This window comes from Arachis hypogaea, chromosome 4 (genome assembly GCF_003086295.3).
Source record: "Arachis hypogaea cultivar Tifrunner chromosome 4, arahy.Tifrunner.gnm2.J5K5, whole genome shotgun sequence".
Taxonomy (NCBI): Eukaryota; Viridiplantae; Streptophyta; class Magnoliopsida; order Fabales; family Fabaceae; genus Arachis; species Arachis hypogaea.
The window spans coordinates 81,481,020-81,553,108 of record NC_092039.1 but is presented as its reverse complement, the minus strand read 5'-3'; the positions used below and the strand labels follow the sequence as shown (position 1 = coordinate 81,553,108).

At 33.4% G+C, this 72,089-nt stretch overlaps 3 protein-coding genes and 2 long non-coding RNA genes across 6 annotated transcripts in view; 1 reads left to right on the top strand and 4 right to left on the bottom strand.

Moving 5' to 3' along the window:
* Positions 1-24,161: 24,161 nt before the first annotated feature.
* LOC112794312 (uncharacterized) lies at positions 24,162-26,497 on the bottom strand. Its single transcript, XR_003198802.3, has 4 exons — positions 26,340-26,497; positions 26,173-26,269; positions 25,759-25,920; positions 24,162-24,820 (listed from the first exon to the last, which is right to left on the bottom strand). It is a non-coding gene; the product is annotated as an uncharacterized lncRNA (long non-coding RNA).
* Positions 26,498-27,634: 1,137 nt separating this feature from the next.
* On the bottom strand, positions 27,635-28,423 carry LOC112794311 (uncharacterized). The gene is made up of 2 exons (XR_011880755.1): positions 28,318-28,423; positions 27,635-28,021 (listed from the first exon to the last, which is right to left on the bottom strand). It is a non-coding gene; the product is annotated as an uncharacterized lncRNA (long non-coding RNA).
* A 21,553-nt stretch (positions 28,424-49,976) lies between these two features.
* Positions 49,977-50,609, bottom strand: LOC112794965 (pentatricopeptide repeat-containing protein At1g08070, chloroplastic-like). The gene has a single exon (XM_025836925.1). The coding sequence runs from the start codon at positions 50,607-50,609 to the stop codon at positions 49,977-49,979; it is 633 nt and encodes a 210-aa protein (XP_025692710.1).
* A 10,412-nt stretch (positions 50,610-61,021) lies between these two features.
* LOC112794310 (uncharacterized) lies at positions 61,022-61,704 on the top strand. Its single transcript, XM_025836380.3, has 2 exons — positions 61,022-61,082; positions 61,394-61,704. The coding sequence occupies exons 1-2, from the start codon at positions 61,022-61,024 to the stop codon at positions 61,702-61,704; spliced, it is 372 nt and encodes a 123-aa protein (XP_025692165.1).
* A 9,331-nt stretch (positions 61,705-71,035) lies between these two features.
* The window catches only part of LOC112796889 (rop guanine nucleotide exchange factor 7), a 3,411-nt gene continuing 2,357 nt past the window's right edge, over positions 71,036-72,089 (bottom strand). The window contains exons 6-7 of one of the 2 annotated variants that reach the window (XM_025839555.3): positions 71,987-72,089; positions 71,036-71,733 (exon numbers count right to left, since the gene is read on the bottom strand). The exon at positions 71,987-72,089 is cut by the window's right edge and continues 275 nt beyond it. In XM_025839555.3, coding sequence (XP_025695340.1) covers positions 71,227-71,733; positions 71,987-72,089 — 610 coding nt within the window. In that variant the 3' untranslated portion in view covers positions 71,036-71,226. The remainder of the gene's footprint in view (positions 71,734-71,986) is intronic. The other variant, XM_025839556.3, reaches the window with a different exon arrangement.

Below are 72,089 nucleotides of genomic sequence, written 5' to 3'. Positions count from 1 at the left end.
AACATGCTGAATGAGATTCGGTCAGTTGAGGGTTTGTGGATTTAAAGTTGTTCTTGATGTGATTTAGGAGGAAAAGTGCTTAAGGACCACCTAAGAGCATAACAGAATTTGGAGCAGCAAAACAAGGTAGGGTTTAGTGAAATTAATCTTGATTAATTGTGTTTGAGTTGTGTCATTATGATATGGTTTGGTTATGCTTGAAATTGATTGTTTATATGAGTGATTCTTGTTGAAATTTTGGTGAAAATTTGATGAAATTCAAGCTATGAATGCATGTTCTTGTGGCTACTGGAATTTTGAACCCTAACCCTTAAATTGGGGTTGAATTTGTGTTGTAATTAAATGGAAAATATGAGGTTTTATTGGCTGCTAATTTATTATGAATTATGGTAAAAATCGGTTACTGAAAAGATTGAAAAACGGGTGAAAATATAGAAAGAATCTGAAGAATTTATGAAGAACACTTTGAATGTGGTGAAAAACAATGAAGAACAAGTTTTAGATCTTAAAAAGGGCAAGAAAGTAAATATTTTGGTCTTTGGAGGGTTATTTTGTAATTTCTAAAAGTTAGGGTGGTTAAAGTAGAAATATTAAAAGTTACAGATGGTAAAAAGTGAATTTTAAAGGTTAAAATTTAAAAAGGGTAATTTTCAAAAATATATTAATAAAATAATAAATAATATTAAAATATTAAATATTAATATTAAATTAAAAATATTATTTTAATAAAAATAATAAAATAATTCGAAAAAGACAGTTTTTCGTAAAAGTTTTAGAAAGATAACTTTAAACTCAGAATCTCATAATTATCTTCATAAAACACTTAGGGAATGCTAATAACATATTAGTGAGGTAAAGATAAAGGAAAGAAAAAGAGTTAAAGAAGAAATGAAAATCAAAGAAAAAGTCTGTAAAGCTTTAATGACAGAATCAAATAGAGATTAGCGAACTAACTAGGAGCAACATAGTTAGTTCTTAGGTTGCGCCTAGGGTTAGGTATAATATGAAAAGTTAAACTGTTTCAGTATAGACTTAATGAACCTATACTTGGAACAGGCTAACTATCCATACCGAAATTTACATAAGCTATAAATACATACATTAAACAGAGAAACCAGAGTAGAGCAAAGAGACAAAGAGAAAAGAGTAACTAGAGCAGGGTAAAGAGATAAGAGAAAAGAGTAATATGATAAAGAGATTAGAGAACAAATAGAGGGCCTGTTGAAAGGTCATTTGTTGCATTAAGGCAACTCCAAAGATATTTGTATGTTCATCTGCTGCATTGAGGTAGTCAGATAGATGGTGGTACGACCACTGAGACTGCTTTTCTGGGATACCTAGCTATAATGCTATGCTGTAAGACAGAGTTTGCTTACAGAGGTATCGAGATACACACAGTTAAAGAGTACTCCTATAAGGCAGAGGTTGCTTACAGTGAGTGTGTTGTACTCATGTAAGGCAGAGGTTGCTTACAGTGAGTGTGTTGTGCTCCTGTAAGACAAAGGTTACTTACAGTGAGTGTGTGGGGCGTATATCGGCTAATAAGTGCCGCCCTGCAAGACAAAAGATGCTTGCGATGGGTATTACCAACAGGAAAGCCTTATCCAGACAGAGGTTGCTGGGTAATGTCGGGAGCGGGTTAGTAACCGACAGATGAGCTCATTACCTACGCTAGGGCTAGACATGCATCATACTTGGTTGTGCATTTCCTCTGTTATGACTATTGTATGAATGTATGTTTTCTTTGTTTGTATTCTATTCTTTGTATTTGTGTTTTATTTTCTTGTATTCTTTTGTTTGTGTTCTGCTTTCTGTTTTCTCTATTTTATTTATTTATTTGTATCTTCTATTTATTGCTTCTCTGTATTCTGCTATTTGTCTACTAAACAATGCAGAATTAATGAACTTAACTAATAACCCTGGCCCTACTAAGAACTCCCCAGTTCTTACCCCTTCTCTCTCCCTTTCCCCCCTTTAGATGGAAGCAAGAGTACCTTTTCGTAGTTCGTTGATGATCGTTCCGCAAAGAGGATTCTGCTCTAGGTAGCCTTCTGAGTCTAGAGTGAACTCCGTTATCTGTTTATATGTATATACTATGAGACCAGCCAACGTCTGCAGCCCGTTTGTATGCGAGCTTTAACCTAAATCCTGTGTACGAGACTCCTGTTATGTGGTTACTTGATGAGGTACCAGAGAGACGTCATATGGCAATGTCTGATCGTGCAGAGGAGTAGTAGATTATGTTCCACCTTTTGATGACGTTCCACCTGACTTGAGTTTTGAAGACTTAGAACGAACTTTCCCTCGCTTTAGTAGTTTAGAGGGATTATGTAAGTATGAAGTTTAGGCTAGCCTGGGCGCCAACTTAGGGACTTCTTGAACAGGTCAGGGCCTGGGATGTTGTATGTATATATATGTATATAGTTATTATCTAGCTATATATAGAGGTGTTCTAACTAAAAGTCTATACTCTAATAAAGGCTGGATCACTGAATGTTGTCAACTGCTTGTGATGTATTTATGTGTGGTTGTTTATAACTGTTTTATCTGTTATCATTTGTGAATTGATTATGAATGATTCTGTTTATTAATCTAAATGTTTTAAAAAAAGTATCTCGCAAAATAACTACGCTTTTAACAACAAATCAGGCTCATATAATAAATAATAGACAATAATTAGGAAGACAAGTTGGTAGCTCTCAGTTTCTAGTATGATCATGACGTACTAGAAATTGGGTCGTTACAATTATAATATTGGGGTTTTTTCAAAATTATAATATTAAAAGTGAGTAACTTTTATAATTATGATCATTGTTAACTGATACGTCACTCATAAACCTTATTTCCAAGTAACTCAATTAACGGCTGATCACTTTTATCAAATTTTAAAATTTTTCGAGGATCATTTTGTCAATAATAAAAATCAGGTACTATTTTGTCAGCGACAAAATCTTTCGAGTACCGATTTAATATTTACCTCTTTTTTAAAATATATTAAAAAATTTATAATATTCTCTTATATATTATGAAAATGATACTCATACAAAAATTTTTACACATAAAAAATCTCACCTTTTTTTTTAATTTTCACTCACTATTTTTTATACAATAATAAATGCTTTAACCACTTATATATAGTTTGTTAAAAATGGTGACAAGAGAAATGAACAATTAACAACTTGTTCGATTTTATCAAGTTATTGTATGACAGGTTGATAAATAGAAACCTAATCTTATAATTCTTTTAACTTTATCAAATTGCATGATAAGTTAATAAATATCAATTCAATCATATGCATCAAATTAACTACTAAAATCAGTCACTAGTATAAATAAATAGTTATACATATTAAAAGAAGTTAATACTTAAAATGACCCCTAAAATTTGACCATTGGCTCAATTTGGCCCTCGTGGTACTTTGAAACTTTTAGGCGTGACCCAAGTTAGCCTTTTTGCCTATTCTCATCACTGGAGAGATGACACGGCATATTTACTCAGTCTCTCACTAATTCTGAAGCACACCCCCACACCCCAATCCCTCTTACTCTCAATCTCTCACAAACGATTAGGAGTTCACTACTCACCCCCCCAAACACCACCACACCATTAGAGCTCACCTCAGCAGCTTGGCCCACCTCCATTCACCACCAATGCACGCTCATGTGCTATCGTCGCGCCTCTCGCTGGATCTTTCGCGTCGTGTGCTCATATGTCGCCACTCTCCTTTGTCTGTGCTTGACTGCTTGCATCTTGCTACGCCTCCCTTTGCTAGTGAGTGCTTGAGCTGTTCATGGTTGTTGTTGCTCGTCGTCCATGTGGGTGTTGCTATCTGCATTACACTGCTAGTTTGTCTGCACTGCTCGATTCTGCCACTACAACAACAATCAACAGGTTATTTTTTTTAGTTATTATAAAATTCTATGTTAATTTTTAATAATTCATTTATTGACGTTATATCTATTAATTTTATCATTGATTGATTTATGAATCTAATTAGAATATAACAAAATAAAAGAGTATGAAACTATTTACACCATGTCCTATGCTAATCACGAACTACGATTCGAGAGTTTTCTCAATACAAAGTTATATTAAATGAACAATTCATCAGATTGGTGTTTTGTTTTACCATGCAAGAGCTACCATACATGTAGTAACCAGTTGCTAACATTCTGTTCTCAGGTTGTAAGACATCATCAAGTGTAACTTTATCTTTTTCCTTCGCTACGTAAATGCCAAAGATCTATAGGGAAAATAGCAGGTGTCATTGTAATTTCAATGATTATTTCCAATGCAGCAATTATATTTGAGATGACAATTTCATACAGTTCCAATAGAATACCACATCAATATTTGAGGATCCATCCAAAGGATCAAATACAATAATGTATCTACAAAATGGAAAGGGAAATTGTTACTTGAAAATGGTGAATATTAGGTATTAGTTATTTATAAAGCTCCAGAACTCACTTTCCATGCGTTAGCTAATATGATAATAATGACCATGGAATCATCATGTCCCGGGATGATTCTTGATGCGTCTTCTTGTGTGAAAGTAATACTAGGGATGTCGAGTGATCCTTCTCCTTTGACATGATATACTTCTTTAAGGTGCCTTTTACGAGATGACTTTGAGATCCTCCCTCCTCTAAATCCGCCATTTATCATGTGGACGTGCCTCTCTGGGGTGCGAGGTGGTCGTTCAACTCGTCCGACCTCTTCGTCCCTTTTTCGCTTTCTGGGCTCGTCCGATTTGTTGGCTAAATATCGATCTAGTCGTCCTTCTCTTACCAATTTCTCTATGACATTTTTTAAGTCAAAGCACTCGTTGGTGGGATGTCCATAGATTCGGTGGTATTCACAGTACTCAGTCCGATTTCCTCCTCCTTTTTTGCTTTTAAGTGGACGAGGTGGTGGGATCTTCTCAGTATGGCACACTTCTTGGTAAACTTCCACAAGAGATACCCGAAGAGGGGTGTAATTGTGGTATTTTTCATGATTGGATCGAGTAGCCTTGGTTTTTAGATCGGCTTCAAGTTTTAAGAGCGTGTCCTCTAACTCTTTACGCCGCCTAGTTTCCCTTCAAAGGTCTTTCTCATTGGTGCTCAGCCTCCTTTTCGAGTTATTTGAGACGATCTTGTTGAGCTTGAAGTGCCTTCAGGATTTGTGTGTTTGGTGAATTCTTGTCTCCGTTTGGTCGAGACGTATCTTTTGGTGTGGTGTCCACGTCCTTCTGCGGTGTTCTATTTTCTAGATCTGAGTTGCGGTCGTTGCTAAGGTTGTCCGCCATGATGATGGGATGACTTCCAGGTTCTCTGGCAACGGTGCCAATGTTTCGAGGGTTACCTGAAACTGTAGGTCGATCTCGAACGAGATCTTCTGTACTTGTCGGTGCTGTTGTGTCCGACTTAATGATGGTGGCCGGAACCGCCGTGTCCGACTTGTTGGACTTGGTGGTGGTGCTAATCCTTCATCACCGGAGGGTGGTGGTACCTGCAAGGAACTCCGATGCTTAAGTTAGCAAGGGTATTAAGCAGGTTTTTAGTAGAATCAGAGTATGAGTTATACCTGGGTGCTCCAGTGTATTTATAATGGTGTAGAGTGATCTTCCTTTGAGATAAGATAGTTATCTTATCTTATCTTTGAGTAGTGTCATCTTATCTTTAAGGGGAACCACCTTATCTTTTTTTAGGCTTCGCCACCTTTAGATTTGGGTTGTGTCCCTTCATTTGGGCTTGCTTGGGCTTCTTATGGCAATTTGGCCGAGCTGTTTGTGAAGAGGTCGGGTGATTCTGACTTGAAGAGGTTGGTCGACTTATTCTCAATCAGCCTGGGTCATACAGCTCGACCCACGGCATGAACAATTTCCACACCTAATTATCATTCAATTCACCAATTCCCCAATCTATCTCAACAACCTTATTCATCAATAATAATCCATTCATACAAGCATCATTTATCATTATAATACTAACATTCTACCATAATCATATCTCAACCATTCTGATTATCCAATGTCCATCAATATGCATATAACACAATCACAATTCAAACAACCAAATATTCATTTCAATCCTATCCTATGGTCCACTAGCCTAAGTGTCCAAAAATATTATATATTACATAGAGAAAACTAAAACCATACCTTGGTCAATTCCTAATATGCACAATACCCCAAATTGAGTCCAACACAAGCTTCCAATCACCAACAATTAATCCAAAGCTCAAATTAAATGCCAACAACTGCAAAAACTCAACTAAAATCATACCAAATACCACAAATCAATACCTAGAGTTCCTAAATACATAATTTCACAAGGGTAAAGAGTTTTCTTACCTTTTCCGATGGTGCTTGGGGAACAAGCCACCAATAGCTCAACCTTAGATACCACCTAATAAATTGAAAACACAAAATCTACTCAAAACCAAAACCTTAAATTTCGAATTTCTTAGGGCTACAGAATGGAGGAAAAATTTCAAAATCATACTAGAAAACATTAGATAGAACTAATGGGCTTATTAAGAGCTTCGCGTAGCCACTGACGGCACACGAATCGGAGCACCGTAGCTCGAGTTACGGCCACCAAAAGTGGAGAATGAATAGTAACATTTTCCTTTTTGCTCTCTTCTCTCACTTCTCTCTATGTAGCTGTGTTTTTGAGTTATGAAGGGTGAAGTGGTTGAGAGAGTATTTATATGTTGAGTTTGGGCCCAATTTGGGTCCAATTTGGGGCCGATCCAACCCGTTAGCGTTTTTAACTTGTTTGGTCTAATTTCGGGGCAAACCTTTAAAATTAGCGCCTGATTTTCAACTTTAATTATTTTTCTATGTTTTTCTACAATTTTTACTGCTCTCACATAGTATCGGACAGATTTAAACCGGGACTGCTGGCTAATTTATCTTTACGCATTTTTATACAATTTTCCGCAGAAAATTATATTTTCCAACTCAAAAAAATCTACTAAGTCCAGATATCATATTTAAATTTCTAATTGATATTCTAAATTTTTTATCTTATTCTGGGCAATTAAATTATTTTAATTAAGTGGCTCATTAATCGCGGTTCTTACAATATGCATAGAAAAAGGGACATTCCGAGTTTTCTAAGGGGGCAAACACACTCTCTCCTCATGGTCTGGCACTACTAACTCGTAGTTTCCTTCATCTTTCCGACTTTTACATATCCTATGGTGTCTACAGAATACGTCAATATACTCTTTGTCAACTACGAAAACAGGAAGACAAACAATACTATCTACCCAAGATAACAAAGAAGGTGGGACCTTTGATGACATGTTGACAATTACAGATCGAAACATAAAAGCTACACCTACAAATCGGGTACAAGAAACCAAAATATGAAAGCAATTTGAAACCATCTTCTTTAAAACAAGAAAGTGCTAAAATGGAATTCCTCCTGCAACAACAGCAACGATGCCATTGAAGGCAACACAAATCCATTCAACAAGTCACAAATACAACAAATTTTCAACAAACTTTCCTAAAAATCCCAGAAACACAACCAAACACTCGCTATAGTAACATCAGATGGCAAAAACAATCTCAAAATAAAAAGAGTTTTTGTAGTAAGCAAAGTAGTAGTGGTGCGAATTTTGAGAATATCCACAACTAACTAGAAAGTGCACCGAATCATCCAAGTAATACTTCAGGTAAGTGAGGGTTGATCCCACGAGAACTAAGGAACTGAGCAACAATGGTCAACTGATTGGCTTAGTCAGGCGAATAGAAAAATTGGTTTGTGGGTTTTTAAAGCATTAAACAATAAAACAAGAGTAAAGAAGCATATAGTGAGTTTGGTGTAAAAAATCAATGAGAGAAATAGTTAAGGTATCAGAGATGTTTACTTTTTCGGATTAAAGTTTCTTACCAACTATTTTAATCATGCAAGATTTATTTCATGGCAAACTATAATTAACTAAACCTAATCTCTTAGGGATTTAGTTTTCTCTAACCGTCATCAACTGCCAATCTCTTGGTCACTTGATTTCGATTAGAGGGTTAGGTTCAAATCTAGTTTATGGTCACAAAAATCCTAATTACTCAAAGCTAAACAGATTATATGTCACGTATCCAGATTAATTCAAGTAATTAGCAACTTAGGAGGAATTTATTTTCAAAATGTGTTCAGATGAGAGACCTCTCCTAAGGGTCACAAGAACGCATCTAGAATAAGGATCATACTCTCGTTAACCCAAATTCATGAAATTAAGAACAAAAGTAATCCTAGAAACTGAATGAGTACATTAATTAAAATAGAAAAGTAATAGTCTTAATCCATAGAAATAAGTAGAGATCCTAACCTTAACCAAAGAGGTTTAGTGACTCATGACTTACAGAGAAAAACTAGGGTTCTGAAATGTCCGGAAGAGAAAGATTCGAAGGTCCCCTCTAAAGGGTGAATCTTTTCCCTTTTATATCTTACCTAATTTGATTTGAAAATAAAATAAAAGAATAAATTCTAAAACTAAAAGATATTATTTGTAAATAAAAATTATAAAAATAAAAGATAGCATAACAGATAAAAGCTAAATCCAACTGGAGATGCTTCAAAGTGTGGGCTTGGCTTTGGACTGCCTGGCGCTAAACGCCAGATGGGCGTTTAGTGCCCATAACGAGCAGAGGCGTTCCTGGTTGCAAGGCTTGCTAGTGCTAAACGCCAGTTAGGCGTTTAGCGCCCAAGGTGGCAGCCTCAAGTCTTCTTCTTTTAGCTTAAAACTCTGCCAACTTGCTCTGAATTTCACCTGAAAACAATAAACACTAAAATACTCAAAGTAGCATCCATAGAAAATTTTTACACTAAAATATAGTAAAATTTAATAAATTCTAACTAAAAATAACTAGAAAATAGAGGAGAAAAGGGTACAAGATGCTAACACATCAAGTAGCAGTCAACCATTTTTTCCAAAAGTTTTCGCAAGCCATACCAGAACCTCTACTATTACCCAAAAGGCCGCCTCAATGCAAAAAAGTTCAAAAAGACCAACAAAACAGTTACTCGAAAAAGAGGAAAGGGTCAATAGTACTAACCTTAATGAAGAATTCGAATAAAGAAAGGGTACGTCAAGTAGCAAAGTCATGGACAATCCTCTTCACCAAATGCTCCTTCGAACGAGTCAAAATAAAAAAAATTTGAAGAACGAAAAACGATCGAGAAACAGGAAGAGAAAGGAAAGTTTTGCGAAGAAAGGAAACAAACGAAGCACTCTCAGAAATGGGAAAAGAAGAAGAAGAGCGTGAAGCGCTTTTATAAGAAAAGAGGGGCAAAATAGTCATTTTACTACCTATTTAAAGGCGTGCATGAATCCCTAGGAAACTCTTTAAAGAGGCAATGTTCAAATTTTCAAAAATACGTCAAGTACCCGACCTCTTGAAGGCGGTGTACCCGACGTCAAAACTGAAGCCACGAGATGCTTGAACCCGACCTCCTAAAGCTCGGTCTCAAGCAGGAGCATTGTTCATATCCTGGCCCAAATTTTCAAAAGCCAGGCCCAATGAGGGTAAAAGGCCCAACTCAGAGAGGTGACCTCTACCATACGCCCGACCCTTTTAAAGAGGTCAGACACCACAAAGGAGCACATCTCTACTTGCCCAAACAAGTAATTGCCTCTGCGAATCTCTCCCACTATCTCTATCTTTCCTGAAAGATAGATTCCAACAAACTCCCAAGATAAAGAGAACGATTATCCTTCAATAAAGGTGAAACTACTCCAACAAAGGTGGTTATCGACTCTACTATAAATACACTGATATCCCTCAGGTATACTCACATTCTAATCCACTATAAACTTGCCTAGAGCCCTTGCTGATTTAAGTATCGGAGTCTCTTGCAGGTACCACCCCCACCTCCTCACGAGGAACAAGGACGGCGGCACCTCGACACCGAATAAGTCGAATGCTGCCTCAGAAAGAGTTTGGGTCTCACGCCCAAGGCCCAAATCAACATTTTAGGTAACCCTCAAAACAGTAATGATAATATATATTCTTTTAAAATTAAATTAAATGTTGACGTGGATAATATAATCTATTTGTCATAATTTTATTTGTCCACACTTTTATCATACTAATACGTATAAATTTATTAGCGTATCAAAACAAATATTTTTTTTTGCTAATGTCTTCAAAAGCTTTTTATTTATTATATTTTCAAACACTAAATTGTATTTTTATTTTTAGACTTTAAATTTATTGTTTTCCATCTAACTCAATGACACAATACGAGCTTGCATGAACAAACATTTTTTTTGGCATACAATTAAACTTTTGTCCCCACAGTAACAAGGCAAGTTACAACGCTTCCCACCAACAATCAGAAGGGATGCTTAGTTACTTACCCCACAAACATCTTTAAAAAATTTTAAATTATAGATAATGTTGAGTTTTATGATAAAAAAATTATAACTATTTTGTTAAATTTGATTTTTGATAAAGAAACTAAAAATAAATAAATAAATTAACTCAATAAAAATTAATAAATAGTTATAGTTAATTTTTAACACCGTTAATAATCAAATTAAAACTTAATTTTTTAAATATATCTAAAATTATTAGTATTTCTTAAAGTTAGTAAAGATAAAAATGCATATTATCTGTATATTAATATATTAATATTTTTTATTAAAATAATCTTGTCTAGGCTGATAATTGTTTTAGTTAAAAGAATATTTATACCATAAATATTATAATAAATAAAATTTTGCAGATGAATAAAAAATAATAAATAGTTAAATAATTATTTAAAAATACATAAAAAATAAAAATATTTAATTATATTAAAAATAAAAAATAATTATAAATTATTTCTTACTATTCTAGATTAATATATTTTTTTTGGATAATTAATTTATTAAAAATTTAAATTTATTATATATATATATATATATTTGTGTATATAATTCTAGTTTACTCTTGATAAATATAAATGTAATTAAAATTTTATTTTTATACTTTTTGTCCTGCTGTTAAATTTTTTAGGTCCATCACGTCATTAATTAGCATTAAACTATATGGCTTCATTCTCTAGTAATAACCATACCATGTGTCATGAAAGTATTTTTGGGTAAACAAAAAGTCACCTTTAGCTTGGTCACTCCAAATCTCACGAAAATAAATACCTTCTCCATATAATAGTTCATTTATAATTCAATTTGGATCTTGGTCCTTATATTATTTATAATTTTAAATTTATAATTCAATACAGTCAAATGACATAAATATTTACTTGAAAAGGAATGAAAATGAAATTCCTTCATTAGCTTCTGCAAAATTATGATTCAGTCAACATAAAAATAAAATAAAAAATTAAACATCGTTTTTATTTAAGAAAAATATTAATACTTAATTTGGTAAAAAATTTTAAAGATATATTTAGTAAATAAAAAATATTATATGTTTATACTTGTGATTTTTTTTAAGTTTAAGATATTTTTAAAAGTACCAAATAAAGAGCTTTTCAAAATTTGTTTGTACATATTAAATTTAAAAACTTTAAACAAAATCTCATATGTACATTAGTAAATATTAAAATTTATTCTTATATTTATATTTATTATGGTCTTTTTAAATTTAAAAAAATTATTTTACTAAATACAATAATTATTATTTAATTTATACTTTTTAAAAATGATTTGTAATTTAATTTATCAAACATGCTACACCATTTTAGTCATTTGAATGTCATTGTGTAACTATAAAAGGCACACCAAGACATTGTTGAAATATATTAGATAAATTCAAAAATTCATTTAGGCAGCATTTGATTTCTCATAAGAAAGAATGGCTGCTATGAACAACAAAATTATCAGCATCATACTCCTTTTTCTTGCTCTCGCTTTTCAATGTAATTACTTTTTGCTTTTCGAATGCATGAATTTCTACTTCCTTTTTTTTCTTTATCATTTTATTGCAAACTTGAAAACTCTAAATCTATACACACACGACAACTATATTACCTATATATTAAAAATCAATCACTAATAAAATAGAAAAATATATGTTAAAAATATAAAATAATACACCCACACAATTACAACTAATTTAAAGGCTGATTTATATGTGTATATATAGTATTCTTTTTTACAACTAATAATTTTAATTTTTTTATTTTGGTGCAAATATATGTATATTTCAGGTTATAGCCAGTGCCAATTGAGCGATCTTAAAATTGAACAGGAACGAACAGGGGTCAAAGTAAAAAATAAGCAAGAGTGGCGAGTTTTTATAATCACCGATTGTATATGTAATTTTCCCCTTGTAGCTCTAAATTGTTCAGGATTTCAAACTGTGGAGCCGATTGACCCTTCATTGAAGATTGTTCATAGTACAGGAAAATTTTGTCTTATTGCTGATGGTAATAACCCTATCACTAGATTTCGTCCTGCAACCTTTAGATATGCATGGGACTCCTCTTTTCCTTTTGATATTGTTGGTGTAGAAATTTATTGTCCCTAATTTCTCAATGTCCAAAAATATACTTGTATTCTTATATTAAGTAATTAAAGAATAAAAGTTTCATGTGGTGGGAAAAAAATTCTTTAGGAAATAGAAGTAGAATTAGAGATAAAAATGAAAAATAGTTTGTATTTGCATATACTTATAAAAATACTCTTTACTAGAATCAAAAGTTCGATAAACGAAACTAAACAAGATGAATATTATATATAATATTATCTTTATTTTACACAAGTATTCTTTTATAATAGCATTTAAGAATTATTATTTCCATATTATTATTCTCAAGTTATCAATTCTATTAATATATGTAATTTAATAATTAATATATTCAATAATGATTTTTTTTTTAAAAAATCAGAATATTATATGATTACTCATAATGGTCATGTTATTAAGGATAAATCTCATATATAAATTAAATTAATAATATTATATTATGTGTTTGTCTTGAATTTTTTTTCATTACATTTATGTCCTTTTTTATTTTGTGCAAATTATTGTAAATTACGACTATTTATTACCGAGTTGTGTAGATTATTTTGAGCAGCAACGTTTTATCAAGGATAAGCGTACTACATAGATTATTCTAAACCACAATGATTTATTAGGGAAGAAATGTTCATATAAATTATTCTAAAATAAAATGATTTAACAGGAAAGAAAGGCTTACAAGAAAAATTTTATATAAATATAATATTTACGATTTAGGTCATATCAGTTTAATTTTTATTTTTCAATCTAATCTAATTTTATTAGGTGTTTATATTAGATACCTTAACCTAATAACTCTAGATTCTCTAACTTTTTAAAATCAGATTCAAATTGATGCCTCAACAATATAAAAACTTTAGATATTATTGCATCAAGTCTTTTTAATCTAAGCCTTGACTCATATTGAATTCTTCAATAACTTGAGTACCTTACATATTCTTTTGATTGTTTTTTCAGGAAACACTTAGATTAGATCGCAATCTAAGCTTAAAATATTAGATATTATTGTCTCAAACATTCTCAAGTTAATTAAACTTAGACTCGGATTGGATATCTCGACCAACCTAAAAATTTTAGATAATCTTTTTTTAAGTCTTCTTAGGATTAGAATCACGATACAATGAAAATTTTTAAGTCAAAGACTTAATGTTAACAAGGGTGTTACACAATTCACAAATTTTAGAATTTAGTTTATGAACCGAGCTTAGTTAGAAGATAGTTGAAAGGTATTATCTAAGAAATCAAACATATCTTAGATGTATAAGTGAACTGATGGGTGCCTATAATATGTGCATAGTATTGAGGAGTTTGAATACTCAGCAAATTCATATTAAAATCCTATCCTCGACTAAAATATAGCCTTAAGAAGTTTTCTAAGAGATATAGGGCATTCTCAATCTCATCTCTTACACAAATATAATCTACATACAAATGTACAAGAAATACTTAGATTACAAACGATGTTCTTTTATATTTTAATCTTCTACTTAATTCATATCACTTAGAGAGGTTTTATGGCTTTGTTGAAATGGTGTTCGAGTCATATATAGCTCTTGGAAACCCTTTTCAGAGGTTATTCTTATTTATAGCTTCTTACGGATGAAAGAAGAACGGTGTGCTTCTTACCTGTGTTAGCGCCGTTTTCTATATATGAAAGTCTCACAGAGTATTTGTTATAGATAAGAGAACAAGCTTTTTCAAATGGTTTGGTTTGTTGAGCAAGCTCAATTTTGACCATTGGAGCTAAAGCATGCACTTATATGGAAAATTGGAAATGGAATGTCATTTTTAAATTCTGGAAAATTTTCTGAAATAAATAAAAAAATAATTATTTTTTAAAATTATTTTTTTTTTTACTTTTCGAAATCTATTTATTTTGGAAGTTGGAGTAAATTCATAAATTCACTCATTGCATCGACAAATTTGTAGATTTTGTTAAAGTTTGCTCACATTATCGATGAATTTCATTGAAACTAACAAGTTCATCTATTGTTACGATAAATTTGCTCTTATTTCTATACAATGTAAATTGTATTAGTATATTTTTATTTTTCAATTCATTTAGTTCACATAATTTAAAATTAAAAATTAAAAAATTTTTAATTTAAAAATAAACATAGTAGTATTATTATATTCATATGATTAATAATATATGTTTCTTCGGTTTTAAAAAAATTAACTGTTTAAAATCGATAATATTTAATTAAAAATTCAATGTACTTATATTATTTTTAAATTAAAAGATTATAAATAAAAATATTCTTATTATTTAAAAAAATTTTAATTTAAATAAGCATACTTATATTTTTAAAATTATTTTGAAATTAAAACGAATAGATTTATTTAAAATTTTTATATTTTAAATAAACATGCTTGTCTTATTTTTTATAAACGTTTTCATATAATTTTTTTTAAAAGGGGACCTCAGCACTTAAATATAGTTTTTAAGTATTTCAACAAAAAAGATAAATTTATATAATCTTTTAAATTAATAATATTAGAGTACATATGTATAGATAAAGACCATGTTTAAAGGATTATATACACATCTATTTCTTTTATTAAGATACTTGAAGACCATATTTGATAGTTAAAGACTCTTTTTAAAAAAAATAATATGAAAATATTTATTTAAAATAAGAACAACTACGTTTATTTAAAATTTAAAATTTTAAAATAATAAGAGTGCTTTTATTTATAATTTTTTAATTTACAAATAATACGAGTATGTTGATATTTTAATTTAAAAATATTGATTTCAAACGATTAATTTTTTGAAACCGAATAAACATAATTACTTATTTGAGTATAATAATACGACTACGTTTATTTTTATCAAATTAATTATATCTATTTAAATTTGAAATTAAAAATTTTATAATTTTAAATTTTAAATTATATGAATTAAATAAAAAAATAAAAATATATCAATATAATTTAAATTGTACGTACCGATGCAGTCGATAAACTTGCTCCAACTTTAAAATTAAAAAATAAATAAATTCAAAAAATAAAGATAAAAAATTTGTTTTGAGAAATAATTATTGTTTTTTTAATTTATTTCAAAAAAATATTTCCATTCTTCTTAGCCGTGTTATATTACTTATGAAAAAACTTGACTACTTCTAAAGTGGGTTGTTCACATAATCCTAAACAAAGCCAAGCAAATAGGGTCGTAATCTAAATAAAATTTTTAATAAGTGAAGGTAAAGAATAGTGTTTCTTAAACAAGAGACAAAGAACAATATTATCGAGAGCATGAAGGGAGTTTGAAATTTGCAGCATTTCATTGTGGAACTTGCAGACCAAAGAGAAAATTTTTGTAGAGAATCTCCTTTTGTGCTAAAAAAAATCTATGAATTTCGTTCTTTCTACAAAAACCAAAAAAAATAGCAAAAAATTGGGAATGGGTCTGTTGGATGGGATTGAGAGCTTCCATTAATGATATCCACTATTGGATAAAGGGACCAGAAGGAAAGGTTGCTAACAAGTATGCTAGTAGACTTTGATTCCACACTTCTTTAGTATATTTGTAAGTCACCAAGAAGTGGAGCATTGTTTCTTCTTTTTCCAAGCAACACGGGCAGGTTGCAGATGTTGATGGAAAACGATGGTAAAAAAGGTGGCAGGCCGAAAGATGTTAGTGAATACTCTTCCATAAAAAGTCAATTTCCACAAGATAATCCATACATCCCTCTGTCACATTAATTAAAAAAAAAAAAACTTAAATTGAATCGTAATTGAATTGGTATACTACCAAATAGCCAAATGCAGTGTCATACTTTTCACTCTTATTTAATACGCACTCATAAAGCTAAGACCATCTTCAGTAGAGAACTCATCCCAGTCCTTATTTATGGCCCACCTGTCATAAAAAGTAACTCCACATCAGTTTTTGCGTTAAATAGGAACTCAAAGCATCTCTCTCTTCTCCATTAGGAGAAACTAACTTTAGTCCCTATTGTGGTCCCACTTAATTAATTAATTAAAATACTTAAAATTAATGTAATTAATTTTTTTAATAATATTATTTAAATTTATAAATTTAAAAATAATTCACTATTAAAAGATATTAATATTAAATAAATTCATATATAACAATAATACACAATATATAATTCGGAATTACATTAATTTATAATTTTGTGTTTATAACTGCTAATTTTAATAATATCATTAGCATTTTAAATTTTAAAAATAAAAATAACTAACTCAACTAAGAATTATTTTGTAAGGTGTAAAAATTAAATTTACTTTTTAATGTAAGTAAATTTAATTAATTATAATTTAATATAATAATATAAATAATATTCAATATTAATTATGATATAAACAATTAATATAAATCATTAATTAAATAAAAATTTAATTATTTAATTTAATTAATTATTATTTAAATAATTAATATAAATTATTAATTAAATAAAAATATGATTATTTAATATAATTTTTATTATAATTATTACTAATTTAATTATTATTTTATTATTTAATATAATTATTTAATTATTTCAGATTTTATATTATTATTTTTTTAAAAATAACTTGCCAAATGGCAAATTATTATTGGTTAATTTGAGTCCCTGCTTAGAGGGACTCCCTCACCTTGAGACCCGTACAGGAACTCATTTTTTCTCTCCTCCAATGGTTAGAGTTCTTATGTGTCAAAAAAAAGTAAAAGAGGAACTCACCATTGTAGGTGCTCTAATAGATAGCACATTAATTAATGAAATTATTAATTATATTTGAGTTGGTTAATAATCAATATTTCAATATGAAATATATCGTAGAGCTAATAGAGTTTTCCTTAAAATTATGAGACTCCAAATTGTCAAATATCATCTTAGCTTAAATTTCAAATTCTTTACATTACATCACACAATATAAACAAGCATCATACACTTTGCAACTATTTTTATTAACCCTAACAATTCTAATCACCTTACTCCCTACATAAAAAAACAAAGCAAACACAAATAGTCTTCGCAACAAATAAATGATAAAGATCTCTAAACCTTCTTCTTAAAATCATTTCACCTTTCTAGTCCTACAAGTCTATTCTATGTCTATTCTAAATATGTAACCATTTGCAGTAAATTTTCTTAATTTATAAATTAATGATACCTATATTAGTTTAAAACAAGGTTTAATAACACTAGTCGCAAATTTTAACAAATACCAGCCTAAAGGCAAATGGTAGCACTTAAAACGATCAAAAAGCTTAACTCATTGAAAAAATAAACTGATTAAAAGGAATAGCTATTCACTAGGAGCAAAATAACAATCTTCTAAGGGAAGTTGAGCCGATTTGAATTATGGCTTGGCCATTACTAATAATAATGAAATGAATCGTTTCATTAAACTAAGGTTTAATCATTTTATTGGATCTATAGTTTTGTGAAATTTTTAATTAGGTTCTTATATATATTTTTTTAATTGATCAGTTTCTGCACCAATTTTTTTTTAAGTAAGTTCCTTTTGACAATAATTAGCTTAATTTTATAGGGACTCAACTAAAAAAAATTGGTATAAAAACCCAAATAAAAAGAAAAAAAGTTTAGAGACCCAATTAAAAAAAATTTGATGCAAAGACTCAATTAAAAGAAAAAAAAAGTATAGAAATCTAATTAAAATTTTACAAAAATATAGAGAGCATCAACAGAGTAATTAAATCTTTTATAAATAATTTAAGTTCAGAATTTAAATGAAAAATATTTATATTATCGACAACTTGGTTAAGTCGTGAGTAGATATTTTAACCACAAAATTTAAATTAAAAATATTTATATTACTCACGACTCGTTAGTAAAGTAGTAATTCAAATTTTAAAAAAGATAAAAATAAATTAATTTTTTATTTGAAAATTAATAAATTATTTGTTACTAATGGTCTAACCAAGAATAAAAAAATTGAATACTAAAAAGTTAAAAATAAATTAAGCTCATTATTGGCATTTTTTATTTTAATAAATAAAATAATTATAATATTTACCAAAATAAATATTTCTCTCTTATCTCGTTTATATTGTAAAGGAGATAATTTTACATGTATTTCGTTTACAGTGTAATCGAGATACATAGATACTTATCTCGTTTGATAAACGAGATAAGGCCTGTCGACGCTTATAAGTATATGTCGCTCACAGCATGCTTCTGATCCCCAGTTTGACCTTGTCAACCACTTTCTCCTCTTTATTATCCTTTTCTGAGCATATTTTCGACTGATACTGCAATGGCGCACCAAGCGGCGAACAACGAAGACATCAACAGGCTGAATGAAACGTCGCATTATGCCAGGGCAGCCGACTTTAAGGTTAATTTTGTTCTGTTTAATTCTGTGCAATTCCATATGGAAATTTTTTTGTATGCGGCCATGGTTAGGGTAGTCGTGAAGAACTAGAACATAGTTTGTAGCTTTAGCAGTATGTCTCTAGTAGAAATTTAGAACTCTATTTGCTTGTAAAAGGTTGTTACGACATATTTATTAGTTTGAAACTTTGTTTTACTTGTACTAGGTTGTTACTATTTATAACGTTCTAGTTAGGTTTTGTTTAGTATGTAATATGTAATTTAGAAATATGTGAATTTAGAAACATAGAAACATGTTCTTAAGTAGAAGTAGCTGTAAGTTAGAAAGAATTATTTATTTAACTTTAGTGTTCTGTATATCATATTAAATTGATCTAATTACAAAACTAAAAAAAGTGTAAGAATTCAATAAACAAAAATTTAAAATTATTCTTTTATAAGGCTGATTTTTTTATTCTACAGAGGCCTCGCCTTCTACTGCCCCGACAAGTGAGTCATACCCTTCCTTCACCCGACGCCATCGTCCCGTATCTGGTTGAGGCTGGATTCGGCGATACGGTGCCCCTCAAGGATTTCACTTTTGACAATTTCCTAATTTTGGCATTCGTGGAGCGATGGTGTCTGAAGACGCACACGTTTCATCTCCCGTGGGGTGAGGTCACTATCACTCTGTAGGATGTGGCGTACCACCTAGACCTACGTGCACACGGATCCGATTCAATCACCCAGTACGCAGCACTCCTATGAATACTGTAGTTCTTCACACCCTATAGCATTAGAAGGTTGATCCTTGATGCTATGAAGGTTGATCCATTGATTTTTGGTCCAGGGACCTTGATGCTATAATAGAGAGTTCGTATCCCTAGCCATAAAAAGTTACAGCATTCGAAGAAGTATTGAGTATCGAGTGTTAAGTCTGGTCAAATGAAGTACCTTTGCCATTGTAAGCATTAGACAACTGGTTGTAGATGAAGCATTTGGATCACTTATCTGCAAAACTTTAGATACTAGGAGGTTTGCAAGTACGAGGCACAACATACATGTTTAGCAACAACTATGTCTCAAGATCATGAACAACTGGATAATAACCTTATCTGAAAGATAATCTTTCCCGTGATAGAAGGTAATCTATCTGTTTCGATAAGGGTACTTTAGGGGACATGGAGGAAAGTTACAAGTTCAAGGCATCGTAAATAAAAGTTTGGATGACAAAACAAAAAGCAATTGCTCAGATTTATGGAGACTAGAAAGAGGGATAAGAATCCTGATTTGTATTGATATGCATGTATGTATATTTGTAAGTTACGTATATAAGAAGTCTAGTATATATATATATATATATATATATATATATATATATGGAAGTCGCCGTAATATTCTCGCTATCAGAGTGCGCAGCCGGAAGCATGGCATTCTGATAGTCAGGTTACATTATGGTATCAGAGCAGTCTTTCCTGTAGACCTGAGAAATGGACTGACTATGCTTCAGTTGAATACTCTGAGTGTCTGTCATGTTGTAGGTCTTATCCTGATGACGAGAGTTAGAGCTTTATGCACATGACTGTCTATTGATTAATGTCATTAGTCTATCATTCCATACTTCATGGCATTAAGTTTGGCCAGCTTAACACTAATGGTTTATGTATATGAGAACACTAATGGGTTATCATTGATGAAACAGAAATAATAGATAATGCTTATCACGGAGTTTGGAAAACGTTAGAAGTTACATCTCGAGGTTATTCGATTACTTATCTTGTTCTTTCATGGTTTACCTTGAAGCCCTTGTTTGAGATTTCTTTCTTGAAAAGTAAACTGATTATTCTCTAACCCTGTTCCTTGCGTATACGCATACTCGTTTGATATTGACTGCATATGTTTGCTTAAATTTCTTGGATATATGCCTTGTGTTGTTTAAAATTCTCTTCTTGACTCATGTATTCTTTGATGTAACCTTGAAATTGTTTGATGCAATAAAGTGAATCTTTGAAATCTTTGTGAATCTTGTCTTTGTTGCTTGTCCTTTCTTTGAGATCAGGTATCATTTTGAGTGATTCGATATTTATTTTGGTGTCACGTGCGACCTTTAAGTATAGCAAGCGATGTGTTAGTTTTTCAGTATGCGTTTTGTGAATGCGGAAGGTGAAACTTATAAGTGTGCGACGTCACTGGAGGTTGTGGAGTTTAGACTCTCGCAAAGAGTTTGTCGATGTTGGACTTATAACCAGTAGTAAGGTTTGCAAAGTGTTTGACGAGGTTGAGAACCCTCGGATAAGTTGTTCGATAAAGTACGGTTGAGAATGGTGGAGATAAGTTATGTTGAAGTTTGAAAAGTTGAATCTCTGAAGGTGGCACGAGATTAGTTTGTGAAAAGCTTTCCCCGACCTCTTGTTTTACTTCTAGCAGGTTCGGGGCGTGCTTTGTCTTGTCTTTCTAGATGGAAAATCTGGTCAGAAACTTTCCGGTCAGGTCGTTAAAACTAGTGACTGACCTGAGGGGCAGGCCATCAAACCATTTTCATGGCATCCTTCGTTAAAGTAGTCAGGAAGGCTTTGTAACGAGTTGCGTCAGAAGCGTCATCCAGGTACATTCTGCATCTGAAGTTCCTGAGATGGTGACTCTGATCGGACGTTCCGTCGTAGAGATCCATGTCGGGTGATTTAAAGTTCCGAGGAACTCTAGCCCTCACAATCTCTTCTGTGAATGGATCCTGTCCTCTCAATGGACTTTCATCACGCTCTGTTCGAGTAGTCCTTCTTTGTATGTCAACTTCTAGTTTCTGTAACTTGTCTTCTAATTCCTTTCGTCGCCTTACTTCCTTTCGTAGCTCCCGTTTTGTCTCCCACTATCGTTCGGCCTTGTGTTCGAGCTGTTGCAACCGATCTCCTTGACCATGGACGAGATCTAGGATCTCGATCGCTTGAGGTGGATCCTCCGCTTCGGGATAGTGGACCTCGGACTGAATCCTTCTTGTTTGAGGATTTTCAAAAGTCCCTTCCCCGTGGGGGGCATGATTAGGGGTGGGCATGGTTTGGATTTTTATAAATCCAAACTGGATCCACTTCAGAACCAATTTTATGGTTTATGAAACCAAACCAAAACTGGATTGAAGAGAGAAACCAGTTTTAAATCGGTTTAAAAAAATCGATTTTAAACCTGTTTTAAAATTTGAATCCGGTTTTACTTATAAACCGGTTTAAAATCCGGTTTTATTTATAATCCGGTTTTATTTATAAACCGATTTTAAATCTGATTTTTTTTAAATCCAAATCTAAAATTCGGTTTTTTTTTTTATAAAATCCAGTTTTAAAACCAGATTTTTTAACCAAAAATCCAGTATTAAAACCAATTTTTGAAAATTCATTTTTAAAACTAGTTTCTTCAACCAAAAATCCAATTTTAAAACTAGTTTTTAAAAATTCAATAACCAGATATTTTAACAAAAAATCCACTTTTAAAACCAGTTTTTAGAAATTCAATTTTCAAACCATAATTTTTTTAAAAGTAAAATTAATACTAAAGTTATTTTAAAGTGTATAGGTTCATTACAACTAAAATTTGGTTCTTTATAAATCTAATGACAATAGCTAATCTATATATGTTAGAGCCATAGACGTACTACTTCTCTAGAAGGACACACTTTGTTAGTATATCAGTTCAAATATATGCTTCACTTGGTTAATGCATAAAAAGAATGTTATTTGTAATAAGTGAAAACATACTATAACTGTTTTAGAAAAAAATTGTTGGACAACTTTTGGTTTTCCAAATAACATTGTTACATTGCATATCAACATCTCTCTGTAGTTACAAAAAAAAATCCTATTGATGTTGAATTACTAATAGGCAAGGGCATCAAATCCTGCCTCGGAATCCCCCTCCCGCCAAGGGAAAAGAATTAGAATCCCAAAATTCATATCTACAGCATACATTCCAAAATTAGGGTGACATGTCATTAAGTGTACATGGCAATGTTGTAGTAACATGTTTGCATGATACTGCTTTGTTCAAGCAAGTTGACAACCTCAGCCATGTTTGGTCTATTCAAAGGGTCTGGTTCAAGACACTTCATTGTAATGTTGAACACCTTGTTTACCTCTTGCATTGGACAGGACCCTAAGCTGCTGTCAAGAACTAATTCTTCTTTCTTCTCCTGAACAACAGCTTTCACCTAATACCCAATATTAACAAAGTGATTCTTTATTAGGTAAGTTCTTATTCCAATACTGTATTAAACAAATGTGTTTAAGCCAATCCAACTCTCAAACTGAATATGAATTGATTTTTTGTATTTTAATAAAATAACATGATATTTGCAAAATAGAATTTTAACACGAATGAATGTCAAGATGCATTAATCTCAGGTAGTGATATGAATATTTGTATATTTTTAGAACATATTTAACGAATTACTACAGCATATCTAGATTATTGGACTCTTAAGTCTTAAACAACTCAGCATTAACATTAAAATTAAAATGATGGGTGGTGCACGAAATTGTGATCAATACTTCTCAAAACTCTAATAATCCCTAGTAATGGCGCCAAGGACTTGGTGCTCACTACCATGGCATAAACACAACTTCGCACAACTAACCAGCAAGTGTACTGGGTCGTCCAAGTAATAAACCTTACGCGAGTAAGGGTCGATCCCACAGAGATTGTTAGTATGAAGCAAGCTATGGTCACCTTGTAAATCTTAGTCAGGCAGACTCAAATGGATATGGTGATGAACGAAATAAACATAAAGATAAAGATAGAGGTACTTATGTAATTCATTGGTAGGAACTTCAGATAAGCGCATGAAGATGCCTTCCCTTCCGTCTCTCTGCTTTCCTACTATCTTCATCCAATCCTTCTTACTCCTTTCCATGGCAAGCTTATGTAGGGTTTCACCGTTGTCAGTGGCTACCTCCCATCCTCTCAGTGATTACGTCGCCTATGTTCTGTCACAGCATGGATAATCATCTGTCGGTTCTCGGTCAGGCCAGAATAAAATCCATCGATTCTTTTGCGTCTGTCACTAACGCCCCGCCTGCTAGGAGTTTGAAGCACGTCACAGTCATTCAATCATTGAATCCTACTCAGAATACCACAGACAAGGTTAGACCTTCCGGATTCTCTTGAATGCCGCCATCAGTTCTAGCCTATACCACAAAGACTCTGATCTCACGGAATGGTTGGCTCGGTTGTCAAGCGAGCACTCGGTTGTCAGGCGATCAACCATGCATCGTGCAATCAGGAATCCAAGAGATATTCACCCAATCGAAGGTAGAACGGAGGTGGTTGTCAGTCACACGTTCATAGGTGAGAATGATGATGAGTGTCACGGATCATCACATTCATCAAGTTGAAGAACAAGTGATATCTTAGAACAAGAACAAGCGGAATTGAATGGAAGAACAATAGTAATTGCATTAATACTCGAGGTACAGTAGAGCTCCACACCTTAATCTATGGTGTGTAGAAACTCCACCGTTGAAAATACATAAGAACAAGGTCTAGGCATGGCCGAATGGCCAGCCTCCCAATGATCTAAGATAGCATAAAATGAAGATAGCTACCAAAGTCTACCAATACAATAGTAAAAGGTCCTACTTATAGAGAACTAGTAGCCTAAGGTTTACAGAAATGAGTAAATGACATAAAAATCTACTTCCGGGCCCACTTGGTGTGTGCTTGGGCTGAGCAATGAAGCATTTTCGTGTAGAGACTCCTCTTGGAGTTAAACGCCAGCTTTAGTGCCAGTTTGGGCGTTTAACTCCCATTTTGGTGCCAGTTCCGGCGTTTAACGCTGGAAATCTTGAAGGTGACTTTGAACGCCGGTTTGGGCCATCAAATCTTGGGCAAAGTATGGACTATCATATATTGCTGGAAAGCCCAGGATGTCTACTTTCCAACGCCGTTGAGAGCGCGCCAATTGGACTTCTGTAGCTCCAGAAAATCCACTTCGAGTGCAGGGAGGTCAGAATCCAACAACATCTGCAGTCCTTTTTAGTCTCTGAATCAGATTTTTGCTCAGGTCCCTCAATTTCAGCCAGAAAATACCTGAAATCACAGAAAAACACACAAACTCATAGTAAAGTCCAGAAAAGTGAATTTTAACTAAAAATTAATAAAAATATACTAAAAACTAACTAGATCATACTAAAAACATACTAAAAACAATGCCAAAAAGCGTACAAATTATCCGCTCATCAATGGGCTAATCTAAAAAATTAATGCATAAAATATTGCAAAGCGCCATAACCTTAGAAAATCAACCAGTTATTTTTTCCATTAGAGTAGATGAGCTATCTACAAACTACATGGACCACTGTGTCTTGTTGTAAAGCATGTCTACATGGATCAATCTACATCATTGTGTCCTATCAATAGATAAATAGGCTAAGAAAGTTCAAATGTCCTATAAAAGTGAGGGCAGCCAAAAAAAGAATTCAAGAAAAGCTGGTCTATGAATCTATGATGAGGAAACCAACCAGAGTTAAGAGTTAAAAAAAAGGCATTGGCCAATCATATCAAACAGAATAATAGAATAATAAAAAATAGAGATTGGATAGACGAATCCCTGATTCCAGCCTTCCAGGATATACTTATTGAAGCTATCTCTAATTTATTTGGAATATAATCTATGATATTTATGCCTTTAACTTTTCAACTTTTATTTGAATTCTACTATGTCCAGAACACTTCCATTTTCCCAAACACAACGCGGATTTTGTTTTACAGTAATTATGGAGTCAAATTCATTCATATATTGAAAAGGTGTAGAACCTAAACGTAAAAGTAAACTTCATCTACCATTTCCTTCAGTTCTTAAGGATTAACACTTTCTCTAGCTGCATTTTTCCTTTTTTTATGTACCATAAACAGATCTGAGATACATGAGGATCATTTTAATAGATGGTGTAAGTTGTGCATTAATGACTACTCTCTAGCTAGGGTCCCTGCTGTTCATAATAAGATAAGAGTTCTTCTTTCCTTACCTTTGGTTTTGATAGGCTTATGACAAAAGTTAACCATGAACAAGATAACTGCAAACTTGTAATAGTGAACTTGATAACCAAATCGAAATCTTTGAACTTGATCTTCCCAATGCTCAATTCCTCCGAAGTGGGGTGTTGGGTTGGTTGATGTTGAACTAATCTCTGCAATTTCATGGAAAGAAAAATTAAGTAACTTCTAAATTGCAACATAGTTAAAGAATAACGACTTGCCATTCACGAAGTAGCTTCCTAGGGTTCAAATTCAAGTTCAAGGAAACTTGAATTTTTGTTTTGAAATTTCCAAATTAAAAAAAATCAATTCGAAGTTCCAAATGAAGCAGAAAAATGCAATAAACAACAAATTAACGAAATTATAACATCAAAGGTAAAGAAGATCAGAGAAGTGAATTATACATTAGCACTAGAAGCATGGCGATCAAATTCACTCAATGACTTGAGCTTAGTAGAAATATCCTTCACCAGCTTAAATATCCTCTGTCTCGTGTTGTGCCTACAAAAAACAAATAAAATTTACCTTACAAGAAAACAATTCTCAATAAAAAATGGAAAATTAAGCGTACAGCTTCTGGCAGTGGTCGGGAGTGTCTTTAATGGTTCCAAGAGAATCAACGAGGTGGCAGAAACTGACGACGGAAGTGTTGATTTGGAAGATTCCAGCGGTGATGGCCTGCGACGGAGACTCACACCGTTGAAGGAGCAGCGCGTTTGATTTGTGCGTAGTGTGAACTGTGTTCACCAAATTAGGGTTTTCCAAATTTGGATCCTAATTTGGATTTGGATCCGGATCTGGATTTAATTTGGTACATGGTTTGGATTAAAAAACCAAACCATAAAATTGATGCAACGTGGTTTAGATTTTTTTTAAAAAACTGATTTTTTTAAAATGGTTTGGTTTAGATTGGGTTTAAAATCCAATATTTGGATTTTTTTGCCCAGCTCTAGCCATGATGTGGTGATGGAGGGGAAAGCAAAAGGGTTTGGTCCGTTGACTAGTCTTCTGGTTCAGACTCAAACGCCATATAGTCATCTTTGAGCTCGTAGTCCGCCATTGGTCAGAGGGTGAATTCCAGGTCCTCAGCAACGGCGCGAATGTTCTGAGGGTTACCTAAAACGTTTATTTGGGTCTGAACGTAAGGTCCAGATCTCTTTGTATGACAACGTCCGACTTGATCCGCCAGAGTGCTGCCTGTCTGAGTTTCTCGTGAGAAGGTGAGGGGTGGTACCTGCAAGAGACTCCGATGCTTAAGTTAGCAAGGGTTTTAAACAGGTTTTTAGTAGATTGGAACGTGTGTTATACCTAGGAGGTGCCAGAGTACTTATAGTAGGAAAGATAACCACCATTATTGGAGTAGTTCCATCTTTTTCGATAGATAAGCATTTTTCTTATTGTGGAAGTTTGTTGGGATCTACCTTCTAGAGGTGATAGAGCCAATTAGAAAGGCTTAAAGAGGCAGTTACTTGTTTAGTCAAGTAGAACTGGGCCTGTATGTTTCTGTCCGACCTCTTCAAAGAATCGAGTATGTAGTGAAGTCCATCTTTATTGGTGGGCATTTTGTATTCATTGGGCCTAACTCTTATTTGCTTGGGTCAGGTCGTCAAGATATGAACATTAATTAATAAGTTAAATATATTAAGAGAATTGATAGCTTAGGTATAATATAAAAATAATAATTCTTAAATGCTATTATAAAATAATTGTTGTGTAAAAAAAATAAGATAATATTATATATAATATTCATCCTATTTAGTTTTATTTATCCAACTTTTGATTCTAGTAAAGAGTATTTTTATAAATATATTCAAATACAAACTATTTTTCTATTTTTATTTCTAATTCTACTTGTTTTCTAAAGAATTTTCTTTCAACCTCACGAAAGTTTTATTCTTTAATTACTTAATATAAGAATACAAGTAGATTTTTGGGCATTGAGAAATTAGGGACAAGCAATTTCTCCACCAACAATATTAAAGAGAAAAGAGGAGTTCCATGCATATCTGAAAGTAACAGGGTGAAATCTCGTGATAGGGTTACTATCAGCAATAACACAAAGTTTCCCCTGAATCTTCAATGAAGGGTCAATAGGCTCCACAGTTTGAAATCCTGAACAATTTAAAACCACAAGGGGAAAAGTACATATACAATCGGTGACTATAAAAGCTCGCCACTCTTGCTTTCCTTTGACTTTGGCCCCTGTTTGTTTCTGTTCAATCTTAAGATCACTCAATTGACACTCGCTATAGCCTGAAATACACATATATTTGAACCAAAATAACAAACAAATTAAAATTATTAGTCATAATAAAAATATTATATACACATAAAAAACCAGTCTTTAAATTAGTTCAAATTGTGTGGGTATATATTATTTTATATTTTTTAATATATTTTTTTGTATTTTATTAGTGGTTAATTCTTAATATATACGTAGTATAGTTGCTGTGGATATTTGAAAATTTCAAGTTCACAATAAAATGAAAAAGAAAAAAAAAGAAAAAGGGAGTAGAAATCCGTGCATTTGAAAAGTAAAAAGTAATTACATTGAGAAAAGAGGGCAAGGAAGAGGAGTATGATGCTCATAGTTTTGTTGTTCATGGCAGCCATTCTTTTTGAGAAATCAAATGCTGCCTCGATGAATTTTAGAATTTTTCTATTGTATTTCAACATTATTTTGGTGTGTCTTTTATAGTTACACAATGACACTCAATTGACTAAAATGTTGCGAAAACGACAAAAAACAATAATTATATTTGAGAAAATCAATTTCAAAATTTAAAACACCGTAATGAACATAAATATAAGAATAAATTTAGATATTTACTAACAAGGTCATACTTAAAATTTTAAAATTTGATAAACACAGATAAATTTTAAAAAACTTTTTGTTTGGTATTTTTAAAAGTATCTTTTAACTTTTAAAAATTACAAATACAAATACATAATATTTTTTATCTATCAAATACATCATAAAAAAGTTTTACTAAATTAAGCATTAACTTTCATCTTAAAAAGAAAATAATATTTAATCTTTTATTATATTTTCAGGTTGACTGGATCATAATTTTGCAGATGGGTAACAAAGGAATTTTATTTGCATTCTTTTTTCAGGCACATATTTATGTCGTTTGACTGTATTGAATTATAAATTTAATATTATTAATAATATGGGAAACAAGATCCAAATTGAACTATAAATAAATTATATGTAGGATTTATTTATTCTAAATTCAAATACGAATTAAAAAATTAAATGTTGCTTAGTTGGCGTTAAAAATTTTTTTGAGAAATATCAAGATGGTCATGTCATAATTAATATTCATCATTATGTTATTAAATATGTTGACTTAGCACGTAGTGGCATCAGTTTTTGTGTGTTTTTCTTCTCAATGTGATTTGTAGAAAAAAAAAATTATCCAAACAATTTTAGTATCCAAATTTATCCAAATAATTTAGAGGAACAATTTTAACATCTAAATTTATTCAATAAATTTAAAGGCACGCCCCTCTTCTTCTTTTTCTGGCTCCACGCTTCTTCTTCTTCTTTTTCCAAAATTCTTCTTCTTCTTCTCACGCTCGTTTATGCTCCTCCTCATCCTTATTCTCCTCCTTCTTTTTCGCGTTCCTTCTTCTCCACGTATTTTCTCCTTATCGTCATTCTTTTGTTGTTGTTGCTGGTGTATTTTTTTTCTTTTCCTCATTCTCTCCATGTGAAGAAGCCGTAGGTGAGATAGAAGAGTTTTAAATTGTGCAGAACAGAAATAAACTGAAATTATATCAGAAATGAACTGAAATTATATTCAGAAATGAATTGAAATTATATGATTTCAATTCATTTCTGAATATAATTTCGGTTCATTTCTAAGTGAATTATTTTGTTATGATTCTTCTTGTTTCACTATCTTGAGAGGAATAAAATCAAGAAAAATCATACAAAAAGGAAGAAATAAGAAGAAAAAATTTTTCAAATTTCTCATCGTGTTCTTCTTTTCTTGTCTTGTTCATCTAATCAAATAAAGAAGAAGAAACACATAATGTTGCAAAATCACTTGATGGATTTGGATGTGTTTTTATTCATTATTCAATTTTATTTGTGTTTGTTTTTATAACACCCTAATATTCAGATCCTTATGCTCGAGTCATAAGTCAATGATATTACGGTGGTACGACTCTCAGGTGGATTTTTAATATATAAATATAGGTAATTTCAAAAGGAGTATTAATCGAGAAGCCTGAAAGGAGTAGAAATAAAATCGCGAAGACGTATCACTCACGTTTCGACAACGAAAAGTTAAACCGCGAAGCCAAAGCGATATACGGACAAGGCATAAAGGAGATTAAGAGATAGATAACAGATAGATATATATAACATAAATAAATAGCCACTAGTCGCGACCCGCGAAGTTTAGGCCGGCTAGGGTACAGTATGAAAGTAGTTGACAACAGTACATCCTAATCTCTCCCGAAGGAAACATAAGAGCCTCTATAGGCAAGTTCCAAAATAGTTCAACACATAATATAATATCTTCTAAACAAAGGTGGAGAGATTCTAAGCAAAACACAAGTAGAGAAAATAAAGATCTTCGCCGGCTCTCAGACGAACCACAGCTCACTTCTGAGCACCTGGACCTGTATCTGAAAAACAAGAGATATATACGGAATGAGAACCCCGGGCCCATGGGTTCCCAGTACGGTAAAAGTGCCAAACAAATACAATGCACTGTAATAAAAACTCACTAAGCATCCTAAACTCCTTTTCACCAAGTATCCAGCCTAGATTCTCACTAATCCATAAATAGGCATCTGTCGTAAGGGGATACTAAATCTAGTTCATGTTACACATGTTTTCCCAATCCGCTGATTCTTTCACGAATCAGACTCAGAATCATTAAGCAAAACCATTACCAGTTGCTCTGCCTCAGCATCTCTATATCAATACATCATACCCTCGCCTGGAACTAGTGAAATCACATCACTACGTCCACCCAGGGGGGCTCAAATGATCTCATTCAAAAATCATCATCATTATGCAATCGCATTATCAATTCATCTCATCAAGAACAGCCCCCAACATCCACCAACACCATCATGAGGGATCTCTCAGTTGTACAAACACAAGCAATACAGTCAAGTAATACACAAATAAGGTACAAGTAGAACAAGTAGCATGTAATCAGGTAACATAGCATATATGATATAGAAATCCAAAACAAATAGGCAAACCCAAACAATTCAAACATATGCAAATGATGTATGCCTGCCCTATGGCTGATGATATCATCTGTCGGTTATCAAGCCAACCCGACGTGTCCGGTAGCTAACCCGGGCACAGTCTCTCTGTTGCGTATTAATATCATTAAAGGGAATATGCGCCCTGTCGCCATTAGAAGGTATATGCGCCCTGTCGCCATTAGAGGGTATCTGCGCCCTGTCGCCATTAGAGGGTATCTGCGCCCTGTCGCCATTAGAGGGTATATGCGCCCTGTCGCCATTAGAGGGTATCTGCGCCCTGTCGCCATTAGAGGGTATCGGTGCCCTGTCACCCTTACAACCAGAGAGAAAACACAAGCATTGACCCGGAGCAAGCGGGACGAACCACAACCCTTGCTACTACCCAGGTATCTGAGTTACATTCATTCAAAACTCCATAATTAACTCATTTATCATAAACATCATTTTTCGTCTCATACCCGGAGCAAGTGGACTAGCCACTGCTACTACCCAGGGAAACTCGTATCTCAGATAGTGGAAGTGCAATTCACAATTATCAATAATTCAGCATAAACATGCATGAATCCTCATCCATGGATCGACATCCATTTCAGCCATCCGGCTCACGGTTAAATCCATAACCAGCCAATATTCATAGCATACACAGCTATTCCGGCTCACGGTTCAATCCAGAACCAGCCAATATTCATAGCATACACAGCTATCCCGGCTCACGGTTCAATCCAGAACCAGCCAATTCATAAACAATTACGGCCCTTCGGCCAATGGCATAACAAGCACTTCCACCACCATCCTCCACATCTCACATAATCCTCAATGATCCTCATTGATTATTCATTTTCCCCTTGCTTCACTCGCAAGTTGCCTCATTCACTAGCCCTTTTCTAATAGCTAGGCATATCATAATGATTCAATACATAAGGGGTGAGATCGGAGGCTTAAAAGTATGAGATTTGGCTTTTAAAACTCAAAAATCAACTTTGGGATGAAAACAGGGCCAAGCGTACGCGCACTCCACGCGCACGCGTGGATGGCCTCAAAAACTCATCGACGCGTAAGCGTCATGCACGCTAACGCGTGGATTCCAAACTTGCCCATCGACGCGCACGCGTCAACCACGCGTACGCGCGGGTGTTCTCGTGCCCCAGGCACAACACCGGCACAGTTCTGGCATAACTCTCTGGAAAATGGCTGGGCTTTGGGTGCAGCACTATCGGCGCGCCCGCGCACATCACGCGCACGCGTGGATGGCGTTTTCTGGAAGATCGGCGCGTACGCGCCAAGTGCGCCCACGCGCAAGGGGTTATTCTGCTAAAAATTTTCTAAGTTAAAAACTGCAGAATTCACAGCTTCAACCCCCAATCTTCCGACGGACATAACTTCCTCATTTTAAATCGTTTTTCACCCGTTCTTCGAACGGCATGGACATCCCGGATCCAATTTCATTTCTAAACATATTTGGCACAAAACAAAGATCCGTAGTCCAAGTTATGTCCCGTCAAAGTATGCCCAAAAACTATGTTTTCATATAAAACCACAAAGTGCCATTTTCAAAACAAGCCATTTTCAACTCTTTTCAAAATCAACCAAAACATGCCAATTTCAACCCTTTTTGAAACCAATCAAAATATACCCAAAATCAACATCAAGCCTCCTCAACTCATACATTAACACTTTACCACGAATCACAAAACCATCATATAACCATCTTTACCCATTCCAAGTAAATGGCTAAATTACAAACATATCAACATGTCTTACATCCTTCCTCATCTCAATTTCCAACAATACTATCTCCAATCAACCATCATTATACATAATCAATATCATAATCACTATCACGTGGTTTCACCCCCAAATCAACCTTAATCATTTCTCAAGCATATATCACAACATACATATCTCTCATGCATTATCATACCATCAAGGCATCAATAATCATACTCACATATATGACCACATAATATATCTCAACCAAAATCAAACATACCTCATCTATACTATTTCACCCAAAATTTACCAATTTCCACACTTCAATTCCTCAAACCTCATTATTCAATAACCAACACAATCATTCATATATTCATTATATGAAATTCATCCAATCACTTGTGTCATCATACAATGCACACATCAACTTACCTTCCTTACCTCTTTCCGGCCTCCGGCCCAAAATATACGGCCTCCGGCCCAATTTCACAATTTAAATGCATAAATCACAAATCAATACTCATTACCCAAAACATCAAATTTTCAATACACCAAGCATACAAGGCCACACAATTCTCAACCCAATCATTAATTCACATTACATACCAACTATGCATATTAGCACCAACCATTTACACAATCCAAACTTAATCCTAGGGGCATCTAGCCTAGGAATTCTCATCACACCACACGGTACTTAAATGAAACTTAAACCGTACCTCTTGTAGCCAAATCAATTGAGCCTCTTCTTTAGAAGTCTCTACCAATCTTAGTCCCAAGCCTTACCAAAGCTCCTCAAGCAACACCAATCTTCCAATTGTGCACCAAGATCATCAAATACACTAACATAACCAATATCACATACATACATCAACCTAGGGCTCATAAAAATGACAAATCACAAGGGTTTGAGCACTTCTTACCTCAGCCCATATGAAGTAGGGATAGAACCCACTTAGAATCCATGTTGGAGTATCCCTAAACACCCAAAATCACAAGATTTCAACACTAACTTCCCAAAAACGTGTAACAGAGGAGAATTCGAAAACTGGGCAGAGATGAATGGAATACTCACCACAAAACTTAGATAGAATTGTAGAGGATGAGAAGAGCGACGCGTGGCCGCAAACGGCTCGTCGATCGGAGCTCCGTAGCTCAAGTTATGGTGGTTTGAAGATCAAAGAGAGTTAGGTTTTCTCTCTTCTCTTCCCTCTTCTCAATTCAGCGCCCCAACCCTTCTCTTTAGGGTAAAATGAGCTGAAATGCTCATAACTAATGTTTATATATGTTGGGTCTTGGGCCCACTTAGGCCCAGTTCACTTATTTTTGTCCGTTGGTCCAATTTTGGGCTAAAACCTTTAAGATTAGCGCTCCAAATCGCACTTTAAATATTTCTACCTCCCCTAATCATAATTCCTCATTTCTTAATATTATTTACTCATAATCAATTTTCTCAGCTGCAGTACCAGACAGGTCTCAGCCGGTACTGCCGGTCAAAATCCCACTGCGCGCTTTTACGCAGAAAACTATGTCTTCCGACTCGGAAAAATTCACTGAATCCAAATATCACATTGAAATCATCAAATTCCAATCGCCAAATCTTCCAACCATATTCGCTCCTACTTAAATCATTATTTAATTGATTTTGGTTAGACCGGGTATTACAGTTTTCAAATTAAATTTGTGTGTCACAATCATTAAGTAATTTCGATTTATTCTGAATTTAAATAAGATGCATTTAGTCTGTGCTTGTTTTGAAACAAGTTTACATTCTGAATTTAATTTTTGGTTCATTTTGAATATAATTTGGGTTCATTCTAAATATAATTTCGGTTTATTTATGTTTTACACAATTCAAAACTCTTCCTCTTCATCTTCTACTGCTTCTTCACCAGGGAGAGAAGGAAGAAAAAAATATATAGCAACAACAACAATAAAAGAATGACGATAAGAAAAAAACACGTGAAGAAAAAGGAATACGAAAAAGAAGGAGGAGGAGGAACACGAAGAAGAAGGCGAAGACGAAGCAGCTCCGTGCATAAACGAGCGTGAGAAGAAGAAGCAACGCATGTAATCACGCTCTTTTAATAATAGTAGTTTTTGTTGGTGTTAAACCTACTTGGATGAATTTAAATAAAAAATACTTTGATGTGTAACAATCCTGAAAAAATATTATATATTAATGAAGATGTATGTTAATAATTAAAGATTAATTATCATGAGATTTGTTAATAACTTTTAAAAAAATAATATAAAAATATTTTTTAATTAATAAAATATATAAATTATGTATGTATGATTCATGGGATTTTTATTTATGTAAAACATATTTGATAAGAAAAATAGTAGTTAATTATGTCCACCTTGGATTTTTAATGCTCTAATAGGATTTTAAATACTCTTTTAGAGTTTTGAAATTTAAATTATCAATGCTTGTAATGAAACAAATCTGCTATGTTTCTACAGATCTAAATCAAGTTATCGTGAAAACAGGACAAAATTGATCATAGTAAAACGTATGGAGGGTTGAAGAAGAGGATGGAGGGTTGATTTTTTGGAAGAGAAGGATATCTCAAAGGGTTTGGACGCTTATTTTTGGAGCCTTTGTGGGAGGTGATTCGCTGAAAAAACTTTTAGAGTAGGCATATTAGACAATGCATTAAGGGTTATTTAGGATAGGCATGTGAGTTTTTGGGCGGCTAACTTAGGGGATAATCAATTCTAATTCTTCTTTGATCATGAAGTGAAGGCTATAAGTGCTAAGAAGGTCTCTCTATGGCTCTTCAAAGACTATGTTTTGAAGTTCAAAAAATGGTCTGAAGCGGAGAAAGAGAAAGAAAACAAGATCATAACCTTTTCGATAAGGATTGAATTTTGAGGAATTCCTGAATAATTCAAAACATTGAATGTTGGAAGGAAAATAAAAGAAAGGCAGAGGCGCATTAGTGACATCGGATTCTTTGATGTCTGAGGTAAAAAAATCAGAATTATAAAAGTCCGAGTAGAGATTGACGGGAATACGAGAATTAAGGATAGTTTGTGTATTGTTGAGCCTAATTGAATAGATATGGAAATAGGTCTCTGATACAAGAGAATCGGTACAATTTTCACAAATTGTGTTCTAATTGGCCATGATTCAAAGCATTGCAGCAAGCTGATTGAGGATATGATCTATGTCAAGGAAGACTTAATTGGTAAATGGGTGAAGGCGAATCAGGTTAGAAAATGGGTGATTAAGGACGAAGGTTGTAATTCTTCTGTTGGGGGATGTGTAGAATCACAAACATCTCAACCTCATCGAAAGCCAACTCCCATTTGGTTGCTCAATAGTTTCGCTGGACTGAGTATGAATGATTCAAGATACAAAGGAAGTAATAAGGCTAGTCATAAAAAACAAAAAGTAGCAAGAAGAATAGTAACATCCAAATAAGGCATGAAAATCCATGGAGCAAGGAGATTCCCAAATGGTGTTATGTGAAATCTTGGTTCAAATAAATTAAAAGCAATCGGAGATTACGACTACTGAATCTATTTCAGGAGGAAATAGAGGGTTTTGGTTGAAGCAAATGGCAAGGAAGCAGGTTAGTTGGTGAAAAGAAAATGGCCAATGAAAAAGAAAATGAAAGCCACAAAAAAAACTTTGGTTAGAGAAAGTGCAGATGCAAATTAAGAAGGTAGAGAGCGTCGGCCATCAAATTATAATTCTATGTAAATTAAGATTCTTACACAGAATTGACAGGGTTTGGAGATACCCTTCAAAATTCATAACTTAAAAAGGATTAAACAATAAATAATATAACTCCCCCGAAGTTAGTTTTCTTTTTGAGACTAAAAATCAATCTCAAATGGTCAAAGAAAAATTGAGATCATGTAATTTTTCAAATTGGTATTTGATTGATCCAATAGACTTAGATGGTAGACTTGCTTTGGAATGAAAGGAAGGTATTGAAAATAATATTATACAACATTTAGAATTTTATATTGTTGTCTCAATAAAAAAATATTCTCATAATGAAAGTTGGAAGCTTTGTAGGTGTGTATTTAAATTGTAATGATAGCACCTAATCACTGTAATTTGAAGAACTATCTGCTATCCTCAGTCATTTCGATAAAAGTCTTAATTTTAGGAGATTTTAATACTATCACTAATCAAATTGAGAAGATGGGTGGTGGTATTAAATTCTAAATTTTTTTGAGAGTTTTTGACAATTTTATAAGAGACAACAAGATGCTTGACTTTGATATGGTAGGGAGATCTTTTACTTGGAGTAATAGGAGGAGAGTAGAGGATTTAGTGATAGAGAGGTCGGATAGAGTATTGAGTAATGAAGAGTGGTTTCAATCATTTTCCCATGAAACCATGTTTTAGCTGGCCAAAATTGATTTTGATCATGAGCAACTCATTTTTTATTTCAATCCTCACAAGAGGTGATTTAAGTTCCAGGAACAGTAGTGTGGTAATGACTATGTATAAATTGGCCTATAAGATTAAAGAATACAGGCACATATTAGTTCATCGATAACAAATTAGCAGGGCTAACTTAAAAAAGATGATAGATGATATTGAAAATAGATTTGAAGAATTGAGGGAGGTAGGCAACACGAGTGGAAAAGAAATTACTGAACTTGAAAGAAAGTTGGAAGGAAAAGTTCAGGCTTAAATGGTTGAGAGAAAGAGATAATAATACTAATTTTTTCACCAGAAGTGCCAAACCCGGTGGAACAAAATTTGGCTGCTGGTTGGTAATAATGGAGATGTTATAACTACCAATTTGAGTATAGCATCATTGATAGAGGATTATTTTCAAGACATCTTTTCTTCTTTGGACTACACAGATCATGCACCTTTCTTTATAGACTTTGAGTGTAAGGTTACAAATTTTATGAATCGTAGGCTTCAAAGACTATTTTTAATGGAAGAAGTTAAGAGAGCCACTTTTAGTATCCACACTCAGAATGCACCACAGGAAGATGGTATGACAGCAAAGTTCTTCTAGTTTTATTAGGATATAGTTGAAAGAGAATGTCTTTTGGGTTGTAAAAAGTTTATTTGTTGGAGGAAGCTAAGAATTCTCAAGAGTTTCAACCATACATACATCTATCTCATTCCTAAAGTTCTCAGCGCTAACAATATGACTCAGGTTAGACCTATCAATTTATATACAATCTTTTGTAAAATTATATCAAAAGTCATTGTCCATATACTCCAAGGCTATGTAATTAAATTAATTAGTCTTAGTTAGAGTTCTTTCCTTAAAGGGCTACTTATTTCAAAAAATATTTTAATTGCTCATGAAAATATGCATTAACTAAAATCAAAATGGTATGTCTTGAAAATGAAATGACATTGAAATTAGATATAACAAGGTGTATAACAGCGTAGAGTAGCATTTTCTTTCATTTATTTTGGAGAAAATTGGTTAAGGCAAAGTAGATAGATTGGATCCATGAAGTAGTCACTTTAGCTTCTTATTCCGTTGTTGTAGAAGATTAACCATATGGTTTTCTTAAACTAACTAGAGGCTTCTAACAAGGTAACCCTTTATCCTCATATCTTTTTCTCTTTTAATTTGTGCAAAAGGCCTCACCTTGCTATACGAAGTGGAACAACACTAGCTAATTCAAGGGATCTAAGTGAATAGAAAGTTACTTGTTATAAATCACTTATTCTTTGTCGGTGACTCTATACTACAAAATCTCAAAGAAAAGCTATGAAAAGATTCTTCTCCTTTTTGAGAACTATGAAAGTTTCAGTGGACAGAAAATAAATTTAAGTAAATCAGAAGTATTCTTCAATAATAGTACCCCTAATCATATCTGCGTCTAATTAGTAGGATAATTAAATATTGATAATATTAGGGATTGGGATAAGTATTTGGGACAGGAGGTGTAAGAGATATGAATGTCCTAGATTAGTTGGGACACAATAAAATGGAAAGGGGCTAGAATTTAAGCACTTGAGAGCTCAACCTAATTAAGCAAACAATCTGGAGACTAGCTACTCAACCTAATTGCCTACTCAGCGAAATCTTAAAAGGTAAATACTTTAAATATGGCAATATTTGTAGTGCTGAAGCTGAAAATTTACCTTTGTAGGACGAAAGTAGCTTGTTGGAACTTGGAAGGTTGTCATATTGTTGAGAAAGGTTTGAATTGGAAGAATGATGATGCCAGTAAGGTTAAAATCTTTAGTGAATGTGGTTACTCTCGCTATATGCATTTTGATTAATCTTGAACACACCTAGTCAGCCTCTTGATTTCCTTGTCCTCTGGGTAAGAGACCTGATGAATGCTGGAAAAAAGTGGAATTAGCCCTTTGATTGAAGAGATCTTCACTCTTGAAACGAATAGCAAAATACTTTCAATTAAACTAGAAGAAGATGAAGATAAATTGCAATGGACATCAACAAGTCCAGAAGTTATGATGTTGCCTCTGAATAGAATATAGCATATCTCTTCTTCCATGCCTCCATCGAACACTACTCATACATTATGTAGCAGAAAATCCTATGAAATCAGATTTGGAAAATAGCTATACCTTCCAAAATAAAAATTCTTCTCTGAAAAGGTCTTCATGATCGCCTGCCAATTCTCCATCTTCTTCACCACCGCTTCTCATCTACAACCGTTGTCTGTTTCAAATGCTAGCAGCAAACCAAATCAATTCACCATTGTATTCTCAATTCTAAGGAAGCACACAAAATTTGGAACAGAAGCTCACTGAACCCTTACCTCTCATCGTCATCTTCGGGACTCTTTCATCAATGGTGGCAAAGCTTGGTTTGAGGCTTTTTCAGCAAATCAAAGCCACTAGCAGGCTAGAGCAAGCTGTAATATTATGCTGGAAAGTTTGGAGGGCACAAAATTTGTGGGTCTTTGAGTAGAAGAAGAAGCAGCAGATGAAGGAAGCCATGTGTGGAATTGTAAAGCTCTGCCATGATTTTGGCAACTGTTCCTTTTCCCCCTCTCAGTAATGTTATGTTGTCTTTCACTTCTGTAAAAATTGCGAAACCTCAACTTCTGGATTTTTTCTCAAATAAAATAAAAAAATTAATTAATTTCCCAAACCTCACTTTTCAGCTTTAATTTTCATGATGCAATTTGTTTTTTTTTTTTTGATAATTAGAGCAAGTTCGTCGTACTTCCGATGAATTCTATATAAATTATAGAGTTCACAGCACCCCCGGCAAATTTTATGTAGAGTTCAGTATCCTATAAAAACTCAGTAGGACCATTTGTGTTTGTCCCAATTCTTTTGTAATCTCTCTTCCAAATTCACTCTCTTCCTCTTTTATCCTGTCTTTTGGACGCACGTGAAGTTCATTGCACACGACATTCTTAGTTCCAGGTCAGTAAATAATAGCTTAGTTATAGTCAAATTTTTAGCTTACATAGAGTTAGTTTTTTTTAGCTTAATTAGCATAACGGTTGACATGTTAGTTAAAGTAATTAGTTATAGGTTGTTTGTTAGTTAGAGTTACAGAGTTACTGATAACATGTTAGTTAGATTTACTGTTAATTATTTTTTATGTTAGTTAAAATTTGTTATGTAATTGTTTTTAAGTGTAGTTGTTGTTTATTTTCTATAACATGTTAGTTAGTATAATAAAGTAAATTGTTAGTTTAGTTAGAATAATTAGTTTAAGTTGTGACTCAGAAAGTAATTAGTGAAAGAATTAATTAAGTTAAGTTGGATGAGAAAAATTTTGATTTGAAAAATTTAAGGTTTAGTTAGTTATTTATTAATTAATTAATTAGGTAGTTGACCGCGTTAGTTAGCTAGGTAGAATTAGAATTATTAAATTTATAAGCCAAGTTAAATAATTAAATAAGATTTTTTATTTAATAATTTGGTTAACATAAAAGGAGGTGAGTTCAGTGTTTGTGATTGTATTTTACTGGATTATATTTAGATGGAGGAGCAGCTGTTGGGTTACGAGGGTGAGATGTATAGACTGGATCAAGTTGAGCACATTGCTGGCAAGCTTGATAGAGTGGTACAATTTTTTAAATGATTTTTATTTTGTTATAATTAATTAGTAGTGAAACTCTTATTTTATGTGCTAACCGTTCCTTTTTTTGTGTTTTTTTCTGTTTGGTAGGCGCCTCGGGTACTGCACACCAAGTAGAATTTGATGGCACAGTCGCCGGAGCATATTAGGCCATATCTCAAACGAGTTGGGTTTGAGTATGTAGCCTATATGGTTGAGTTCAAGCACAATTGGCCGCTTGCCTCGACTTTGATAGAGCGGTGAAGACCTAAATCCCACACATTTCATCTACCATTCGGGGAGATGACTATCACCTTGCAAGATGTAGCGTACTAGCTGGGGCTCAACATTGATGGTGATCCTATGAGTGAGTGCATTGGTGAGTGGGAGTAGCACCATCAGGGACGTACGATTGAGAAGTTATGTAAGTAGCTACTCGGGGTTGTCTGGGCCCAGATGACCGATAATCACAAATGAAGTGGATGGTGAAACTCACGTGGTTCCAAAACACAGTTTGTGGAGAGCTGGAGCAGGACGCTACAGAGGAGCGCCTGATGAGGTACACGAGGAGGTTCATCATGCAGCTGATAGAGAGTATCCTATTCTCGGATGCCTCTGACTCTTGGGTGCACATCAGGTGGCTCCCACTACTAGAGGACCTTGAGACGTATGTTTGGTTATCGTAGGGTTCGGCTGTCCAGGCATGGCTGTATCGCTAGATGTACCGGGCTACGGAGCATGGCCAGCGCAATTTGGGATAGTGCGTCAGCTTGCTGCTGTCCTGGCCTTATCACCGCATTTCGCTGATACGGCCTGACGGCTTTGATACTCGTCAATTTTTCCTGCTGGAGAGGTATTATAGATACTTATAATAATCCTTTATGTTATTATTACTAAGTTAATTATATTGAGGGATAAAATAATAGTGGTTGGCATTGTAGGTGGGTTCAGTACTGGCCGGACAATGCCACGGGCGAGAACAGGCTTAGACATTATAAACGTACCTTGAACGGGATTGGGATGCTGAATGTAAGTGCAGAATATTCAAGTTTTACATATTTAAGTTTAATGTACTTTTAATAATTATTTTATTTGAAATTTGAATGTCGTCATTTATATGTGTTGTGAACAGGTTGATTGATATAGTTCTACCAGCGATAGTTGAGGCGGAAGCCTCATCGGCGGTTGTATGTCCGCTGTTTTACTTTGCTATCGTCGTGTGGCATCAGGTGGACCGAGTCGTACGTCAATTTGGTGGCCTGCAGCACATTTCGACTAAGCCACTAAACATTGACGACATGCACAAATTGGGTGGTCGGTTTGGCTGCAGGGAGTGGTTCCCACAGCTTCTTAGTGGCTGACATGAGTTGTGGGATGCTCGACGAACTTGCTCTAATTACCCAAATAATTTATCGCATCCTGAAAATTAAAATTAAAAAATGAGATTTGGGAAATTAATTAATTTTTTATTTTATTTGAGAAAAAAAAATCCTCAACTTCTTTAGCTCTTGTCCTGATTTTTGGACAATATGTAATTTTTCTTTTTTTGAAATAAATAATATCTTTGAGAAACAAACATATTTAATAAGATTAGTTAATAGTTAATTACTTATATATATTTTATTTACAAAAAATATTTTTAATAAGATTGGTTAATAAATAATTGTTTAAAATTAATAATGAATCTTTTTAATAATATATCAAAATTATTATTTTCATTTATAATTGCAATAATTACGTGCATGTTTATTATTTGAGAAAATTTCACTCCCCTCTCATGCGAAATGTTAAAATGATACTCTCCTTTCATCTATTTTATAAATGTACATTTTCCTCCCTTTTAACTTTTGAAAAACCTCCTCTTTAATTCATTTTAAATTTTTTGTGTTAACTAATATTAACTTTATCCGTTTTCCAAGAAAAAATAAATTATTTTTTTAAAAAATACCCATTAACAAAAAATTTATTTTTCATCATTAAATTTTGCTTACCAAAATACCTTTTAATAAATTATTTTTTTATTGATTAAATTGTATTTTTATCAAAAAACTTTTAAAAAATTAATAATTAAATTATTTTTTTCTAAGATACCTACCCTTCAATAATTTTTTAATTATTAAATTGTGATTTTACCAAAATTTTTGTTAACAATTATTTTTATATTTTACTATTAATTTTTTGATATCAATATATATATTTTAACATTAAATAAAAAAAATATTATCACTGTTAATATGTATAACAATTAATATATATTGATATTAAAAAATAATTTTACTAAAATTTTTTATTTAATGTTAAAATAATATATATAAATATCAAAAAATTAATAGTAATAAAAAAATTGTTAACAAAAATTTTGGTAAAATTATAATTTAATAATTAAAAAATTATTGAAGGGTATTTTAAAAAAATAAGATAATTATTAAATTGTTTTCAAAATAAAATTTAATCAATAAAAGAATAATTTATTAAAGGGTATTTTGGTAAGCAAAATTTAATGATAAAAAATATAATTTTTGTTAATGGATATTTTTTTAAAAATAATTTATTTTTTCTTAAAAAATGGATAAAATTAACATTAGTTAATACAAAAAGTTAAAAATGAATTAAAGAGGAGGTTTTCTAAAAGTTAGAAGGGAGAAAAATGTACATTTATAAAATAAAGGAGAAGAAAGTGTCATTTTACCATCTTAGAGGAGAGGAGACTTGAATTTTTTCTTGTTATTTTCTATTTTTTTAAGTATTCAATTTTTGTCTATTAATATTATTGATAAAAAATTAATTAATTATTCTCATTGTCGCAGGTAGATAGATAGTGATGAATATCACATATGAATATATCAAGCAAATAAAAATGCATATCAAATATGTTTTTCTTTAAAACAAAGTGACTAAATTATACGAGTATTATTTGTGGAATTTTTTATTAATAAAAGATACATTGTATAAGATTGGTTAATAATTAGTCACTTATATTTTATTCATGGAAAATATTTTTATTAGATTAGTGAATAATTAATTACTCATAATTTATAATAAAGTTTTCTAATAGTTTATGAAAAAATTTTTAACCCTGCTAAATATACAAATCTTTTTGGCTTACAAGTGATACAAATTAGGTCAAGACCAACAAAAAACACGCTCACCCATACGAGTGTGTTAACACACGCGCTACTCAATGATTTTTATAGCGCGCTCACTCACCATTATGGAAGACGCTTCTTCTTCTTCCTCGATCAAAACCACAACCTTTAAGATTCAAGCCACGTTCCAAAATTCTGAAGAAAATAACTGAGAGAACTAAGATCTTTCATCTCAAAAATATAGTGAAGGAAAGTTTTGAGATCAGAGATACCATCAACATCATCTCCAGTAATGATCATGTCATCAACATACAAAAGTAGAAGAACAACTCTACGTTCACTTTTACGAATAAAGAGAGCATTCTCATGAGGGTTGTAAGTGAAATTGAGATTGCATATAGTGGTGCTGAACTTGTTAAACCATTCACAAGGAGCTTGCTTAAAACTATAAAGTACCTTGCGAAAGAGACAGACTTTGCTAAAAGGACAAGGATAACTGGAAGGTGGTTTCATATAGACATTTTTTTTCAAATTCCCATTAAAAAATGTATTCTTCACATTTATCAGAATGAGAGACCATTTTTTTACCGCAGCAATGGCAAAGAAAACTCGAACTGATGTGAGATGTGCAGCAGGAGCAAAAGTCTCTTCATAGTCAATATAATACTCTTGTATACAATCTTGAGCAACCAATTATGCCTTATAACAATCAATAGAACCATCAGAGTGAGTCTTTATCCTGTATACCCATCTACTATCCACAACTTCCTTATCAGAAGGAGGATCATCCAAATTCTAGTGTGTGGTTTCTAAAGTGCATGGATTTCTTTTTGCAATATTTGCTGCCAATTTGGATCTATAGTGGCTTCTCTGAATGACTTAGGTTCATGTTGATGAAGAATAGTAGAAAAACAATAATAATCAAGAAGATGAGGAGGTGGATTTCTTATCCTAGAAGAACGAGTAGAAGGAGAAGGCATGACGGTAGGAGCAGGATCATCATCCGGTCTGGAATCATCGAGAGATGAAGAAGGGAGAAGAGTAAAAGGTTGTAGATATTGACTCGAGAAAGAACCTGTAGAATCATCACTAGGAAAAAGATCAACATTAGGGTTAGTGAAAAGGGTGACTGAGTATGAGGAATGGACTCAAAGGAGGATAACCGAGAAAACATGTGATGCACCCATAATACAACATGATGAGATATAGGAATACGTCTAGAGAGAGGATCCTAGCAACGATAACCCTTGTGTTCAGTGCCATAACCAAGAAAAAACACATGCAAGCCCGAGGTTCAAGTTTACTATGTTCATGAGGCTAAAGAAGGACAAAACAGACACAACCAAAATCTCGAAGAGAACTATAATCTGGAGAGTTATGATAAAGATGCTCAAAGAGAGTAATGTTACCAAGGACAAAAGAAGGAAGTCTATTGATAACATGAATAGTAGCAAGAATAGCTTCACCCCAAGTACACTCAGGACACGAAGAAGAAAGAAGCATTGCACGAACAGAGTCAGAAATGTGAAGGTATTTGCGTTCAACCCATCCATTTTGTTGAGACGTACCAGTACAAAAAAAATCAGATAAAGTACCATATTATGCAAGAAAGGTTAAAAGTTTTGAATCACGGTATTCTATAGCATTATCGTATCGAAAAACCTTAATGACCTTGGAAAATTGAGTTTTAATCATAGTGGCAAAGTTAATATAAATCTGAGGTAGCTCATGGTGATTGGTCATCAAATAAACCCAAGTAAAGCGTGAATAATCACCAATGAAAACGACAAAGTATCGAGCTTCTCCATTCAAACATCAGAGTGGATAAGATAAAAAAGAGAGCAAGCAAGAGATGAATTATTGTGAAAATATAAAGCATGTTGTTTGGTAGTTTGACAAGAAATACAATCAAAAGACTCATTTTTAACCTAACCCAAAATATTCTGAGACACAAGAGTGATGCCAGGGCATTTTGGCCAGTTTCACTGACCTTTTCGTTACTGTTTTTAGGTAGTTTCATTGCATTTTCTTAGGAAATAAGCTAGTTTTGGGTAGAAAATCATTTACATCCTGATTCAAGCATGCATTGTGCATTTTACATGATTTCATGAGGATTTTGCATGATTTTAATGACAAAATTGATATTGCATCCCCCATGGCTTGGATTAGAACTTTAATGCACTTTATTGCTTGATTTCAGGACAAAGGAAGCAAAGAATGGGAGTAACTTGCAAGGCTAAGGAGAAAAGTGATTGCCAATAACACTCTCAAAAGCCATCAATGCCACGTTAAGGAGTCACGTTAACTAAGTTAACGTGAACTCTAACGTGGAAAAGAGAAGTTGAGCCAACATTAGTGACACTCAACATTGTCACTAACGTTGGCAATTGCTCACAAATGGCCACGTTAGGAGCCACGTTAACCTAGTTAACGTAGCCTCTAATGTTAAAGGGGGAAGAAAAGCCAACGTTAGTGACACTCAACATTGTCACTAACGTTGGCCTAAGGTGCAAAGTACCACGTTAACTCCCACGTTAACTTGGTTAACGTGGGAGCTAACGTAAGAGACGAAGAGTTGTCGACAACGTTAGTGACACTCAACAATGTCACTAACGTTGAAGCAACCACACAACCCCCAAGAGCCACGTTAACTTCCCCGTTAACTTGGTTAACGTGGAAGCTAACGATGAGGAATGAAGGATGGGCCAACGTTAGTGACATTCAACATTGTCACTAACGTTGGGATGGCTAAGAGTGGCCACATTAGAAGCCACGTTAACCTAGTTAACGTGGACTCTAACGTGTGACCTATGGGCACAGTGGAACGTTAGTGACAATGTTGAGTGTCACTAACGTTCTCGAAGGTTGGCAAGAGCCACGTTAGAAGCCACGTTAACTCAGTTAACGTGAGCTTTAACGTGAAGCAAGGGGCACACTGGAACGTTAGTGACAATGTTGAGTGTCACTAACGTTCTCGAAGGTTGGCAAAAGCCACGTTAGAAGCCACGTTAACCTAGTTAACGTGGACTTTAACGTGAAGCTAAGAGGTGCATTGGAACGTTAGTGACAATGTTAATTGTCACTAACGTTCTCGAACTTACACTTTCGCTAAATGTTAAACACCCCTGACGTCTTGAGCTAAAGTCTTTACCCACTTCACACTTTCTCTCTGCAAGTAAAGCCAAGCCCAAATGAAGAAAGGAACTGCTTCAAACTCAAGACCCAAAGGCCCAAGACTTGAAGAGCCAACTAGAAGCTGAGAAGAATAGGATATATAGGAGTAGCTTTGAATTGTTTAAAGGACGGACGGAGAGCTAGAAAATAGAACTACTCTTTGTATTTTACTTTCTCTGCACTTCTAGCTTTATGATGTATTCTCCATCTTTGATTTTGATTTCTAGAGCTATGAACAACTAAACCCCTTTCATTGGGTTAGGGAGCTCTGTTGTAATTTGATGGATCAATACTAGTTTTCATTATTCTTCTTCTATATTTCCTCTTGATTTTACTTGAAAGCTTTCGATCTTCATCCAATTGGATAGTTATTTTGGAAAAGAAGCTATTCAAACTTGGATCTCTTCGGAACCTTGAAAGAGGAATGAAGAGATTAGCTAGAAATGCTTTCTCATGCTGGACCACATTGGGTGTGGATGGGTATGTGGCTATAACCCTCTTAACACTTGATTTGGGAAATGCATGTGGTATAATCAGTGACCATACTTCATCTCTTCTCATGAGCAATTGACCAAGAAATTGGCTATTGATCAAGATTTGAGAGATTGAACCACAAGAAATTGTTGTTCAATCACTTAAGATTGCCAAGGAGATCAATGAGTGCATTGATTGAGGAAGAGATGAGAATGAAATTGATCCGGAGAATGCAACATCTCCTGAGCCCAATGAACTCCCCATTTCTGATCTTACCCATTCTCTTTAATTTCTGCAATTTACTTTTATGAGCAATTCCCCATTCCCAATTACAATTCTGCAATTTACTTTCAGTCATTTACTTTACCGCCATTTTATTTTCTGCAAGTATCAACTCTATTCATGGATTCGCTCAACTAGAACATTCCTCTAATTAAAGTTGCTTGATCAATCAATCCATGTGGGATTCGACCTCACTCTATTGTGAGTTTTTACTTGACGACAAATTTGGTACACTTGCCGAATGGAGATTTGTTGAGAGACAAATTTTCCCCCGATCAAAGAGAACGCAATTTTTCTAAGGAGTAATGGGTAAGACGGTGATGCCACAAGTGAAGGGTAGATGGAAAAGAACCATCATAGAGATTTGGCACAGAAGGATTATGAAGATTCTCGAGTTCAAACAACCGTCCGACCTTATGTTTAGTCTCGATGATTTGTCCTGTCCGACAATCCTATACACAACAACTAGAAATGAAAAAAGTGACATCAAAATTGAGATCAACAAGTTGACCAAAAAAATAAAATTGAAGCTCAATTTTGGAATATAATAAGTATCAAGGAGATTAAGAGTTGACTGGGAGATAGAACCCTTGTGTGTCGCATGCAAGAGGGAACCGTTAGCAGTATTGACAAAAGGTGCATTTGTAGTGGTAGACAAAGACGAGAAAAGATTATGCAAATGGGACATGTGATTAAAGCAATTAGAGTCAAAATACCATTTAGAATTACCTTGAGGAGTTGAAAAGCAGCACGAGTATTACCAGAAAGGAAGAGAATATGCTTAAGAAGAGATGCAATATCAAAGAGAGACAGAAGACGGCTTGAGAGGAGCAGAGGTGGTAGATTTAGTAGTAGCAGCAACAGTAGAAGCAGACATATTCTTGGAGAAGTTGGGATGAGAATGATACTCGAGTTAACTAAGACATGATGGGATTGTAATAATAGTAGAATAGTTGTGGATAATTGTAGCTAATGTGACATTTCTGTTGACATTTGCGACATTCAATAGAAGGACAGTCTGAGAAGAGGTGCCCAGAACGGTTATAGTTTCGACAGAATTTACCCTTTCTATCTGTGACAGCAAAAACATCTGATTTTTTCATAATAGTAGAGACAAATATCAAAGAGAGGAGAGAAAAACTGCAAATTTCGGGCCGAAAATGAGAAAACAGACGGTAGAATCAGAAAGAGCTCACCAAAAATCTTAGAGAGGGTCCCATTATTTGCCACGTCAGCTTCCACATCAATAGGGTAGGCCACGTGGCAACGCGTGATTGGACAAAGGAGATGCGTCAGTGCTGACGCGGATAGGGAGTTGGCATGCGGGTCGGAGAGGCGGGCCGGGTCGAGTTCGAAGCGGGTTGGAGTGGATCTGCAGGTGTTAGAGGCTTCGATACGTGGCGCTGTCTGGTGCCGTTGATCCTGGGCGTGGATCCAACGGTGCCGGATGGCGTTTGGGGAAAGAAAAACCTAATCGGATAACGGTCTTCATGTGGTGCGTGAGGGCACATCCGACGGCGAGTCTGGAGGCATTAGAATCTTAACGACAAGAAGAGCATGATGGTAGTGGTGGTAATGAACCAAAGCGTCGGGAAAACGTCGAAAAACGAAGGCAAAGAGCACTGTCAGAAGAGAAAAAAACAAAAGGACTGTGAAACGAATTTTTATGGAAGAAAAGGAACCTATGCTCTTGATACTATATTAGAAACAAGAGACTAAATTAGAGAAAGGATGGTATATTATTGAGTATGTCACCAAAGATATAATACATAGGGGTATATATAGGTGTTAGAAGAATAAAAGTAATAAAAGCATACAATCCTACAATTAATATACAGATATTTTATATAAATATAAATGATACTAATTGATCTGAATTAATTTTAGGGTTAAGTATTGTTTTCGTCCCTAAAGTTTGAAGCCAAAATTAAAATCGTCCCCAACCTTTTTTTGTTATTGAAATCATCCTAAACGTTACAAAACGTTATAAAATCGTCCTTTTCTACTTTAATTTTATTTTTTTTACCAAATCACCCTTAATAATTAATATAAATAATAAATAAAAACAAAACCCTTCCCCCCCAACCTGCACCCCCACTCCGTGTCTCTTCCCTTTCTTCTCTCCCAAATCAATCCCACTCCTCACAACATATCAATGTATCCACTCTCCCATTTCCAAAGTACCAACTCCAGTACAAGCAGAAAGCATGGTAGCAGCTACATACATATCCAGCTCCACCTTCTCCTCCTTCCTCATCCTATGAAACAAACCAAAAGCCTCTCGAAACCGATTGTTGCCAACGAAAGCCGCAATGACAACATTCCAAGCAACATAATTCTTTTGTGGCAAGAGCTCGAAAACAGTGAGAGCCTCATCCACAAGCCCCATTGAGCATACCCAGAAATCATAATAGTCCAAGACACAACGATCCTCACAGGCATTCTATCAAACACCTTCCTTGCATCACCCAACAAACCAAAAATAACATACATATGAGCTAAGGCATTGAGAGCATAAACATCAGACCCAAACCCAAACTTGAGAACATGGGCATGGACCTGTCTGCCATGGTGAATTATAGCGGATGGTGATGAGGATTTGATGAGAGATGGGAAGGTGAAGTTGTTGGGTGAGAGAGCGCGATAGAGCATGTCAGAGTAGAAGAGGAAGGAAATGGAGGGGGTTTGGGAGAGGGAGAAGGCTCTGATAAGAGTGTTGAAGAGAAAGGTGTCAGGGTCTGTGAGGGTGAAAAAGAGGGTGGCAGCGTAGCGGAGATCGCCGTGTGGAGAGAGGGAGGAGAAGATGATGAGAGGGGAGATGGCGTGGTTGTCGGAAGAGAGGCCCAGGCGGATGAGAAGGGAGTGGTTCTGCTTGAGTTCCGCCATTGATGAACATGATGATGGCGATGGTGTATTGATCTTCGGGTGAAGAACACATCAACTAATATTATTTTTAATATTATTCTTATTATTTATATTAATTATTAAGGGTAATTTGGTAAGAAAATAAAATTAAAGTAGAAAATAAAGATTTTATAACGTTTTGTAACGTTTAGGTTGATTTTAATAACAAAAAAAGTCGGAAACGATTTTGATTTTGGCCTCAGACCTTAGGGACGAAAACAATACTTAACCCTTAATTTTAATGATTGTCTAACATATTTTATTGTAAGAACATTTCTAATAATATATTTGTTATATTCCTAATTTGGACCATACATTTTACTACTTCAGCTGAAATAAAATTACCTATCTTTGTCCAAAAAAAAAAAAGCAATAGTCACAAAAATAAAAGAGAGTGGATGATTTTTATTTTTCAAGAAGAGAAAATGAACGCACACTACCGGAATTTAATTTACATATGGATCCTGAGCTGGTGAAGTGCGGTGATATGGGGAAAGGGAGTGCTACACAAAATGGTGGTGTCAGGGGGGAACAACTCGGACCCTCCGAGTTCTAAACCCAACTCGCACCGTCCGAGTTCCATGCAATCCCCTGTAGCAAGTTTCGAACTCGGACCCTCAGAGTTGAAGATGATCACGGACCGTCCGATTTCTGAAGAAGCCAAACGCACGGTCCGAGTTCGTTGTTGCACGTAACACGCGTCGCTCTCCGGTTTTCCCCCGAACGGTGCCCCTATTTGAATAAAGAAACCCAATTGCTCTTCTCTCACCATCCGAAAACGAAAGCTGCACACACACTTCACTCTCAAACATTCTTCTTCATTTCTGAAGCTCATCTTTGCATGGTGGAGAAAAAGCAATCATGCCCAAAAAACATAAAATTAAAGATGTTGATCGATGTGAGCTTCATATTATTCATTATCCAGTGATCCTGATTATGTAAGTATTTTTTAATTATTTTTAAGATTTAGAAATTTATTTATATTTATAATTATTAATATTAAGAATTTAATTATTATGATGGTGATTGTTGGTAAAAAATGCAGTTGATATATAGAAAAATAGATGCAGTTCGTTATATTTCAATATTTCTTAAATTTTTTTAAATGTTTTTTTGCAGATTTTTAATAAAAAATATTATTATTAATAAGAAAACATAATCATTGTTAATGATGAAAAGATTTCGGTTGGTATAAAAGAAGAAGTAAATAGATCTCTTATTCAGTAGAGAATGTTGATTTTTTTTTAATTTTTATTAATTTTTAGTATAATTATATGTTTTAGTTAATTAAGCATATTTAAATATTTATTTAAAAAAGTAAGTATAACTGTTAGAGAAGAATTTAAATGTTTATGTTATTGTTATTGGTATTGTGACTGATAAAAATGTTAATGTTTAATGATTAATAGGATTATTTTAATTAAGTCATGCTATTTTTTTAATTATGACAATGTTTATAGTTTTTAGAATATAAATGTTAATATTGTGTAGAATTGTTGATGATGGCATATACTGATTGTTAATATTTTTTATTATTGAGGAAAAAATGTGTTTCACAAATGAGTAATTAGTATTAGATAATATTTAAATTGTTGTAATATTGTTGAGAATATTCGTTAAGAATAAATAAATATATAGGTCATGACTTTTATTTTTAATTATTAATAATTTTAAGGATTAATTCAATAATTTTAGAAGTTAAAAGAATTAGTTATATATGGATTTACTGAAATGATTGATGATGGTAAGTTAGTAACTGTTAATTATATGACTAGTTATTTGTTATGTTTTTCTGTAGAAATTAAGAATATTGACATGTAACCACCCAGTTCCTCCGGATCGGTACAACGATAGGGTGGAGGAGCATTTACGGATTACTGGGTTCTATCATGTGTCTCAGATTGGGATAGTTCAGTGTCAGAAAGCATTGGTAAATGCTCTAATCAAACGTTGGCACCCAGACACACATACGTTTCACCTCCCCATTGGTGAATGTTCCGTGACTCTTGAAGATGTGGCTCTAATACTTGGTCTTCCCACAGATGGTCTTCCAGTCACAGGGATGACAATGAGTAGTTTTGAAGCCATGGAGGCGGAGTGTCTGCTTCAATTTGGGGTTGCATCTCGTAGAGAGGACTGTAGATCAAGCTGCATAAAACTGACATGACTCCGGAATCTAAAAGAGAATTTAGAATTAAATGATGAAATCAGTATATAGAGGTATGTGAGGTGTCATATTATGTTGATGAAGTAATTTATGTATTAGCCATGTGGACTATGTAATATTGTCTCATAATAGCCTAATATGCTACATTAGATATTTTTCTATTAATGTATTAACCATCGTATTATATAATGCTACAGATATGTTATAATATTAGATTGTCATTAATTACTAGGGGTGAGGTGTCACATTATGTTGCTGATTGGGACGATACTGTTTGGGGATAAGTCTGGGGCAGGTGTGCACTGGAAATTTCTACCCTTGCTTCGTGATTTTGTCAATATTGGACAATATAGTTGGGGTTCGGCATGCCTAGCACACCTTTACAGGGCGTTATGCAGGGCATCTCGTTATAACTGTAAGGAAATAGATGGTCCACTAACACTGCTGCTGGCTTGGGTTTGGATCCGATTGCCATATCTATCGCCACTTCCTAGAGAACCCCGCAGTTTTCCACTTGCAAACAGGTAATATTATGTTACAATGTATCAATTTCTTTATATTTAAGATTCAGTTGCGCTAATTGATGACATCGTATTAGGTGGCGTAATTGGGAGCGTGGTGACCGACGATATAGATATCTCAAGCTAGCTCACTTTAGGAAGGCCTTTGATGAACTTCAGGAAGGCCAGGTGTGTTTTAATTAAAGAAGCATTACTTTTCGGAATATTGGGCTTCGACAAAACTATTAGTCATTGTGTTGGAGTTATGTGTTGTGGGTTGTAATCATGATTTTTCTTTAATTTTTCAGTTTGTCTGGGTTGCCTATGCTGTGGATCGTGTGGATCCGAATATAATTCCTGCTAAAATATACATGCAATCGGTTATCTGGAGTGCGACAGTTCCATTGGTGTCGTTTGAATGTATCGAGTGGCATGCCACGGATAGGTTAAGGCGACAGTTCGGTTTCGTTCAGGAAGTACCTTCTCAGGAACAGAATTTGGATAAGGCTCATGGAGAGATTCTGACTGGACCTAAAAATCTTAACTGGGCCACGACACCGACTCATTCAAATTGGGTAATACATTGGACCAATAGGTATCACTACGTTCTTTCTGAACTTCCCATGCCTTCACAGCATCCGTTGGATACCTACCTGAACTGGTACCGATCAAAATATGGGGCCCACTTAGCTTTGGCGAATCTTGCGGGTGAAGAGAATGATGAAGGCAACCAGGATCTGGATGTGGGCAATGAGGATATGGATGAGGGTAATGAAGATACCGATGAGGGTAGTCAGGATATGGATGAGGACAATGAAGAGCAGGAGCAATATATATCACCTGCAATTCCGCCTCCACAAGAACAACCTCAAGCCTCAATCTAGTATCTACCTCAGACACAGTTCACCCCATCATATCCAGTACAGCAACAATATTGGGGTATGTCACAGTTTGAAATAGGTGATGGAACTTCTTTTAGCCAGTTGCTTGGGTTCATGTCTGCAGATGGAGCACATTCACAATATGGCGATCAACCTGAGTTTATGCCTGGCAGGTATTCGTTGGATGCAAGGTATCCATGCCATACCTCATCCGTTGCTTCTGGAGGCTTTGTTTCTGTTGACTCTAGTAGGAGTGAGGGTGGACGAGGTGTTCTAAATAGTCAAAATCCTAACCGATGTAACATGGGACTCATTGAGGAAGATACTAACGCACTCGATCAAGAAACCGATGCGTATCTAGTAGATGACCCGGATGAAGAGGGCGATGACGACGACGATGAAATTGAAGAGTTCGATGAGGATGAAGAATCTCGCAACGATGGTATTATGTTTACTATTTTGCTTTGCATATTCCATGACTTATTTACTTTCTTTGCATAAATGGCATATCTTATTGGATTTTGCTTCTTCATTTGTGGTATTTATGTTGGTATATGAATATGTAATGTGCTGCACATACTTGTTTATTGAAAATCGTTTACAGGTCAGGCACGCAGTCCAGATGACAACGTCAAAGGTTACAATCTGAGGATTGATCCGCCACGTCGGAGTGCTAATCGTTTCACCCCTTCTGTCTTCAAAAAGGCGGCCAAGAAATGCAAGAGCTTTGTGAAGGATGTAAAGTGGAAATTGAGAAAATAGTTCTTTTCTTTTGTTTAGAGTTAGTTGTATTTGTTAAACTTTATGTATTGATGACTTTATGTAATTTTATGGGTTATATGTATTTGTTAGACATTATGTAGTTATATGTATTTGTTAGACATTATGTACTGATGACTTTATGTAGTGTTTATAGTTATTTGTATTGGTTAGACATTATGTAACGATGAAAATATTTTATCGTTTATACTTATTTGTATGTGTTGGACCTTGTATAGAGTACTTATATGTGTTGGACATTATTGATGTATTCGCCATCTGGAGCATGTAATAATGTCTCTTAAAACCTTAACCATCATATTATATAATGTCTCTTAAAACCTTAACCATCATATTATATAATGCTACAGATATGTCATAATACTATAGTGTCATTAATGATAAGGTTACATATAGCAGGTCATGTTACCTCAATTTGCTCAGTCAGGTTTTATTATACAATATCATATTAAAATTGTGAACCTAGGGGGCTTCTCTATTGGTATTTGAACCAACAGACCGACGGCATCTGCTTCGACTATGTCCCTCAGCACCACATAGAGTACATCGCCTAGGACGACGTAACATCCTCGTGTCCATCTCATTCAGAAAACGCGTCATCCTGGGCCGACCTTTTGACACCCGTCGCATGTACGGATTCGGTATGAACCGAGGTTCGTTGTAAGCAGGCCATGTAGTGGGATTACCTAGTGGCCTAAATCGTGCTCGGTACACCCGCCGCACTTGATCCATCTTATACACATCATGAACATAAAGTCGCCAATCAAGTCGCTGGTTGGCACAACATGCAAATACATGTCGACAGGGGATCCGGTCCACTTGGAACTCACCACAGTCACATCGAAGGCTACGTAGATCAACTGCAAACTCTAGCCCACTTGGCATCTCACGAACCTCAAAGACCTCATTCTGGCGGTCAAAGCAACTAACCTGTATGTTTCCCGATGCAAGTTGGTTTGCATGCAACTTCGATGACACTATCTCAGAAAACACATGGCCAGCATTGATCCGGGCTTCCGCATCCGCTCTTTTACGGGTGAACAACTCATTTAGTCTGTAGAATGTTGCCTTCACAAGAGCAGTAATGGGAAGATTGCGGGCACCCTTCAATACTGAGTTGATGCACTCCACTAGATTCGTCGTCATGTGACCCCATCGGTACCCGCCATCAAAGGCCAGTGCGTACTGTTCGCGAGAAATTTGGTCTAACCAGTTTGTGTATGCCTCGCCGCGGTCCCTTAAACGCTGGTAACGCACTTCGTACTCCCGCACCGTCCTCGAATATCCTAGCAGATCAAAGCATGTAGAAAGCAAAGTAATTAAAATCAATAGATTTATTTAAGGCACATCTATTAATAATTTGCTTAAATTTAGTAAATGTTTACCGATGTTAACGACCAATTTTTGTAGGTAAGGTGCCTTGAATTTTCTCAGAAAATTCGACTCTATATGCCTGATGCAAAACATATGAAAAGCTCTAGGAGGTGACCAAGCTCCGTTACTTCGTTCGACAGCTGCATTGATGGACTCGTGCCTGTCAGATATTAGACCCACTCCATCCCGAGTAACAACATGTTGACGGAGGTTACTTAGGAAAAAATGCCATGCATCAGAAGTCTCTCCCTCAACAATAGCAAATGCAATCGGAACGATATTGTTGTTTCCATCCTGGGAAACTACCACAAGCAGACAACCCTTATACTTTCCGTACAAGTGAGTACCATCCACCTGGACAATTGGTTTACAATGTCTGAATGCCCTAATGCAAGGGTAATAACTCCAGAATACACGATGCAGTACCCGAATATCACCCACCAAGTCATCGCCTTGATATGCAGGCATAGTCTCAAAATGGACAACAGCTGATGGCTCCTTGTGACACATGGCCTCAAACCATATAGGCAAGGCTTCATACGATGCTTCCCAACCTCCAAATATTTTTTCTATTGCCCTCTGCTTAGCCAACCATGCTTTCCGGTAACTGACGGTGTAGTTGAATTTCGATTGCACTTCTGCTATTACCGATTTTACCTTTAAGGAGGGGTCAACTTCAACCAGTGGCTTTATTGCTTCTGCAATTGTGATAGAGTCCAGTTTTGAATGATCCTGTGAAATGGTGGCTGTGGTACAGGTGTGGCTACCATTATACCTCCTTATAACCCAACAGTACTTCCTGCTGATCAAGCTAACCCTGATAAGCCAATCACACCCTGACCCATACTGTGTAGACTTGGCATAAAATGTCAACGGCTCAGACTCATATACCCGGTAGTCTACACTTCGTCGTATGGTATACTCCTTAACCGCCTTAATAACAGCTTCCCTGGAACTGAACTCCATCCCAACGACGAATTCACCATCTGCGACCATAGGAATTTCTGCTGGGACAAATGCCATAAGATAAATTTCATTAATACGCAGCAAATGTAATAAACCAGTATGCTTTAAATAAAAAATTATCAACATTTTATGATATCACACTAAACAACATAAGCACATCAGCAGCAAATGTAAAAAATGGACCGGACTGGCCGGTTCGACCGAAAAACCAAACGAACCGTGCCGGTCCACTCCGGTTCATGCCATTTTAACCGTACAATAGATCGAAGCTGTGCCGATAATTGTTACAAACTCATGCAATTTGCTACAACCATATCTTATACAACATAAATATTATTTCCTAATAAACACATGAAGCATATAAAAGAAAAAAATAAATTCCTTAACGGGTCGAGGACCGGTTAGATCCTGACAACTACGACACAGAACGCATGATTAAATAATGCTAAAAAAAGGGTCAAATCTTCATAACTCAATCAATGTCTAACTACAAAAACTTCTTATACCACGATTACGTACCTGCAGTCATATATTCCGGAAATTCAGGAACATGCATGGCTTCCAAGTCTAAAACTCGCATGAATGATGGCTCCTCAAACGGCACTTCATTTGCAAGTGCATTTGCCACTTCTGTCACATCTGGGCACATGGTTCTCTCACCTTGATCTTCATCACCATCTGGAACAGCAAATTCATAGTTGCTTTCGAACTCTTCTTCACTGTCACTATTATAATCTTCCTGTAGAATATTCCGGTCAGCCTCAGATTGTTCGAACTCAACATACAACTCGATGAACGAGATCTGAGACCGATTTTCAATATACATTGAAAACATCTCCTGCATGCTTGCATCGTCCGTCACATATTTGGATTGATATTGTACGAATCCACCAAACACCTGTATGGGATATCTGTATAGAATACATGATATATTTCTTGCCCTCTCAGAACCATTTTTTTCACAGATTACTCCTTTTAGCTCCTCAAATGAAATAATAAAAGGAATAACAATATCTACTGGGCTTTCACAAATAAATTTTACTCCTTCAACCGTTTCTAACAAAATTTGACCAAAATAAAATAATTTTAGCAATACTCTGTCACTCATTTTTTTCACTCACTATAACAGAAACATAATCTTAGATACTACATTATCAAAATCAAAACTGAAAAAAAGAGAGAGTTTTGAAGAAGAAGAAAGATGCAGCCGTCGAAGAAGAAGGAATACCCAGCTACTGTCCCACCTACCAGTTCACTTCACCCTTTTATATCACAACCTTTGAGGAACTCGAACCCTACGACTAGGTTAACTTGAACCAAAAAAATTCATTCCTAAGACAGAACTCGGACCATCCGATTTCTTTGTCTCCTTGCCACAAAACGGAGGGTCCGAGTTCATTGATCACCATTTCATTCTCTCAGCTAAGAACTCGGACCCTGCGACTTTCATACCCATTCCTAAGATGTCAACTCGTTGGGTCCGATTCCTTATACTTGAAGTTCTATATGGTTGCTTAACAAATCGGACCGTGCGATTTGTTTATAAAATTTTCAAATCCTAAGAACTCGCACGGTCCGAGTTCCTTCATCTCAAACTGACAAAAATCTGTCCCACATATATGTGTATTCCCCCCTAACTCCATATCCAAGCATAGCACACACATACCCTCCATAACGATAAAATTGAGCCGCACACTGCTCCATTTTTCTATCTTTTTCACTTTTTCTTATCTGTGTTTATGATTTCTTATCTATGCCCTTTTGTTTTTTGAGGATTCAAAACAATATTTTTCGTCTAATTCTAAAATTTGTCGGTCTAGATCCACTGTCTCCATCAATGGGTGCATGTTTGTCATTGTCTCTCGAGTGCTGCACAACCGAATTTGTATGCGCCTGAATTTGTTGAAGAGCTCTTGTCAATTTAATTAGGACTAGATGTAGGGGAGTTAAGAGAGGGAGGGGTGATGATCCCTAATTTTTTTCTTGAATGAGTTTATTAACAAATTTCACGATAATTAATTATTAATTGTTAACATATATCATCATTAAATATAATACTTTCCATAAATTACATTGTTAAGAGTAACACAAAAAAACTGATGTCAAAATGCAGAATCGCCTGTGTTGGTATATTTACGCCAAAATGCTATGTATTTTAAAATAATAAAATAAATAAATAATTCTACGCATAAAATAAAGGACAATTTTCTTAAATAAATAAAATAGAAGAAGATTTTATCCAATTATACATTTTTAAATACTAAGACGTAAATGTATTTTTTCATAATTCTATAGAAACTGTTATTAATAGTAGCAAATTAGGAGAGAACGTAAATCACTGTAAGTATAGCAAATGACATAAATGTGTACTTAAAAAGGAATAATGTGATATTAGAGAAGAACGTAAATTACTGTAGATTAAGAGTTAATTTAAAATTCAATTTGAAACTCGTTTATATTAGTAATAATATTAAATATATAATTCAGTATAACAAATGGCATAAATGTGTACTTAAAAAGGAAAGAAAATGAAATTTCTTCATTAGCCATCTACAAAATTATGATATACTTAACTTAAAAATAAAACAAAAAAACTAAACATTATTTTTTTAAAAAACAATATTAATGCTTTAATTTAGTAAAATTTTGTTGAAAATGACAAATAGGTCTCTAACCTTTTATTCTGTTGATATTTTTGTCTTTGGCCATTTAAAAATACTTTTAAATTCTTCACTTCTTTAAAAATTAGACAGATTAGTCCCTTCGTACAAATGCTTTCCTCAGACCCAACTTTTAAGGAAGGACTAATCTGTTCAACTTTTAAAAAGGTGAGAGACTTAAAAAAAGTATTTTCAAATGGTCAAAAATAAAAATGTATGTAGTACAAAAGATTAAAAACCTATTTATCTTTTTCTTTAAAAAATATTATGTATTTGATTGTACCAGTAATTTTAAAATTAATTTTTTTTAAAAGCATCAAAAAATTTTAAAAAATTAGTTTGTGCTTATTAAATTTAAAAACTTTTAAGTATAAAATCATATATTAATAAATATTTAAATTTTAAAAATTATTTTGACAAACACAAGTATTGATACATATATTTTTTAAAATTTATTTTTATTTAATTTACTAAATATAAATGTTACCATTTTTATAAAATTATCTTTTAAAAATGAGTTCTAATAATAAGTAATAACTAATAAGGAAGGCTACAACACAAGATTCGAAAAGATTTGGGGAAAATCAAATTAGTCCATTTTCCCCTCATTTCAGACCCATGTATTTAATTTGCAAATCAAACAATCAATTATTTATATTTTATTACTTTTAAATTACAAATATTATTTGTATATTAAAATTAGTCACTAAAATCAATCATCAATGTATTTATATTTCAACATATATTTTATAATGGTGACTGACTTTAAGGATTAATTTTAATGTACACTTAATATAATTCTTTTAAATTTTATTAAACCAATGCTAAAACACGAGATTCCATAATATTTGGAAAATCAAATCGTTCCCTTTTTTTTTTTCCATTTCAAACCCATATATTTAATTTGCAAATCAAACAATCAATGATTTTTCATTCAAAAAAGGTAATAATAATTAATTGAGATGAAATTGTGAAACTATAAAAGACAACCAAAACTGTGTTAAAATACCATAGGTAAATTCAAGAATTGATCATCAAGGTAGCATTCGATTTTCCAGAAAAAGAAATGGCTGCTATGAACAACAAAACTATCATCATACTCCTCTTCCTTGCTCTGGTTTCTCATTGTAATTACCTTTTTACTTTTCAAATGCTTGAATTTCTACTCTCTCTTGATTTCTCTTTGTTTTTTTTTTTCTTCATTTTATTACAAACTTGAAAGTTCCAAATTTATATACTTACAACAACTATATTATATGTATATAAAAAATTAGTCATTATATAAAATATATGTTAGATTATAAAATAAATATAAAATATAAAATAATATAAATAGTAATCACAAGTGATTTAAAAAGATATGTGTATATGATATTTTTTGTTTCGACTAATGATTTAAGTTTGTTTGTTATTTGGTGAAAATATGTGTATATTTCAGGCTACAGTCAGTGCCAATTGAGTGATCTTAGGATTGAGCAGAAACCAACAGGGGTGAAAGTGCAGGGAAAACAAGAGTGGCAAGTTTCTATAACGGCCAATTGTCCATGTACTTTTTCCAATGTGATTCTAAATTGTTCAGGATTTCAAACCGTGGAGCCTGTTGACCCTTCAATTTTGAGAGTTCAGGGACAAAACGGTCTTCTTGCCAATGGTAACGCTGTCTCCAGATCTAACCCTGTTACCTTCAGATATGCACGGGACACTTCTTTTTCCTTTAAACTTGTTAATGCACAAATTACTTGCTCTTAATTTCTCAATGCCCAAAAATCTTGTATTCTTATATTATATAATTAAGGAATAAAGATTTTATTCAATTGAAAGAAATATCTTTAATTGTAATTTAGGAATCCCATTTCTCTTTTATTTTTGACTGTCCAATTTTAGATATTTGTAATTCTTTTCTTTTATTTAAATAAAATGCATCTATTGCCTTAAAAAATATATATATATCTTTAATTGTAATTTAGAAATGCCATTCCTCTTTTGTTTTTGACTGTCCAATTTTGAACATTTATATTTCTTTTCTTTTATTTAAATGAAATGCATCTATTGCCTTGAAAAAAAAAAAGAAATATCTTTAAGAAATAGAAATAAAATAAAAAAAAGAGTGAAAAATATTTTGTATTTGTATATACTTATAAAATCTCTCTATACTAGAGTCAAAAAAGTTGGTTATACAAAACTAAATATGATGAATATTGTATACAACAATATTTAGAAAACAATAAAAAATTACTCTAAACAGTTTAAAATTATTTTATTTAATATTAATTAATTATTGTTAAAATAATTATATAATTTTATAATAACTTAATAATTAAGTTTATAACTATAAATCTTATATATATATAATTACGAATGCTAAATTAAATAAAGCAACTTTAATTATTGTCTCCCTCTCATCAGTTGTATATAATATATATTTTTTGTATTTTACGCGATTGTTCGTTGATAATATCAGTTAAGAATTATTATTTCCGTATTCTACCTATGCTATCATTACTATTAATATGTTTAGTTTAATAGTTAATTTATTTAATAATAAAAAGAATTTAAAAATTTTCAGAATAATATATGATTACTCACAATGGGTATGTTATTTAATTATCGTTATACTTTTAGTAATATTTTATATTATCCTCTAATATTTATGGATTTTTTATTCATCTATTCTCAAATTAAGCTAAATAATTAAATTATATAAATTATAATATTCAAATAAATATGTCAAATGAAAAATATATAAATTGAATCAAATCAGACAAATTTAAAGTGGTAAAGAATAAATTTTATAATTGTGATTAGATATGTATCACCCTAAAATTACTCGAACTACGATAAAATATAAATGTCTAGTAGCAAAAATTAATCATATCATTATATTAGAACAAAAGTATAAAAATAACAGAGAATGTGAGTTTGTTTTAGAAAATCTAAAGCAGGAGAGATTTTTCTATATACAGTCGTGAGAGAGGAATAGAGATTTGGTCAAAGCTGTAAAGAAAGATAACATGGGTTGATAACTATAAGTAGAGCAATCTTCTTGTGGAGTATGAAGCACTAAGCAGATAACAATTTGGGTGGCATTGTGCTTATCTAAATAGTGTGGCTTCTGTCAAAAAAACAAAATGACTGAAGATAAGTAGATTGTATTTCTATTATTTTATTCATGCATTTCTTTTTGGTTGTGTTATTGCTAGTTGTTTTGTATTTCCATTTTTAGGTGGGTTATGTCTTAGATGTATGTTGTTGGGTTGGTTTAATTTGTATGTTGAGATAGACATGATCCTCTTTCCACGTTTGGGATCATGAGAGAGTGCGGAGAGTAATGTGTTAAAATCCAAATCAATTTAATTTAAATGAAAAATAATTAAAAAATCACACTAATTTAAATTTGATTGGATTCTAATTTTTACAAATCGTTGAATCGAATCGAATTTTGGATTTACTTTTCTAACCGATTCAATTCAATTTAAACCGTACAATATGCTATAATGCTATTATTTTATTATTATATTTACAATTATATTTATAACATGTTTAATTTATTATATATTTTTATATTATTTATGTATTATTATTATTTAATAAATTTTTATGCTCAAAATGTGATTTATTTATTTATTTTAATTAATTTATAATTTTATTTTTATTGTTATATTATTGTTAATTTTTATTGTCGACACTTGTTATGTTTATTTAAAATTTGATGTTAAGACTTGTTATATATATTTAATTTTTTTAATTTATAAAATCGTAAATCTAAACAAATTCAAATCGCTTGAAATTGGATTGAATCGGATCGAATTTTTTTTTAAAAAAGTAGTCTAATCCAAACTGTATCACAAATAAAATTAGTATTAAAATCGAATAAATTTTTAACTCAAAATCAACTCAAACCGCACTACAAATACTTCTAGCAAAAAAGTGTTTTATAACGATTAAAAAAGTGTTCAACGGTAGACTTTAAATATTATAATGATAACTAATAGAAATAGAAAAGTTCTATGGTGTGAATTCAATATATATTATTCACATGTGTGGATCTTATGTGAAAGAGTTCACAATGAAGCAAGTGTGTGAAAGTTTAGGTGTGACAAGATACCCTTGCATCATGCATGCTGACAACCACAGAAATGCTGCAGACATTGTCTCTTGATTTAACTGTCATTAGGATGTTAATGAAAAAGTAATCTGTTTTGTTTGTGTATAATTTTTTTTGGGCTTTTATAGCTGAGGCCTTTTTATTCGGTTGGGTTAAGAGGATTGAGTAGATCCATTTTTTTGTTTTTCATATATATTAAGATATATTTGTCTAAAAACCTTATACTAAACTCAGATTGTCCATAAGAAATTTTTTAAAAAACAAAAAAGAAGTTTGAAAAGATTTTATTCTATGACCGAAAAATAGAAATTAATGTTGATAAAAAAAAGTGAAGAAGGTCTCTCTCACAAGACCAAAAACAAAAAGAATAACGTATTTCTCATCTCTCACATATTCTCAGCCTCACTCATCATGTAATTCTGAATGAGTGATATTTATTAAATAGACATATTATTTACTTTATCAATGCAATTAAGATTGTCAATTTTTTTCTTACGCATGATATCTTACAACATAAAAAACATGAAAAAATTGCCTAAAGAACCGTTAGTAAATATTAATTATTAAACAAAAATATTTAATAACAAACTTATTAATTATATGTAAATTTATTAATAACAAATTTATTTAATAATAAAAAATCATCAAATTTACAAAATGAATCAAATATTTAAAAATAAAATGTAAATTGTTTTGGACAGATTAACAACAAAAAAATTTACATCTTAAGTCCTATCTTTATATTTTTTTTCAGGAGAACCTACTTAATTTTACACATAAACATTCTTCTACAAGAGTAAGTCATCATATAATCAAGCGGATCATATCTTTAAAAAAGTTCACTTTACACTCACCAGATCATATATTTTTACTACTAATTTAAAATAACACTACAAAATATTGCTATACATGCCTCCACCAAAGATAAGAATGCATAACCCTTTGATAACCCTAAATTGTTCTACATTAAACCCTACTACTAAAATTATTACGAGTACTCCTTGTTATCCAAAATTTTGTTAACTTAAACATGGGTTGGGTATAGGTTTTTTAGGCAAATATATCAATATATATGAAAAACAAAAAAATGCATCCACTCAAGCCTCTTAACCTCACCCAATAAAAAGACTTCAGCTATAAAAGCCCAAAAAAAATTATACACAAATAAAACAGATTACTTTTTTATTAACATCCTAATGGCAGTTAAATCAAGAAACAACTTCTGCAGTGTTTTTGTGGCTATCAGCATACATGATGTAAAGGTATTTTGTCATATACCTAAATTCTCACGCACGTGTTTCATTGTGAACTCTTTCACATAGAATCCACACATGTGGATAATATATTAAATCCACACCATAGAACTTCCCAAAAAAATTATATGATTCAAGTTATTCATAAAAATTTATACCATAAGTAAATGCTTAAAATGGTTTCTGAATTTTAAATTACTATTTAATTTAGTCCTCATTTTTTTTAAAATGACCAATTAAATTTCTGAAATTCGAAAAAATGTATCTTCATTAGTCCCTTGCAGAAGTGTCATCTAAACGTTGATGATATGACATTTCAGCTGTATGCTGATGTGTACTAAACTTGAATTTGATTCAAAGCTTAATAATATTCAAATTAGTCCATTTTCAATTATAAAACCCTAATCTCCAAATTATTGTCTTCTCTTCTTCAATTTCTCTACTGTCTTCTTCTCTTCTTTGACCTCTCTGCTATCTTCTTCTCTTCTTCAACTTCTCCACTATCTTCCAGTTTATCTTGTTTTCTCGTCTGCACGAGTGATGATGGGTGGTGGGGAGAAAAGTCAAAGTAGCTTAAATAGGAACAACTAACTCCGTAGGGAGACCTTATGACAGCAAAAGAATGTGCAACAGGGGAGGTAAGAACGTCGTTTTCTGTGATTGCAGACTTCGAATGGTGATGAAGTACTCAACGACGACAGAGAATTCTGATAGACTATTTTATGGTTGTCCAAACTATTAGGTAAGGTTATGGTTTTAAAGAAAATGTTAAGATAGTTTCACTTTGAGTTTGGATTCACCTGCGTTTTTTACTTTACAGTATGGAATCCATTGTAATTTTTTCTGTTGGGTTGATGGAGGTGAAGAACCAGTTTGTGCAATACCCATTTCACAAAAAAATTTGTATGAGTTCAATTGAAAAATGACAAACTTAGAAACTGATATTAAGACTTTGAAGATGATGACAATGGTTACCTTTTTAAAAGTGGAAAATATATTTTAGCTTAATGGACGAACCTGCAAGGATATATATAATTTAAATCTATGTTGAACTTAAAATTAATCCAACCACATTAACTTATAATTAAAATAATTTTTAGGTAAGTGTATTGATGTTGTAGTTCAAGATGAATGTGAACTAGAAGATAACAGAGAGGATAAAGAAGAGAAGAAGATAGCAGAGAGATCGAAGAAGAGAAGACAATAATTTGGAAATTAGAGTTTTATAATTGAAAATTGATTAATTTGGATATTATTAAGCAATTTCAGGTACCAATTTGAATCAAATTCAAGTTTGGTACACATCAGCATACAGCTAGAATGCTATATCATCAACGTTTAAACAGCACTTCTGCAAGGGACTAACGGAGATGCACTTTTTCAAATTTTAGAAATTTAATTGATCATTTTAAAAAGTCGAGGACTAAATTAAATAATAATTTAGAAATTAGAGACTATTTTAGACATTTACTCTTTATACCATTTTGACACTTTTATAATATGTTAAGATTTGAAATAACTATGTTAATAGATCATAGTGACCTTTATGCTTTTAAATGCTAATGTCTTAATATATCATATGGCTGAAAATTTTTCGAATATTTAAAAAAATTGAAATAACTTTTATTAAATAAAATATCATGTGTAAAATATTTAATGGAAATTAAAAAATAAAAGGATAGAATATTAAACACTTATTCAAAGCTTTCAAGTTACATCTTCAACTTTGATTTAATTTTTCGAAAATTAAACCTAAAATAAAAAAATTCAATCTTATCATATCCTTCACTCTAAATTTTATTGGCTAAACATACAAACTTAAATATGTTGGAATATGAGATTGGCTTATAAAACTCCAAAATTGCAATTTTTTAATCATAAATTGAGCTCTTCAAAAAAAACTAACTATATCTATATTTTATTCTGTTGATAATTATATCTTAGTAGATTTATCTATCTTTCAGTAAAATATAGGTCATCATTGTCTTTATAATGTATTAAAAAAATTAACGATACTGTCAAAAGAAAATTGCACTATAATGCCAAATAAAAAGAAAAATCAAATACAATTAAGTTGTTATATTTTTTTAATTGAATTTATATATTATTTTTAATTTTATAATTAAATTTTTTTTAGTGTAGAAAAGTTAGATTTTGTTGAATATTTTTTTACAAATTGAAGATATCTATAATTAAAAACCTAATTAGATCTTTGATCACATATTTTTTTAAAAGAAATATTCTGTTAATTTAAACATTTTTGACATAAAAATGACCTAATTACAAAATTAAAAGTAATGTAGAAATTCATTTAAAAAATATATATATAGGCAATAACGAATCTAAAAAATTTTAATAATGGGACAAAATATACATAACATAGAATAAAATGAGAGAAATAAATAGTAGGGTCAAATTTAACAATATAATTGGACAATTATACATCATTTTTATATGAAAAAATTACTATTTGTACCCATGAATTTTGTAAATACTGATAAAAATATTCATTAAACAAGAAAACTAACGTTATACCCATAAAAAATAAATTTCGAATAACAAAAATGTTCAAATTCTAATTTTTTGTTGAATTTTTAATAACATTTTTAAATTAACCCCTCCATTTATCTTCAACCTTAACTCCATCATTGTTGCTTCTTCCCAAGATCCCAAACTTTCAACATGAATTCTTCATAATTAATGTCACTGCTTTCTCCCTCCATCAATCACCATTCACTACTGCGGCCACCTGTCATCGCCACTACTATGACCACCACCCTTCACATTCACTACCGCCCGATATCATCCCTTCAAACTCCCACCATTGCCCCTTTTTCATAATCGTAGCAATACTATGAACCATTTTCATCCTATCTGAAACTCAACCTATCACCTCCCTCCAGGTCTCATCTCACATGTCCAAATCACCTGAGACGCGATTCTACCATATTTTTCACAATAGGGGCCACTCCAATTCTCTCTTTTATATCTTCGTTCCTTATACTATCCAATAGCGTATGACCACTCATCCATCTCAACATCTCCATCCCTACCACACTTAACTTGTGTTCGTGCTCCCCTTTGGCCGCCCAACACTTTGTACCATAAAGCATAGCTGGTCTGATAGCAGTGCGATAGAATTTACCTTTAAGTTTCAAAGGCACTATTTTGTCACATATAAAACCAGACGCACTCTGCCATTTTGACCAACCTGCCTGGATCCTATAATTTACATCCTATTCAATCTCTCTATTATCCTATACAATGCACCCAAGATACTTAAAACTTTTAACTTTTCGTATGATATTTTTTCCAATTTTCACCTCTGTATTAGGATTTTTCCTTCGGTAGCTGAACTTACATTCCATATATTCCATCTTGCTATGACTTATACAGACCATACATTTCTAGAGCTTCTCTCTATAAATATAACTTCTTATTTAGGTCTTTCCTTGACTCTCTCATAAGGACGATATTGTCGGCAAAAAGCATGCACCATAGCACAGACTCTTGGATATACTCTGTGAGTGCTTCCAAGACTAATGTGAAAAGGTATGGACTTAAGGATGATCCTTGGTGTAATCCTATACCAATAGGAAATTCCTTTGTCATACCACCTTGAGTTTTCACACTAATTATAGCCCCATCATACATGTCTTTAATTGTACGAATATATACGATCCTTACTCTTTTCCTTTCCAGAACCTTTCATAAGACCTCCCTTGGCATCCTATCATACATTTTTTTCCAAATTAATAAATAATATATGTAGATCACTTTTATTACTATGATACCCCTCCATCATCCTTCTTAACAGATATATAGCTTCAGTATTGGATCTGCCGGGTATAAAACTAAATTCGTTCTCTGTTACTTGTATCTCTTGTCTCATCTTCTATTCTATCACCCTTTCCCATAACTTTATGGTATGGCTCATGAGTTTGATCTATCTATAGTTTTTGTAACTCTATATTCCCTTACTCTTGTAGATAGGTACTAAGGTGCTCTTTCTCTACTCATTTGCCATCTTCTTTGACCTTAAAATTTCATTAAAAAGCTTGGTTAACCAACTAATGCCTTTCTCTCCAAGGCCCTTCTAAACTTCAATCAGAATATTATCGGGTCCTACTATCCTACCATTTTTCATCCACTTTAGAGCTTCTTTTACCTCGAAGTGTCTCGAATCCTTCGATAGTAGTCAAAGTTTTGATCTTCTTCCCTCGTGCATAACCGACCAAGACTCGGAAGAATCTTCTATCCTTCGTTAAATAACTTGTAGAAGTAGCTCTTTCAGCTTTCATTGATCTTCTCATCTTGAGACAAAACCTCTCCAACTTTATCCTTTATGCACTTAACTTGATTCAAGTCTGTCGTTCTTCTTTCACGAATCTTTACAATTCTATATATACCTTTTTCTCCTTCCTTCGTGCCTAAAGATTAGTAGAGACGCTCATATGCTCTTACTCTTGTTCTTGCTTCACTTACAACCACTTTTGTCTCTTTCTTAGCCACCTTATATTTTTTTCAATTATCTGCATTGCGGCACAAAAGCCACTCTTTAAAGCACTTCCTTTTTGCCTTTATCATTTCTTATACACTCGTATTCTACCACCAAGACTCCTTGTCTCATGGTCCTAACGCTCTAGATTTACCAAAATTTTCTTTTCATGTTCTTCTAATAACTTCTGCCATCTCCCTCCACATCTCATCCGCGCTTTCATCCCCTTACCACTTTGCCTCTTCTCCTACCCGTCTTAGGAAGCTTCTTTGTTCCTCACATTTCATCTGCTACCACCTCGTTCTTAGGTTTTTTGTATGATGTCTTTTTCTCAACTTTTACTTAACGCAAAAATTCATGACGAGCATCTTTGTTAAACTCTCTCCCGGAATAATTTTACAATTAATGCAAAATTTTCGGTCGACTCTCCTCAACAAGAACAAGTCGATTTGAGAGCTTGTCATGCCATTCATATAAGTTATAAGATGTTCATCTCTCTTTTTAAAATATGTATTTGTGATGAAAAGGTCAAATGTTGAGGAAAAGTCTAAAATAGTTTTACATTCGGTATTGACCACCCCGAAACGATGGTCTCCGTGAATACTTCCTCACCTAGTCACTTCTCTTTTAACATGGCCATTTAAATCTCCTCCTGAGAAAATCTTATCTTTCAAAAGTATGCCTTGGACCAAACTCTCTAGATCCTCCCAAAACCTTATCTTGTGTTGCTCGTCCGAACCCACTTGCAGTGCATAAGCGCTAATCACATGAAAAGTATCTCCTTCCACCATAAGTTTGATAGAGATGATCTGATCACCCACCCTCTTGACATCCACTACATCCTTCTTCCACTGCTTATCCATGATAATACCTACCTCATTCCTATTCTTCACCTTTCCTGTATACCAAAGTTTGAAGCCGGAGAAATCAAACTCCTTAGCTTTTGCGTTGGCCCATTTTGTTTCTTGTAGGCCCATAATGTTAATCTTTCTCCTTGTCATGATATCCACCACTTTCATAAATTTTTCTGTTAAAGTACCTATATTCTATGTCCCAAATCTCAATCTTCTGTCGTTCCGACCTTTACCTTTTTCTTTCTCAGAAATATCTAATTCTAGTATATAATTGGACTTTAGTTCCCTTTTTGTTTTTTGGATATAATAATTGAACTTTAGTTATTCGGAATGATTCCATGATGAAATTGAGGTTTGCGGGAACCGGGAATTAACACAGAGTTACCCCTTATTAAGAGGCATCTCATTACTACTACAATATCTGAATCCTTCTACATTTCATAATTCATTTACATACAAAAGACTGATAAGATTCAAAAGAAAAGGCACAGCAATGCCTCAGCTATAAAAGATCAATAGCTTCTTTAATTTTTTTTCTTTCTTTTTTTCTTTTTTTTCCCCTCACTCTAACCATGCCTTCTGCAGCGTATTTGGGCTAACTGCTTCTTCAGTGAAATCACTTGACTCCACATCTGTTTCAAATGCTGCCACTTCATCGCTTGCTACTTTCTCATTTGAACTCTGGTACGCTTTTCCTTTTGTGTCAATGCTAAGAAAATCAGTCAAAGATTTCTTCACCCCTACTCTTCTATGAGGACTGTTGGTATTGCTGCTGCTGCTGCTGGGAAGGAGTGGCGATTTCCCTCCCCTTACGGAACTGATCCCTTGCGCTGGAGAGAGGCTTGGCGAGCCGAAGGCTGATTTGTATGGGGTGCCTGGGACAGGCATTGAGCATGGCACTGAAACATTCTTGTGAGTAATTACACCAACTTTTGTGTGAGATGTGAACTGTCCAGAGTGTTTTGTCAAGTCATCTACGTAGAGCACGTCGTCGATGCGTGCTACCATGTTAAATGCCAAGCTCTCCAGCACTCTAGAGTAGCTCTCCAGAATGGCTTTGCCAACATCCTATACAGCACACAATTTTGAATGACCAAGATCAAAGTTTATACCAAACAAAGGGATCAAATTACTAGTGAAACATCATGTCACTGGCTGAATTATCCATGAAGCAACAAAAATTCATTCAGTAATATTGTCAGCTATATGATCACTTGTGGGTAAATATTTCTTATAGGTGGAAGTTTTGTTCTTCAATGGATAATTTTGTCAATGCTATGATCTTTCAAAGGATAATTTTGGTAAGTCTCTTGAAATGTACTTTAACAAAAACCTTGTTGTATTGGATTTTGCTCATATCTAAGGCTGTTTGAGGGAGGCCTGGGAAGCGTTGCTTTAGAGAAAGCAGAAGGCTTTCTGCTCTC

Excerpts from the sequence above, each read along its gene's own strand:
- LOC112794965 (XM_025836925.1), bottom strand. The coding sequence starts at position 50,609 with ATGGCGGAACTCAAGCAGAACCACTCCCTTCTCATCCGCCTGGGCCTC.
- LOC112794310 (XM_025836380.3), top strand. The coding sequence starts at position 61,022 with ATGGCTGCTATGAACAACAAAACTATCATCATACTCCTCTTCCTTGCT. Across the intron at positions 61,083-61,393 it reads CCTTGCTCTGGTTTCTCATT|GCTACAGTCAGTGCCAATTG; the intron begins GTAATTACCTTT and ends TGTATATTTCAG.